The sequence below is a fragment of the Aphelocoma coerulescens genome, assembly GCF_041296385.1.
Source record: "Aphelocoma coerulescens isolate FSJ_1873_10779 chromosome Z unlocalized genomic scaffold, UR_Acoe_1.0 ChrZ, whole genome shotgun sequence".
NCBI classification, from domain to species: domain Eukaryota; kingdom Metazoa; phylum Chordata; class Aves; order Passeriformes; family Corvidae; genus Aphelocoma; species Aphelocoma coerulescens.
In genome coordinates, this window is record NW_027184085.1 from 13035452 (window position 1) to 13107327 (window position 71876).

Below are 71876 nucleotides of genomic sequence, written 5' to 3' on the forward strand. Positions count from 1 at the left end.
CCATCCATCGTCATCTCCACCTGAGCTTTTATCTAAATCCCCATAGGACGTCAGAAGTCTCCATCCTTCTACTCTGCCGCATGCCTCCTTATCCCCAGGTTCTCATGGCTCCTCATTCTGTGTTCTTGGTCCTTTTTCCTCCACTTGGAGCAGACACTGCCCTGGGAACCTTGGTCCCTCTCTTTGCAGCGTAGTAGGAATGGAAAACTGGTGCCGCCTCAGCATGCAGCTGTCAGACGCATCCACACCTTTTTGCGGAATGTTTTTTCAGTATGTGGTAAACCAGGTTATCATCCAAAAAGGACAGGTCATCATCAAAGGCTGTGGGTCTGCAACAGGCTTGCCTCACTTTGTCGGTGACCAGTTTTTTCTTTTTGGTTAAGTTTTTTAAAATTTTGTCATAGGTGGTCTCAGCTGCATCACAAGATCCACTGCAATACCGGAAAATTAGCTCTTCTTTGGTTTCATATCCCAAATCCAAGTCGGTCACATTTAAATGTATTTCTGTTAAGACACATCCTCGATTTTTGCCCTTTTGATTTCTCCTTCCTTTTCTGTTGGAATTCTCTATGTTTGTGGCTGCATTTTGACGGTTTCTCTCCCTCCTAGAAAAAATTGGAGTCTGTTTATCTGGTGACCTCCTCAGTCTTTTAATAGTGGCTTGAATAAAGTCCACTACCTCATCAAACTGATCTGGATAATCCTCTGGCATATTAGCTGTTTGGGAAAGAGAGAAAAGGCTTTGTCATACATCAGTTATCATGAAGTTTGTCATTCACAGCTCAAAAATATTATGCACATGCAAGCTTTTCTGTCCATCACTTCAGAACACATGCCCAGGACCCTTAGAAATCAAGGAGAATTTGGAATGTTTTAGATAATCAATGAAACTCATTTGGGGAAAGATAAATGAGACATATTTGTATTTCTGTGGGTGTCGGCTGATGCTTGGTAGCATTTCAGTGCATTTTTAATATTGAATGAGCCCTGTGAAAACAGAGGGAAGGAAAAGTACGTCATGGTACCAATATTAGTTAATTGGTAGATGAAGCCACTGTAAAGAGGTTATACAGACTCTTCCCAGCAAAGCAGCAATAGGAAGAGGTTTCTTTAAAGCAATTTTGTGATTGTAATTGTTAATTATTTTCTTTTCACACCAGCAGCTGTTAGTATTGCCAAAGCCACCTATCAATAAGGTTTTTGGGCATGACAGAAGGAGGATTTCCTGGGGTACCAGGCTGAGATATTATTTCTGGCTGAATGCCTGGGTTTTTAATGCTTCTGGGGGTAATTATTTTCATAGCTTTTGAAAAATTTCTCATGTGTTTTGTATCACAAGATGCTGATTAGACTAGATGCTGAATAGAAATAGGTCAGAATAGAAGTATTATGTTAATGGGCAATAGAAATATTATTAATGCATTTTACTTTCAAGAAAATATAATTTTTAATCTATTTAATTTATCACCTGATATATATTCTATCATTGATAAATTATTCAAGTAAATTATATGATGAAATCAAAGAAGTGTTTTGATACTAACAGAATGAACCTCTTCGAGAAGGGTGAAATTAAATGTGTTCTGAAATAGTCCTAAATTTTGCCATTTCTTCATGATTTAGGAAAAAAATTGCATTTTGAAATCCTTAAATTTCCCATGGACTAAATCCCTCAGAATTACCTGCTTTAGTGAACACAGAGAACTAAAGGGGGTCAGGCTGTCAGGACCCTGTGTGTAGGTGCCCTTACACCACATTATTAATGACTGTATCTTAAACATAAAAACTACATTGCAATATTGAGGGGGTTTTTTGTATTAATTGTGCCAAAAATTAAGAGTTCTTCCTTTTCAGTAAGTCCTAAGAGAATGCTTCTTTCTGTACTTAACTCCTAACAACCTAACTTGTAACAGACCAGTGTCACCCCAGCCCTGTGCATGTGGGAAATCCATCTCCAATACTGCTACAAATATTGCAGGAACAGCAAACCTTGGGAAAGGCAATATCCAGTGCAGTGCACCCGGTCAGAGGCTGGTACCTTCAGTAAGCAACAGAGGCTCCCACCCAGTGAGGTGCTGAGATAGGAACATCTCCTTAGGCAAAGGCTCAGCAACACATTTCCCTAAGGATCACAGTAAGATAGGAATCCCAGTGGGAGACCAGGCAGCACAGGTACCCAGCTCACACAGGGTAGCATGGACTCTGTTAACAGGCGAGAGGAAGGCATGAGGCTGTCCCTCACTGCTTAACAAGAGTGCACACTCATATCCTCAGTAGAAGCACCAAATACAGAGGAGATGGGGGTCAGCAGAATCCTAACTCTGTCAGTACAAAAACCTGCTGAAACAGAGTGCATCTGCATATAAGGAGGAACAGGGACTGCTGCCACATCCTAGAGGCCTCCCTCCAAGACAAAACAGTGATGGATCAGAAGTATGTATTTTTTGGTGGATCGATCCAGCAAAAAAGGTTACACTGGTGAAAGAGTAGTGGAGGCTGGAAATCTTGTACCTCCATATAATGAGGGTGATACGAGGCAAGCAGGATGCCATAAACTGTAGAGTTTGGATACGAAAAAAGTGAATTACACTTTGTTTTACAGATATCCATGCTAAAAACAACAATGTCACAGACCAGTGACTGTCAAAGACATGAAGGAAGGTTGGCTGCTATCTATACAGCTATGTGGAACCTGAACAAGGCAGGACCCTGCACCCAGCCCCATATTCCTGTGATACCAAAGGTCAGTACACCTTTCTTTCACTCCTCTGTCTCTGTAGCAGAGATACCCACTGCGAGCCATACCTGCTGGAGGGGGCTGCTAGGATGGTACATCCTTTGGATGTACCACCCAGCCCTGTTGAAGAACAGGCTGGTCTGCCTACTCCATACAAATATTGCTCTACTGAGCAAGAACCAGGTCCAGGCAATAGGTGGGCTCTGTTCCTTTAAAGCAACAAGGGCTAGACACGTTTCTAGATTCAGTTAAAAAAGATGACCCACATGGAGCTCACATAACCCCCATTGCTGAAGTATAAACTTGGCCCTGACACAGACAGAAAGTAGTTGGCAGATTGGTTTGGGACTGAGTAGTTTCTAGATTTCTTACACAGAAACTAGGTTTCTTAGTCTATAACCAAATTAGAGAAGGATGTAGCCCTTAGGAGATGGCTCTAGAAGTTCCATTCTCCATTCTGACCTTCAGCTTCCCCCGCCGACATACTACTGTGACTACCCCAACCCACACCTCTTTCATGTATTCCTAGTCCAACCTTCGTACCAACATTATGATGCAATGAGACCCTGGCTATGGAGAGTGAAACACAACCATAGGGAAACATATGACGTCTTAACAAAATTAATGCAGTGATCAAACATCAGGAAGGGGACAGGAGACAGTTACAGGGAAAGCCAACCTATATGTAGAGATTCTTGTTTGCAGCCTTCAGCCTCGTACTTATCTCAAGCCTGGTACACTGCCAGCGCAGTGAGAGTGTAAGTGTCCCTGTCCTAAGAAGGGAGAAACAAAACCGTGGATTCCCTGAAGAGATAACAATTCAAGTGGGCACATCATTTTTAAATGGCTTGCAACTGAGGGGCAAAAATACTCTCTGCCCCTGTGAGAGTGCTACATGCAGGAGTCTACTTTGGCTAAATACCAATCAGACAGCTACAGGGTTCAAGCATTGTTCTGCCAACTATAACCTGGAGGGTCATAGATAAGAGGAGGGCAGGCCCACGTGGTGGGCGTGTCCCTGCTAAAAGCAGACGCTGAGGTCTATCCTGCTTCATGTATGATTCCTACCCCAGCCGCACCAGGGCAGGTTATGCCACTGAGAGCCTTCTGTGCTGCACATGGCCTGTGAGATTTCAGGTTGAGGAAACACACCACTGAAGAGGCCCATGCAATGCTGCTGATGCAGACGTGCTGTCAACCCTGCAGAAGGTGGGAGCAGCAGGGCAAAAAGTAGATCAAGTAATCAGACCAACAGCATATCCAAATAGAAAAGTCCTACCTACACACACAGACTAGCTGCACCCGGAAAATGGGGCCACTAGCAGCATGACTGATCCTGCTAATCTCACTAAGGCTCTAACACGAACTGTGCAAGAAGTTTTCCAACTGTCTAATGGACCTGGGGATCCCTGCTCTGTTCATCACCTACTGTGGCACCAGGATATTCTTGGGAAATTCACTGGGAGGAATGCCAGCACTATCAGTAAGGTGAATTCTAATTTCCTGTCTCCAGCGTGGAGTTCCCCTTCAGCCAGGGAATTGGAAACTATCCCTTGCAGACATCCAAATCTACCAATAAGACTCCTGCAGTGATCCCCGATATCTGGAGATTACATCACATGAGGAGATAAAAGGCATGTGGATGATAATAGGAAACTGGTGGAAAGAGTGGTCACAGAGCTTCCCTTGACAAAATGTGCTCTTGATCCTGGTCGGTATCTGCCTACCTAAAATACATGTGCTGTTACAGGCTATATGGGTACACCAATTAACATGATGGCAGCTGCATTACTGGACTACTCAGTAACACCTTGCAAGTTTCTGTAAGCAACACTCCCCTCTGCCTGTGGATCCCCAAACTGGTCATAAGCAGGGCAGCAATGTTCTTTTGGCAGCTTCCAATGCACTGCCAAGGTATCCCAAGTTTGCTTCCATAATTTAACAGTTTTAGGGATAGCTCCAATCCCTGCACTCAGCCAATTTTCTGCTGCTTGATGGATTAGATTAGAGCCATCGGTGTGACTGCAAGCAGTCTCTAGGAATGTGGGTCACAGGGGTCTGGAGGAAAGATTAACAACCAGCAGTGAAGGGAGGCTTGTCACCTTGTGCTGAGATGCCGTCATGACTCAGTAGGGATATTCAGCTGTCCAATAAGTATGGGTGTGAAAACCTAGAGCCTTAAACAAAATGCTACAAAAAACTGCTGAAATAGGACCCAGAGCAATCAAGTGGAAACACCAGCACTGACACCAGGCATGATGGGTTGAAACAAGGCACTAGAGGTAAGTGCTGAGGAAGCTACCACCAGACATCATACATGAATGAGCAATAACCACTGACCAAGCACTAAAGTCTGTAAAAAGATAATAGACAGAAGGGAAGGTGGAGAAGACTGACTGCAGGATGTCCCCATCCTGATAGGCACTTGGTAGATGTGCTCCAGGGATGCTGAGACTTCTCTGCACCACAGACACCACATGCTGAGCACTTGTTTGGTCCCTGCTCGGTTGTAAGTTCTGTTGGGGACAACTGGGGTGCTGAGCTGAGCTGTGGCCAGGGAACATCACCACATTCATAGGGGCTGCCTTAGCATGGAGACATGGTTTGTAAACTGAATAAAGCCCGTTGATAGAGGTGTACTTTGTTACCCTTCTGTCTGCAACATTGTTGAGAAAATGTTTATAGTCTCACAGCATCTTTGCTTATCTCATACTGCATGGACTGTGCTGACTTGATTGTGCAGCAGACAGTTTGCTGGGGGGATTTCACACCCCTGGGAGAAGCAGATACACATTTTGCATGTGTGTGTATGTGTGCTTCATTTACACATACACAGACACAAATACGACTAATTATACACACACACACACACAGTTTTTCAAAACAAACTAGTTTACTGAAAACACTTGCCTTCTGGTGGGAAAGCTGAGAGAACAAACACATGACAGATGCCTGTCATGTTGTGCAATGTGCCAGCAGAAAATGGTTGGATACTGTGGCATTAAAGCAGCAAAGATCTCTGAGCAATAGTTCCTGGTCCCAAGCCCCAGGGTGTAAAGGAACTAGAATTTAAAAACTGAAAGACATCCAGGACAGTACAGGACAGGATGGGACAGGATAGGATAGCCCAGTGCAGCATGTGTTCAATATAGGTTTGCAAAGGTTGTCTCGCACCTGTGATGCATCTCAAAACATTTGTGTTCCCCAAAGGAAAAGAACGTATGTTCTGGAAAAGTAAAATCTTCCCCCAGGGAACACAGGGTCTCTGTGTATCTTGTTCAGAGTGTGGGAGAAAGGCTCACAGACCCCACTGGGTGCATGTGATACGCTGAGCCCCACCGCTTAAACTATGGTGCTGTGATCTCTCACAAGACCGGTGTGAAGTCATGAGGTTTTGTTTGGGTTTTTTGTCACAATTCTCAAAGCTGTTTCCTGACTGTCCAGCTCCCTGAGGAAGTCCCTTGGAGGCAGTCTGTGTGCAGGCACCTGTAGGTGTTTATGCATCACCTCTGTCCAGCACCCGTCCAGCAGGAGCCTAGGGTAGGCAGCAGGGCTTATAGGAAATGCATCCACCGTAAGTGTCCTGCTCCACTCAGCTCACTCCTGCAGCTCCTTTCCATGCTCCTTCTTTCACTACTGTGCCAAGGACCTGACCACCCAGGTGGGAACAGGAAGAGCATTTTCCTATGGTTGCAACAAGAGCAAGAGTCTGTTTTCTAGGGCCAGAGAATCAAGAATGCTGGGTGTAGATGACAGTCTATGTGCTAGTCTGCCTCTGGGCACCTTCTCTGTCTCCCTTGTCCAGCTGAATAAAGGCTCTTGATTGCTGAGGATTCTCTCACATGACCAGAAAAATGAATAAAAAAGCAAAGAAGGAAAGAATGAAATGTCATGAGACAGAGAAAAATGGGAATCTAGCAGAGGGTTCAGGCTGGGAGCAGAGTTGGTGAACACCTTCACCAGAGGGAGAGAGACTAACTTAAAATACCAATTTAAAAACCAAACCAAACCAAAAAACCCAACACAAGAATATTTGCACCATCTGCTTGCTGTTTGCTTGTTTTCTGAACATTTAGGGCACAGTCAGATCACAGCTTTGACCCAGCCTCCTAGGTTTGGAACATCCCTCTGTATTGCAAACTGAAATTTTTGCCTCACTGATGTTGTCTTGAACCTGAAGTTTTGACCTGCCTGTCCCCAAGCATGGTCTCTGTCCTCTGGGCACAAGAAGAGCTGGCAGCATGTATGAGTACAGAATCCTGCAGCCAATCAGCCACGGCACTCCCCATTAGCCCCTGGAGAAATTCAGTCCCGAGTTCTGCTTTGGGCATGCAGGCAACTATGCTTTCCTACGGGCATCTTCCCCACTGCAACCCCCCAGAACCTGTCCTTGCATTTCTATTTAATTAGAGACACCACATGACACCACGACTGGGATCTGATCCCTGCACTTTTTAGAAGAATGAATTACACAGTGTTCTGATAGATTTCTACATGAAACAGGTCTAAATAGATACTCAAACCAAACTCGTCCCATTCTTGAAAAAACAGCCTCCATTTAGTAAAAATGGACAATTTTTTTCTGTCTGTTCAAATGTGATCGCAATTATATTTTGTAAATCTATTCATTTGATTTCACTATCAGCAGATTCATTTTAAAGTAGTCCCCCACATGCAATGGCAGCAACCCAGCATGGTAAAGCAAGAAATTCTCAGCTTGTACCTGACCACAAACTGATGGTTTGGATCTTCAATTTTTGAGAAAAAAATCCAGTTACTTCTTTTGGTACCTTTAAAAGACTAACTACAGTTTCTTCTGACCATGCTGTCTCTTATGGCATACAAGAAAAGCTTAAATCCTGTATATTGCAAAATAATAATTTATATAGGTGGTGATGCCTTAGGTTTTAACTTTCATACTTTTCAAATCCTGTACTGCCTAGTGTGTAACTCTGAAATTTCTTGTAGCCTGTTAACTTCTGCTCTCTCATGCTAGGTAGACATAACAAAGCCCCTCCAGGGGCTAGTTAGGCCCAAAATATATAACCCAACATCTTAAGAGGGGTCTGAGCTTGGGAAACTGCATCATTAACTGAAGCTTTAATTGAAGAATTAACCCTGATATGCAAATGAACCAAACTTATAAAAGTGTGAAGAACTCGTGACCTGCTGTCCATCCTGGGGTCCATCTTGGCAGTAGCTTCTGGCTCCCCAGGGGGTACCTTTGAAGGCCCTTCAAATAAATACCTACCTTTATTCCCTTATTCTTGTCTAGTCTCTGTTTTTAGGTGGCCTCTCAAGGCATCAGTGGGTTTTCCTTTTCTTTTTTCAACTTCATAAAACTTGACATCTTAAGTTGTTTGAAACTGTGCTTTACAGAATACCTTTCCATACTGATCTCAGAAAAATGTAATCATGTCACTGCCACATAATTTGGCACTTTACATCACCCTAAAGTGATGTAACAGAAGTCACAAAAGGTATACTAAACATTATAAAATAAGATTTTGCTTTTAGATTGTAGCTTTTTTGCATGCATTTGTGACAGTGTATAGCTATCACATCAAAATATTAGACCAGACACTTAACTAAATTATTTAACCTTAGCACAGTCTTTCAATTACAGAAGTTCAAACAGCAATATCAGGCCCTAAAGTATGAGTTCAGAGTTCTAGGGGTTTAATCCAGCTAACTGTAATGGTAAGCAGTATTTAGAAAATTTAGATCCAGATCTGCATTAGGATTAACTGGCCCCTTTTCAGAAACAGCTCTGGTACTTTAATCTGGGACCTTCATAATCAAAATATTACTTTACTTCATAATCATTATTCAATAATTATTTTTTTTTATTTAACTTGCTTTGCAGTACTGTTTTCATGTGCTCATTATAGTGGACATAGCCTATCTGAATATAGAATGCCTCCATCTCACACCACAAGGACATACTTTAGGAGAGATTTGGAACAACTTGCTTGTGGAAGTGCAATCTTATCCAGGTTAAAATTACTAACGTAATGATCATTCTGCTTTGCAAAGTGATGGGGCAGTAGCAGCTATGATGGGGATAAACCATTTGTTTAATTGAAAATGAAATATTTTGTATAAAAAGACGAAGAGTAGTATATGAAGGCATCTAAGTGAAGGTGGGTGTTAAAAATAGTTATGCTGAAATGTTTTTGGCATTTAAACAATTAAAATACCACCTCTCTGAGGCATAACTTTGCTTTCATGCCTTACATGAAAATCCATAGGACCAAGAGTGAAATGGAAACAAATTGATTGTATCCATTAGGAAATAGAGCATCAAACACACCAGAGTCAGTTTATCTTTAAATGTTTAATACAGTTCTGTATTACTTCAGTCCCAGCCCATGCTGTGGCCTCCCCTCAGACTCAGAGAGCCCTTAGAAATGGAGCCTCTCCCTGGTGTCACTTGTCTCTCATCAAGGCAAGTGCTAAATAACCCAGTGGATGATGCCAGGGCCACTCGCACCAGTCAAGTATGATGAGGCAAACCCGGCAGAAGGCCCAGGACTGACCTTCCTGGTGTTCTTGCTCCTTGTGGAGCAGTCAAGTTATGTGTTTGTAGCTCACTAGCTAACCCTGCAGTTTCCCACGTGTTGGTCATAATAACAAATCCACAGAGTCCTTTGTATTTTCACTCTGCCATGCTTGGCAGTGCCTCCCCTTCTGTACTTTGCTTGCATTCTTGCAGGAAGAAATGCTGGTTCCCAACAGAGGAAAAACGGGGAGACAATAGGGCCACCACAGTTGTTGCCAATGTGGGAAGTCCCCGAGAGCAGGGGGGAGCAGCAAGGTCAGATGAACCATGTTAAGCAGAGGAAGTTGCCTCATGAGCTGACCTGCTCACAAGAATTTCTTGTTCTTCACCCAGTCCAGGAAGGCTGCTCACAGGATCCTGCTCAATGATGGGCTGCCCTCCTCTGCCCACCCCCACCTCTGGCCTCTCTGGGGTGGGCAGAGGTGCACTAGCAGTCAAGGAGCAGAGGAGCAACAGGAGGATGTGGTCTTGCCTCTGACACAGCTTTGAATCACCAGCTCTGAGCACCATAGAGCAGATGGCTTTTCAGCAGTTACACTCAAGATTTTTTAGCAGTTCCTGCAGCTGCTGTCAGGAGCCCATCTGCACTAGGACCTTATCCTATGGGGTGGTGGGTACATCAGCACCCTCAGAGCATCCCTTCATCAGAAATTACAGCATGAAAAGAGTAAAAGGGGAAGATAGAAAAAGTGCCAGTGCCCTCCCTGAAGCCAGGAGTGGCGAAGACACGTACCTGTTGTCTCCTCCCTAAGATCTGGTACCCTTCCACATCCATACTGTGCTGTGTAAATATCCAGCTTCTCAGTAAAACCTAGGTTTACACTGAGTATTTGGTTAAGCTAGAACCTCAAATCCTGCAAGAGCCTCAGATGAGTATATATGAGCAGGACCTGAAACCTGTGATCTCTGTTAGCAAGAACACCTGCAGCCAGCTAATAGGCAAGCACACAAGTTTTAAAGGGGGAAATACTGACGGTATTTTCTTCACCATCCCTGGTGCAAAAGTGATCCAGCCCAGCCCTCTTACGACATCAGTAAAACCCCACAATGGTAACCCAGCCCCTCCTCAGTAACAGTTCACTGAAGGGAAGGAGCATGCCTAAATCAATAACATCAGCTATTACTGGGCCACCTGCACTCTTACACAGCCTCTCCCACTGGGTTTTAGGAGAGTCCCCAAGGAACAAAGACATGCAGCAAAGCAGAACGAACACACCCTAAAGAGACCCTAACCCAGTCTCTTCCCTGGGGCAGTGAACTGGCAGAGCAGTCTGGGCAAAATCTTGGCTGATGTTTCTTTGTGGCAACCTCTGCTGCTACCAGATTTGATCTGATCTATAAGTAACACATGATCTTTTACTGTTGCCTTTCCCTACCTTCAATTCAATGAGTTTACAAAAGGAAAAATATGGAAGGTTTTCATATTGCTGGTTGAAAATTGTTATTATTATAATAATCCATCCCTGGCTCTAGGGCAGGTGCAGGTACTCCACTGCAGAAGGTCTCATGTTGGGAAGTGTGGACTGGCACCTGCCAGATAGTGCTGGCATATGCTCAGAAGAGCAAGGTCCTTCCTAACTGCTACACTGGATACTGCCTCCTTTCAGAAATTTCCCGAGTATTGACTGATTTTGCCAAAGAAATGCTTTGGATGGGAGCAGAGATAGTGCAAATGTTTGTACATAGCTTGTTATTTAAAGGGGACCAGCTTGCCTGTGAAAATGTGGCCACCAGAGAAGATTTAGCATACTGCTCTAGCACTGCCCAGTCACGACACAGGAAAACAAATACAAGGATTTCAGTGCTTGCTTCTTTTGAAGAATATCCCTATTCAATAATCTTTAAAATATTTGCATGACTCCCAAAGACTTCAAAGAAATACACCTGCAGGTTTCAGTTTAAGTGCTGTATAATACATACAGCCTAAACTTCTGCTAGGTTATACAAGTGGCTTTATTCCTTTAAAAGAATGCTGGCACATGAAATACCTCACAAAATTAATTTTAAGTCCTTGGTCTTAAAACATATTCTAACATGTAATTTGTGTCTTAATATTTTATTTGCAGCTGTCTCAAGTAAATCTTTTTGATCCTATTTTCTTTCTTTCTCTTTGTAATCAGGATTGAAATTCCAGGACCCACTGAAATCTTTCCTCTGGTTCACTTTACCAGAGGATATCACTTGATCAGAAACTGAGCTTTGTTTCATAAAAAATGACCACTCTGCAGTGCTAACCACTCTACCAACACTAATGTGTCAGTGGCCTATTTAGATGTCTGATGATCCTGAACACAAGTTTTGCTGCAGTATTTTGTATTCCTTGTTTATTTCTACTTATTAAATTACTACCTCAAAAATATGGGAATCCACAACAAATGTAGTTATGTAGGGTTTGGCCTATGTGCTACAAGTTTTATGTTGCAGTGATAGATGACTAGGCAGTGTGGGGGGGGGGGATGAAAGATGTCCATCCCTGAACATCTGCAGTTGTGGCAGGGTGGGATTTGGTGACCCAAACGACTTCTCAAAGTCTTTGTAACTTTAATTATTTTAAAACTGCTTTTTGCAGTACTAACCAGGAACAGTATAATTTACAAAGACATTACAATCTATCAGTCTGAGGATCTTCTGCTAGTGGACAAACAATGCCTCCTCCACTAAATTCAATAACAGTCTGATGAATACTTCACACAACTGAATTCTTCAGCCTTTCAAGGAATGTTTTGAAGCTCTTCATCTGCAAACCCTGAACCCAGGGATTTCTAAAATATACTGAAGAGGCTTAGGAAAGATGACCAAGAAAAGTATGTCCAGGTACATTATCTGTCAATAAGCACCTGCAAAACATTTAACAGGATCCACAGTTTCACTGGCAATTTTTTGAGCTCCCTAAACTGAAAAACAGCAAAGAAGTAAAACTTTCAGCAAAGGATAAGTCAAAATGAGAATAGAGCCTCATTATCCTGCATTTCAGAACTATCTTCCTTAAGTCACAGAATGCTCTTTGGAATATATTCAGTATTTATATGTGAAACTCCAGAGGAATTTGCTTTTAGGGCTACATGCCTCTAGACTTAACCAGATCAACCCTGTTTTCTTCTTTTTCTAGAATTTTGCCCATGAATGGACTCATCTGAATGCTTGGGATTTCTGAATACCTTGACAACCTGCTCATCCCTGTGCAAACAAACTTTAGTGCATGCATATGCTGGCTCGGGCACCCAGGCACACTCGACCTGACACTGGCAGGATGCAACAGCTGTGCTGGATGCATTGGCTGTGCTGGGTACACAGGGATCAGATGATGCAGGGTGGCACCTGCTCGGTGTGGCTGACACCTCCGGGATGCATTCTTTGTTATGGGTTTACTGTGCAGGGCAGGCCACCTATGCAGCTTCTGGGTGTCTTAGGCTAAAGCACATATGCCACACTGTAGTTGTGCTGAGCAGCAAAGCCTGGACAGAAACATGAGAGTTGTAGTTCATAACACTGAATGGGCCTAATAAATATTGTAGGGAACGAAATGCATTCCGTTGGAAGCATAATTAAATACTGTTTTTGCCATAAAGAGCCCTACAACATCACTATTTTTTCTAGATACTTTCTGTATTAGTTGATAAAATTGCAGCAAAAAGCAGTAACTTTACATCAAATACCTCTTAGCAGGGGTAAGAAGAATTTTTAACAGAGGTATAATACACACATACCATGGTGTGTCACAGCATGTACCAAAGGAGCTCCAACCATTAATGACCATTCAGTAGCGGTAGAGTAACTCAGACACCATGATGCAAAAACCCCACCTTTTCCTCTTGCTAGGAGGGAAAATCCCATGGTGAGATGTTTCATTTAATTCTACCTGCTTACCACTCATTCTTAGCAAACGTTCTCATTTGATCAAGAGAATACATATCATGTCATGAATTTTAGGACACTCCAGTCCTCACGTACCTGTTGATTATGTGCATCCAACAGCAAGCAGTTACAAGAGGTATTTGCTGGGGACTGTGTATAAGGCAAACAAGCATTTAGCTCCCTCTGCACTGTCATGCTTCTGAGGCTGCTGACTTAGTATTTAGTTTATAATAATTTGATTTATATTTGTTCTACTTGCATTTGATATTTAAGCTAATAGTGTTCTTCCCCAGAGGATTGTAGCATAAGGGAAACAAAGAAATGGTTACAAACTCTACTTTTTTTTTTTTTTTGTGAGTGTGAAATAAGCTATCCCACGAATATTGATGAAAAACACCTACAAATACTGGATTCATCTCCAATGCACTACATTTGTGGTGGATACTCCAGCCTCCAGTCCAATTAAAAATGCAGAAGATTGCAATTGCTAGCACCCTCTGCCATCTCTAATTACTGCCCTGAACAGCAAAGGTCAGCACATTACACCTGATCAGCCCACGAGGTTAGAACCCTGCCTGGAGCCTGGAATGAAGGAAGATTTCAAGCCAACCTGAAAGGGATGGGGTAACATCAGGTGACCTCAGAGCACTTTGCAGAGAAAGCAATCCCATCAAATGAAAATGCAAAAAGGTGTCAAGGGCCTGGGAAACAGATCTGTGCTCCACCAAGCTGTTTGGCCTGCCCTTAGGAGTGGACTTGATCTCACAATCCTACTAAGACCTGATGCAAGTGGTGTGTGGGAGACCCAAATTCTCTGTGGGCACCTTGGAGCAAAATGGCTACTCCCCACTCAGTCTTCACATGGATTGCTTTAGGGGACAGCAGTGCACCTCTCTCTGAATGCACGCAGCACCCAGTCCTGCTCAGGGCCCACACACTGCCCCATGCATATGAGGCAACAGAGGTGATGATGGTGCTCCCACCTCTTTGTGAGCTGTCTCCTGCAAAAGCCTTTAGCAAAGCAGTTGACCAACAGCATCCACAGAGATATGAATACATGGTAGGTTCACCAGCAGACAGCCAGGGAGCTGTAAGCACACCTCCATGCTCGTGCTACATTGTGCTCTGATGGTGACAGAAACCTCCAAGTGGACAGGGAAATCTACATGGTGTAGATACTGATTCCTCTTGTGTACTTGGTTCTTTGTCTTTCCTGTGCTGAAGGGTGCATGCCACCAAATTGTAAGTGGAGAGAACAAATATGTCAAAGATACTGATGGGAGTGACTTGAGCAAAGTGCTGCTGCAGCAGGAAGGCAGCAATGTGCCTGGGTAGGATCAGCCTCATAGCCTGTTTGCAGACTGTTCTCCACACACTTTTAAATCAACTACAAACAGTATAAAAGTGGATCAAAGTATTTCACTGCTCTCTTGCAGTCACCTTTCTGCAGGTCTCCCCTGACTCATCTGAGTTGGCAACATAGGGAAGCGTTTCTAACTTTCAGGCTCAGTTGTTTTGTTAGCTGCTGCCATACAAAGATGACAGGAACATGCTGGGTTTTCCTTTATTTCTGACATGGAGAACAGCACTGCTTCCTTTCCCCTTGCAGCCAGGCCCATCTGTTTGTGATACACAGGGTTAAGAGATTGAGACCAAACTATCAGCCCTTTCTCAAATGGCTATCCTGGGAAATAACCAGTGACCTAGCTGTGCATGGCTAAGACTATGCCTTACCCTGGAAACAAAGATAATATTGATACTAACACAGCCCAGGTAAAACATAGGTTGTCTTTCTTCCTGTTTCTTGTTTACCCAATCCACAGGAAAGGAAAAAAAAAGAGACAATGATGAGAAGTTTTAAATACTAGGAACTGAGAGAATCACTACTGCTGCCTGTCCCCTTGAGCTGCAGAGGAATCAGCCCACCAGGGACCATATTCCCAGAAGGTAGTTTCATGATAAAAGCTGGCATCATACAAATACTATCACTCTGGAAAGATGGAGCATTAATGGTCTCCCACTCTGTAGCTTCTGCCAGAGCTACAAACTGACTGATACGGCTTTCCCCCTAATGCTCTTACTGCCACCAGCACCTCAGCAAGCCTGTACGGAGGGGAAGAACACAGTGGCCTGAAAAGCTGGTCACTACCTTTTGTAGGACAGCACTTATCCGCCACATGGCTCACCATGGAGAAGATCACCATGTGTGATAAACCCATGATCCTGGCAGGCTGGAGTCCTGTTAGGAAACACTTTTGGCCAACCTCCCTGTGTGGACGGCCTGAAAGGATGTCAGGGTCTGCCAGTCTGTGAGCAGCAGGAGCCCAGGCTGGGATATGTGGAGGCAGAAGCCTAGGCAAGATTCCAACACTAGCAAGAGAAGGAAAGAGAGAAGACTAAATGGGAAAAGACATAGATGTGTGTGTGTGTGTGTAAGAGTATTTGGGAGGGGTCAAAGTGAAGTCATGGCACATAATTCCATGCTTGGTTCCTCCACGCTGCGTTAGCCTGGCTGCTCCCAGAGAAACCAGAGCGCGGATGCCCGTGACTGGAGCTGTGGCAGGCGCAGGGAAAGGACATGCCTCCAGAAAAGGAGATAGAAATGAATCCCAATTACTGGATACTGTCTGCATCCTGTAACGAGCTAAACAGAGAGGGCTGAGCAAGGGCAAAAGAAGCAACCTTCAAACTGTGTCAGCGCCTCTGCTAAGTGAACGTCTCCACTATTCATGTGAGTATTCTGCCACTTCTTACTGCGTCATATTACCTCTCTCTTTAAAAAGCCACCAGAGTTAACATAACACTCACATACCACTGTAAAAATCCTGTACCTGCTGTTGTAGGTACAGGACCTATTATTAGCAAGGCATTATTATCTGCCATTTGGATTGCAAACTGTCTTACTGTGAGCTAGTTCATGTGGATTTCTCTGCATCAAGCTCCTAACCCTGCCGCAGCTACTCTTCTGTAAATTTCCATGCGGACACACTAATTTCGAGATCAGAATCCAAGGAGGATTTAATGAAGCTCAGCAGTACTCCAGGATGTGTACAGTGCCTCCCATCACGGAGCCAAGCCTCCATCAGGACTTGCGCCCACTACAGGCAGTGAATAATTGCATTGGCAGGTCTGAGCAGGGAGCGGAGGCTGAGGCAGTGGGGAAGGACTTTCAGTGCCTGCGCTGTGAGGTGTGTGAACCAGATCCTCCTCTTGGCTCCTCTGCATACAACAAACTTTCCCAGCTCCTCATGTTTTTCAACCAGAGGGATCTTAAGGCTACCAAGAAGGCAGGGCTGGAGTGGGCAGGGGTCATTGCCACTGCAATTGTCAATGCCAAGCTTTGGAGAATGACTAGGTTTGGAGCTGCTTGAGCAAGACCAAAGCCAATGACACTGCCTGTGGAGAAATAGGGGCACAAAGTGGGGGCATCCTTTCCTCATCCTGATGCCCGAGCAAAGGGAAAGCAGGTTTAGCAAGACAGACAGCAGTTGCTACAAAGGGGAATGTTTCTTACAGTCACTGTGCACAGCATAGGGAGGCAGCAGGCTGATGGGGGAGAGATCATCTTCAGGTCCCTCTACCACTGAAGGGGACCCCTTGGGAGGCGTCTTACCGGTGGGCAGGGGCAAGGTGGAGACCGTGTTGAGCAGCACCACGCAGACAGCCACAACATCCCATAACTTCATCTTAGATCTCCTTCCAACACGGGCCCCTGGCAGATAGGAGAGGCAGGGTTAGCTCCCAGCTGCTGTGCTCCCCCCGTCCTGCCCCAACCCTGCCAGCCCTGAGAAAAAGCCGAGCAGTCTCGCACCCCAGATCAGCCTGGTTCACCCGGGCCAGGCCTGAGGACACAGAGGATGGAGCAACAACCTGTTCCCAGCGCAGGCAGAGAGAGTAAGGTGGGCTCCCCCCAGCAAGTGAGTGGTGTGGGAGAGGGAGGCACAGGATGGCCTCCAGTCCCTCTGTGCCTGAGAAAGCTGCATTGGGGAATGCAGGCATGCAGGTCCCAGAAGTCTGTTTCTAGGGACGTGGGACTGTGACCATGTCCCTGTGTTCACTGGCAGGCGGGTCACCTTGTGCTTCTCCAGCACTTGTTCCTGGGCTGGACCGGGGAGGACTGGGCTGATCTTGGGTGCTGGTCTGCGCGGATTTGATCTGCTACAAGCAAACCTTCATTTCCCTTTCCCTTTCCCTCTCTTCCCCTTCCCTTTCTCTTGCCTCTTTCCTTTCCCTTTTCCATCTTTCTTTTCCCCTTTCTTCTTCCCCCCACTCTTTCCCTTCCCCTATCCAGTCCTCTCTTTCATTTTAATTTTCTCTCTCCTTTTATCTTACCTTTTGTCTTTGTCACCTTTTTTTCCCTTATATTCTTCCTTTTTCCCATTCTTCTCCCTTTCACTATTGTCTTCCTCTTTCCCTTTCCCCTTGCTTCAAGATTTCCTTTTTCCTTCCCTTTTCTCCTTCCACTTTCATTTTCCCTTTCCTCTTTGTTTCCATCTCCCTTTAATCTTCCTCTTCTTTTTCCTTCTCTTCCCTTCTTCCTTGTATTCTTCTCCTCCCCTACTCGCTCTTTCATTCTCTTTATCTTTTTTCACCGATCCTCCGTTTTCTCCCTTTCCTTCTCCCCTTCCCTTCCCTTGTCCCTTTTTCTTTTCTCCTCCTCGTTTCCCGGCCGCCCTGCCCGAGGTCTGCCACGGCACGTACCCGCTGCCCTCTGCACTCCGCCCCGGGGTAACAGCTGCCCCCAGCCCGGTTCGGCTTGGCCCGGTGGCGGCACAGGGCAGCGTCCGGCCCGGGAGGCGCAGCCCCGCCGGGGGGACCCGCGGAGATCCCGGTCCAGCGGCGGGGCTTAGGGCGCGGCTGCCGCTCGGTGCGCGCTTTCTCCGCCGGCCGCTGCCTTCGCACCTCGTCGTGTTCGGGGAGCTGCGGGGTGCCCCCGGAGACAGTGCCCGCCCGCCCCGCCCTCCCGTCCGCGCACCCATCCTCGCCCTCACCTCTGAGCTGGTCTCGTCGGACCCGAGATGGACATTAACGCCGTGGAGTCGACCGGCCGGACGGGCGATGCATGTGGGCAGGTCGGGGTCCGACCGCCGGCACCCTCTTTGCGCAAAGGAGGGGGGAAGGGGGAGACACGTATGGAGGAGGGGGTGTAAGGTCGCAGGTCTGGATGGAGGCAGCGGGGAGCCGCCAGCCCAGTCCCCGGCGGCGTCCCCCGCCGCCGCCGCAGGTGCTGTGCCCACGGCAGGAGCGGCGCCGCGGGGGTCTCTGCCAGCCCCGGCCCCGGAGCCGCGCTCAGCAGCGGCGGGAGCGGCCCGAGCCGCGGGGAGCGCCGCCTGGCAGCGGGAGCTGGCGCTGGGTGCTGCGCTTGGGACCCTGCCTGGAAATCTGAGAAAGACACTCCATCAACAACTGCGGGGAGTCAGATGAAGACATCAGCGCTCCTGTAACGCCAGCTGGTCCAGCACTGCCGGGAGCCGCGCACCGCTCGGACACGCACACCACGGCGGGAAAAAAAAAAAAAAAAAAAAAAAAAAAAAAGAATACCACGAAAAAACCCCACCCCAGCGGAGGAAGGAAGGGGAAAACGATTAAAAAAAAAAAAAAAAATCTAACCACCCCCCCTCAGCCTGCTGTGAGAATCAGAGGCCGGCACTGGGATTTGTGCAGCAGCAGCAGCCGGGCAGCAGCAGCAGCAGTGAGGCTTCCTCCTCCAGAGCGGGGTCCCGTCGCGGCGAAAGCTTAGATCCAAGCGGGAGCGCGGCGGGAAGCTGGGCCGGTGTCGGGAGCGCCCGCTCCGGCTGGGCCTGGGCGGGCCGGGCTCCCCGGGGGCCGGCGGGGCTGGGTGGGGGTGCGGGGCTGGGCAAGGCGCGGGGGGCGCCGCACCCGCGGACGGCGTGAGCGCGGAGCCGGACGTGCGGACGCGGGGGCTTTGCCAGGGCGACTCGGCGCCGCAGATGGATTTATAGGGCCCTTTGGCAGTGACGCGCCCTCCGCTGATTCGCTTTCAGACCCAAACACACGCTGCCCCCCGCACCGGACCCCGCGGAGCCTCCAAATATCTGCCGGCTGAAGTCACCGGCCCGACATACCGTGGGCTGCGCGGCCGCCGGCGCAGCCCCGCGGCACCCGCTGGCCCTGCGGCGGCGGCGGGGCCAGGCCGGGGTAACCCAACACCGCGTCTGTCCCCAGCGCCGCTCGCCGCGCTCCCGCGGACGGACGGACTGACGGACCGACCGACGGCTGGCGGCGGCGGGGAGGCCGCGCCCTCCTCGCCCCTCGCCGGCCGCAGGTGTCGCCGCCGCCGCGGGTCCCCCGCGGAAGTCGCAGTGCGGGGTGCGGAACCTCCGCGCAGCCCGGCCCTGCGCGGGGGGCGGCGGTTTGACTCGGCGAAGGCCGCGGCAAAGCCGCTGTAAACAGTGTCGACTTTCAGCCCTGCGCCGTGTATTTATGACTCACGCAGTTGTCCGGAGGTATGAGATCCTCATGTCGCCGGTGCTGCGGAATTAGCGCGGCGCAGCCCGGGCGGGCGGCTGGGCAGCGCAGGCTTTGCGCGGCCGGTCGGGAGATCGCTCCCTCAGCCTCGCGGGGCTTGTCTTTTAAAATAGTCTTTGCTTCTGGATATTTATTTTTTGTGGGGGGAAGGCACTCGTGTATGGGATGGAGCAGCGAAACCCCAGGAGACCATCGGTCCCGGAGCCCCTGCGCCGGCACAGCGCCGAGCACCGGAGCTGCGGAACGGAGGGATCCGCGCTGAGCATGGCCGGCCCGGCCCGGGCCGCCCGCAAAGATGACACCTGTCTGCGGGTTTGTTTCGTACGATCTCTGCCCCAGGTGTGCATATGTGTGTGGTTATGGCTGTATACGTGTGCGCACCGGCTCGTCTCTCTCTCCCGTGAAAGAGGAGCAGCCCCCAAGCAGTCCCTCCAGTGACCGCTGCCCGTCCCGGACCCCGCGGGCACGGCTGCCTGATGCAGCGACGGCGGCCAGAGCTGCACCCCCGGGCGGGGGGTGGTCCGGCAGGGCGGAGAAAGAGGGGAAAGAGGCGCCGAGCCCCGTCCGAACACTGCCACCGTCAGGGCTGCCTATCCCCGACTCTGCCCAATCTCTGCGCCACCTCGTCTGCTGTATACCACTTTCCTTCTCCTTCCTCCTTTCCCCTACCCTCCCCTCTTCCCACTCCCCCGTTTAAGTCCCAGGCCCTGCAGGGAGAGGATGCAGGAGGCAAGTGGGACCAGCTCCTGCTGCATGCCCTAGGCTTTGTGCACAGCCCATCCTGCAACACTTGCACTCTCTCTGCACCCCTTGGCTAGGAAGTAGGGTGAGAACCTTGCATGTAGACTCCAGAGCCAGGTGTGTGCACACCAACAACACTTGTGTGCTCTTCATCAGTCTGAAATCTGCATAACCCTCCAAGCTCTCAGTTGTGAAGGAGATCTCAGGCCAGGGGCTGTAGCACAGTAGAGGGGGGCACAATCACCTTACTAGATGGAATGAGAATGAGAATCAATATCTGTGCCTTCCATGGGACTAGTGAGGGTTTTTGAGATGTTTATTGGAAATTTGGAGGGGTCTCCTAAATGTCATCTGGATGGGCTGCCAGGATGCCATTTCTGCAGGAGGCATCTTCTAAATTTCCATTGGATGACAAGATGGAGAGACGAGCGCGAAACTCCTTGTGAAGCCTTTTGGGCAGCATGGCTTTTCCATCACTGCAGTCATCTGCCTAGTAAGGGGAAATTTCACAACTATCTTCCACTAAATGAGGCATTTGTGATGAAGTGGTCAGCCTTTCTTGGGACCATTTCCCTGTCTCTGCAGGAGCAACAGATTTGTGACTCAGAAATAATGTCTGAAAGAATTACTTTATTCGATTTTTCTTTAACTTCAGACTATTTCTTTTCCTACTGTGGCATCTGAAAAAAGAGTAATTTGCACGAAAGACAATTCTTCTAAGTACAGGAGAGTAAAATATTCCCCGAAGTTATCTACTTTATAAATATTAAACAGTATTATACATAAATGTAAATGTTCACTTTAAAGTCATCTTAACTTCTTTCAGTACAGACAATCCAGTGATAGACACCTGGAATAAAAGTTTCTGAATTACAGCCTCTTTGCAGGCAACAAGTGGGACAATGACAGATCAATCTGTTGAAAAGAAACAGGGTATATGATATCTGTACAATAAAGACACAGGCATCTGATAAATGCATCTTTTTATATATATGTGCACACCAGAAGGGGACAGGAGAAGGCATTACAAGAAGGAGTGTTTGGTTTGGCTCTGCGATACTGTTCAGGTTGAGCTACCGCTGTCACAAAATTATTTACGTGTAGTTGTGAGATGGGCGATGGATGCAAGTGCTGTGTGCACCAAGTGCTCTGTGCGCAAAAGGTCATTCCTGGCTCAAACACTGAGCAGAGCAGAGGAATGGATACAACGTGGTGCCTCCATTAAAGGTTGGGGACCAGGACACGCTGAAATGAATGCCTTGGTTACACTGTTTATGGTGACACAGAGTACTAGCATTTTATGTGCAAGATCATTAACTAAAACTTTACTGCACATATTGGACAAAACGAGCTCAACATATTATTCTTTTGCATGGTTTTTGCTAGTGCAAAGCCACTAATTTTCTTTAAATAACATAGGTAATGAAGCCAAGACAGAGATTGTCCATCTATAATACTGGAGGAGTTTATTTTTCCTTGCTATTAAAAGCTGCTGAAAGCCCATTTTTTAGTTTATGTGTTATTTAGCTCACATGAACCAGAGTGAAAGGAAATGTTAGGCAGATGTCTTAGTTGCAGTAATAGGATGGTTGAAATAAATGGAGGGCAAACCTGCTAGTTCTTAATCACAAAATAATGTACCTGCCTCTCCCTGTGCTGCCAGTGCAAATCTCTTGGTAAGGAGGGTTACTGAGAGCCCTGTGCACTCATGGAAAGTAAAGTAGCTGCTGAAAGATTTCCATAGTTCTATTAAAAGCTAACAAAAGCTACAAAAACTTCAGAATTGATTACATTTTTCTATACAGATCATGAAAGTGTTTCAGAGCTGCTTGAAATAAAACTCCTTTCGGTGAAGAAAAAAAAAAAATGTCTGCTGTCAGGAAAAAAAACAGGAAGAGAAAAATGACCCATTCAGACCTAAATAAAGTGTGTCTTTACATTGTAAAGGTTGGCTCTTTTAAAACAAGCTAAAAAGCTGCTTGACATTATGCAGTATGTTCTCATTTTTTGTTTATATGTGTCAACATGATGTATAGATCTCTTAAGATGTCAAGCGCTCCATACTGTAATTTCTAAGTTACCTTTGAAATCTGAAACATTATTTCCTAGTCACAGTATGACTGTTCAGGCAGTAAGTGGTGATTTCTTTGGTATTAGTAATAGAGGAGACCATGCTGTTGAAGCAAGTGCCCTTGGAAGTCATCTGAGTACCAGGAATATGCACCAAGCGGCTGCATGCCTGGGGAAGCAGCTGTGTTTTGGGCCACAGCTGCCTGCTCCTGTGTGTGATGTCAAATGCCCTTGGTCATCCCTAGACTCGCAGGAGATCCCTGCAGCATTCAGCCATTGCATGAAACAGCTTTGAGCACTCATTTCCTTTCTTTATTTAAGATGATTAAAGTCTGTTGGGAATTCATTGTTCTGGGGACATGGGTGGCTGTTCTGCTCTGCACTGACATCCAACACCGCACCTACCATTCCAGCATCCCATGGAATGTGTATTATCATGACTTAACTGGTGGGCAAGGGGTGAGACACTGATTTAGGTAGGAACTAGAGCGAAGATGTGGCAACTGCCTGGGTAGAGCAGGTTTGTTGGGGCCTATGAGGTGCCTACCTTGTGTTGGAGCCCTGACTACCTGCTCAAGCAATCTACTTAAAGATATCCCTAATTGCTGTGTTTATTAGAATTATTGTGAGCCAGTGCCAAGGTCTGTTCTTTAGCTTGGAGGCTAACTGCTGCCTTTTGACCACATCCTTCTCATTCCTGCCAGAGAGGGTGCCTGCAGGGCACGGCTCCTGTCCCCTGTGGACTTGTACACCCATGTGGGATGATGTTTCCTGGGACAGCATGGGTCCCAGCATGCCAGTGACTGTTCTACCAGTGTGATAGCATCAATGGTTGGGCCTGGCAGCATCCCTGCAGTGTTTATTTTCCTGGGATAGGTGCAGCCAGCGTGTCTGCACGTGCTTCAGGCAGACCTCCCAGTGCAATTGAAAAAAGTCCTTAGCAGGGGCTCTTCTCTTGCTGTGGTGGGAAAAGGGGAGAAGATACTATATTTCTAAAATTGGTGTGAGATGTGGCAGATAGGGTTTAAGAGCAACCTTCTCTCCTCTTTTGGTGGATATTTGCAGGACTTTATTGTAGACACCTACTTGGATTGTTTAACTTGTATATTTATAGGTGAAGTTTAACATGCCCTGGGGAACACTGTAAGCAAATTGTGTTTAACAGTTCATCTGGGCAGTGTCCCGTGCCCAAATTCCCCCCATAGCTGAAGTTCCTTTATTCTTTACGATCTATTTTCCAGGGAAATACCAATAGATCATGGAAAGCTTTTCTGCTAAAGCCTTTCATGTAGTAGTTCTCTAGCAGAAAGACATTCAGAGGACTAAGGAATCATGAACTCATGACCTATTCTAGTTGCATACTTCGAAGCAGAGCCTGACAAGAGAGGGTTTAAAACTTGCTAATTAACAGTAATTGTAACAGCTGTCACATGCTGCTACTGTTTTAATTGGCATTAATCACAGCTGCATCTGTATTATGCTGCCATTGGGATTCTGGTGTATTTAATCTCAGAATGTGGCACCTTCTGAGAGATTATGAGATCATAAAAGCATGGGGGCAACATATTTGTCAGGGTTGAAGGTCACTAATCTGTGCTGAAAGCAGCCAAGAGGAGCAAGCCATGCAGAGGGACAAGTGGAACAAGCAGTGACACTTTGCAAAAGTGCAGAGCTTTACTGTTTGGATTCTCTCTCCCAAGAGTTTTTTCTGTGTTTCTGAATTTGAACTCTGCTGTCAGGTGTTGGCATAAGGAAGGTCTTTTAGAAGTATTTGTTAGCTTGTAAGTTCTGCCGGGATAAGTTGTTAAAAAAACCCCTCTCAAAAACCCATAAACCAAACCCCATCAAATTTTATGAGATAAGGAGCAGAAGCTTGGTTCTTTTGGATCAACATCCATTTTAGCCTGTTACTAAGGATAAGAGGAAGCATCTAAGTAGTCCAAATGACTGTGATGCATTCAGCAGAGTATTTAGCTTTTTGCTTGTGGCAGATTTGCAGCTGTAACTGCGTTGTCCTTGTAAACCACTGCAATGTCAGATAGCAGTGGTTATCCCTAGATCTTGTGGTTAGGCAGATGTTTCTGTTAGGATGAGCAGAGACACATTGTAACTGGGGCTGGTTACAAGAACAACTGGGCTATAAATCTACAGCTTCTTGCTTATATGTACATCATGTAGAGACAATTAACTGATACTTTTTCTTCTCCTTGCAAATATGTAGTTATGGCAGTGTTTGTTTTATTTTTGTAAAAATAAAATGGTTATATTGTGTGCTGGCCACAAGCTTGTCTTGTTTCAGCATGCTGGCTTACATTGGGAAAACATCACTACTACTGAAACTAGAAGTATTTATTTGGTCTCCATGTTCAGAAAGATGCATTTATGATTATGCTTTAACAGAGCAGAAAACTTATGTCTTGTTACAAATTCAGAGAAAATAGCTCACAGGCAAAATAAGCATGACAATAATTTACAGAACTGTGAACTTACCCATACAAAAATCTTCAGCAGTTAGCAAAAAATGTTCTTAAAACTTGGGGCTATAGTCTGGGATGAAAATTCAAACTGACACATTTTATTTATACCAGGTTTCTTTTAAAATCACTCAGTAGGAACACTTTTGCCTTGTTTTTCATAAAATCCCTGCGTGAATTGTGCATAGACATCTCTCTCCGTCAGCAAGGAAAAGTGTGGGGGACTGCACCGTGATCTCTGAGCTCTCCACAGTTAGTAAGACTTGGAAATGCAATGATGTATGTGATCTTCAAAGTTCATCTGAAGCTTAGGCTTAGGATGTCAGTTCAGCATAAGAGTGAAACATTGACTTTGAGCCAAGGATGGTTAGCACACTTAGATATGTGCAAGCTTCTTGCAGAATTGGTTCCTGACTCTTTGTGTCTCAGCATGAAGTTATATTTTCACTGCTTTTGTGAATGGGAAGTGAAAAGAATAGACAGTACTAATCAGCAAACTGAAACAGAGGAATGTAGAGGTGTGTAAATGAGGGAAGGTGTGAAAGAATCCTGAGTATGATTAGTCATTTTTACTGGAAAAATATGATCAGTCCAAAACCAGTGTCAGATATGATAAAATTTGCAACAAAACCCCAAATTAAATTGTATATCTTAGGATAGTAGAATGCTACAAGGCTTCATGGGTAACTGTTCGTAAACTTTCCTAGAAGGTTTCAAAGTGTCTGCTCTCTCAGGCCTATAAAAGTAAATACAAAATCAATATTGGGAACTGTGTCTGCTGTTCTTACTCCAGCAATACCTCATTGTGATAATTTCCTGAGTGACCAGTTGCTTCCAGAGTAAGCGTGGTGCTGCTGGATCAGGCATAGGTCCAGTTTGTGCAAAAGCTATTTCCCAGGAAAAATTATTATTGCCTTTAGTCAAATCAACTCCTTGCTTCCCATTCCTCTCTTTTCAGATCCTCTCCCAATATCAATCTTTCCACAAAATATCTCACCTGTACTCTCTGAGAGTCTGCATCAGGCTTTTCAGAACTCATGGTTTGCTTGCGGGAATGGAAGTGAGAAATGGAAACAAAGACAAATCCTTTATTTTTGTAAGAAGAAATTCACTCTCGTGCAGGAATAAAGATTATATAATTATTAGGTCAGATCCCAAGGAATTAATTTTTCTGGAAATTGGTAAAAGGGTAATTTCCCCACAGCTTTCCTTAATTATGTTTCTCTTTGTATTTTTCTTCTGGGGCCTTTTGAAAGGAGCTGGGGAAAAACTGGCAGGTCTCCTCAGGGAGAACATGTGATATTATGGTGGGAGCTGTTAAAGGCTGTTTGTTCAGATCAATTATTTTTCTCTTGGCATTTTTAAAGCCAAACTTGAATTTTTAAAGTGGGGATGAACACTTGCTTTGTTTGTTCAGGAAAAAAGCCCTGGAATCATCTTTTGCTATAGGAATGGGGGTCATGTGTCAGCACAGTACAACATATGAGGAAAATCTGGGGAAGATTTAATCAAGGTAGCTTTTGACATCAAGATCGTTTATCCCAAAACACCAACTTAATTCAAAAACAATCCCAGGGTACCAAACCATCTGTTCCTGAAATGTAGGAGTCTTCTTTTTCTGACAACCCAGGACACAATTCTGGTCCCAGTCTCTGTCAAAATTTCAGTGATGTTTTGCTCCTTCAATGCTCCTTGATACTTGACTGTTTCAGGATGGCCACAGCAGCTCTCACTTTTCGATATGGCAACTTTCCCTGTTTCACTCTCTCCAGGTGCTGCAAGTAACATCTCCCACCTGCTATTGGTGACCCTTCCCTCCACTACTTCTCACCTCTCACTTTATAGGTTCTCTTCTGTGCTCAAAACCCACTGTCCCCTCCTCTGCCATCCAGTCTTTAGTCTTCAGTGATGTTCTCATCAGAGACATCAAGGGCTTGTGTCTGGGTGCCAGCAGGGGTGTTGCTGGGGTCACATGCTCCTTGGATCATGGGAATGGAGGGTGCAGGCACCAGGCACTGGTCCTCTCTGCTTGCAGTATAAGACAAAGCACTAATTTAAACAAAAACTCAACACCCCACTCTGCCCCACCTTCAAATAAAAAGAAAAGCCAAACCCATGACATTGACACACTCCCCCAAAACAAAAAAGAAAGACAAAGAAGCCCCACACTCAAAAAGCTGTTTGGTACTGAATCTCCTGAACACATAATTTCATCCCTATCCCCTTTACAGAAATTCCAGTAGTCCTTAGCACATTCCCCACTTTGTACCAAGGTGACTGCAGATCTTAATGAGTTTTCTCTGTGGTTTTTTGTGAGGGAGAGAGGCACCAGAGGAATGGAACTAGGGTAAATACACAGAGACTCTTAACACTGATTCTCTTGAACCCTCTTTCTCCTTTAAAGTTGCTTTATTTTGGGAAATTCTCAGTGCAAGATGTTAGGAGAGGTACTGTGAAATAGCCCCCCTCCACCTAATTTTTGTCAGGCAGTTTAGGTGCCCAAGTGAGAAACCAGTTTGCCAGATGCCTTTTCCGTATTTCCTGGAGGGTAAAGCCTCTCCAGAGGGCAATCTGGCCTACCTAAGAGACGAGCAGCAGCTTTGTGTGTCATCACTGGTGTTAGAGGAAACCAGAGGTGCCCAGTCTCATAAAAGAGGCATCTCTGCTAAACAGGCTGGATGACAGCAGGTCTATAGGATGGGAGCAGGGTAGGGAGGACCTGTTTCCAATGCGTGGATATACATTGGCAGGAGTTCTCAGAAGCTTGTTTTTCACACACAGCATTTGTTCTCTGTTCTGGGCTGGCTGCTATAAACACTTGCATCCCTGTAGAAACACACACGCTTGACTCTCAGTGCCCTGTGGTTCTGAAAGCCCTTCCCTCCCTCCCCAAAACTTTCACTGCTGGGAATGGCTTGCCCACCTAATTTCTGAGGTATTTCTGGCCTAAGTTTTCCCCTCTACTGAGCAGTGCCCTGGGATGAATGCTCCTCTTGTCCAGCCCTTGCTCTGTGCATATGCTGCACACACACATATGCAGTATATAGACAGATATTCCTTCCTCCATAATTCCCCAGAGCACAAAGGCCAGAGAGACTTAGTTGTGCTTCTTCTGGTCTTAGTTCTGCCAGGTTTTCTTGGCAGGAAATTTGCAGACAGCTTCTCACGGAAGAATATATAGCCTAAGGAGAAACGCAGATTTTGGCTTGTTCTCTGGCTCCAGGGGAAAGGCAGCACAGGTGCATGAGAAAATGCAAGGGCAAAGGCACTGAAAAGTATTTAAGCATCACCAAGTTTAATGAATTATTGTAAAGCTGATGACACCTGAGAAGACAAATGCTAATAGTGGTGTTATGAGTGCGCAATCTCTCAGGTAAGGTTCCTTGGGATGTCATCACCTGTCTGATGGGCAAAGGGAAGAGAAATACCTTCATCTTTCAACAGCTGCACTCCTGATAACTGGTTGTACAACCACCAATGCAGAAACAAACTAAGCCTTTTTCTGTCTGCTCTCTGTGTTTCTACTGCAGATTGTGCTGACTAGGAAATGAGAAACACATGGGAGTAGTTCACCCCCTTGGCTTCATCACAGATATATCTGTTTTCTTGTAAGATTTAAAGTTAACTTGGCACACACAATTTTAGCAGCCCTCCATCCAAGAGTTTTTGTGTGACTTGCAATCTGTGAAGAAGTAGACTGACTGCAAAGATAATGATCTGTCTGAGATGGCTGATTAATTTCTGGAAATTATCTGAAAATTTGGTTAATATGTGGCAGTGCATGCGGCTGCAGCCACCCTGACCCCCGAAATTACAACTGAAACCAACATGTGGTGGTCAGGCACCAATGTCTAACAGCACACTCCGTTGTTAAGGTGAGTACCCATCATCCCGGGGTTTAGTGATTTCTCTATTTCCAGATCATTGCTTAATGTTTTCCCTTCCCTGTTTTATGTACGAAATTGTAAATATTCATTTCCCTTAGTTAACTATATATTAGTTCTAGAAAGTTCTGTACTCTGCAACATCCCATTGGTTACTTCCCTTGTTCCCGCCTATGTGTTGCTCCCATTGGTTCTCTTGGATTCAGCCCTGCCTCCTTCCCTCTGTCCCATTGGCTGTATCCCTTATCCCCGCCTTTCCATCCCTCAGTATAAAATCCCTGGTCCCTTGGTTATTTTCAGCTCTTTGTCCCTAGTCCCTTCGTGTTAGTGAACGCATTGTGTGGAATCTACACGAGGAGTCCCCTCTCTCCTTATTTGCCTCCCCCTGCGTGCCTGACAACCGGCTCAGGAGTAGCTCCCTTGGGTGAGGAACTCATCCTCTACCCTTTTTGTGTGTGAAGCCACATGAATCAGAGGGTGCAGACAGACCTCTGGGCTTCTTCAGTGTTTTCCTGGCTAGCGTGCCCTCATTAATAGGCAAGTTTTAACTGTCACCTGTGGTCATTAATGATAATATTAAACCCTTCTGTAAAACACGGTAAGCAGCTGTATTCCTGGTATTTTACTTGAGGAGACACCTAATCCTACACTTCTGCATAGAGAATAAGCCCCTGAAATGCGGAAAATTGAGAAGTCTCTAATGACTCAATTTAGACTGACAGCACAAGGAGCCCGGGACAGTGTTCAGGGGAGCTGGCTCCTGCTTGCTATGAGTTACATTTATTTCTCTGTGGTCTAGGACTTCCTCTAGGTTGGGAATGTCATTGTTTTGCTGCCTTGAATGTGGAAAATCTTGCAGCCCCTTGGCTGATGACCCTTGCTCACCTGAGCACCTTCATTCCTCTGATGGCTTTCAGGTTCTCCTTTGGGGTCACTCTTAAGGTTGTTTGTGTGTCTTCTGGGCTTCTGCTTTTACATCTGTTCATGCTTTTCCCTGGAAAATTTTGTGTTTTGATGTGGTATGAGATGTTATTCATAAACTGCTTCATTTTAGAATTCTTGCTCTTTCTGTATGCTGTATCAGGGACTAGATGATCTGGAAACTTACTCTTGACTACACTTCCAGCAGTTGTTTAGGAATTTGCACTCTTTTGCCCATCTCCTCTCTTACATGTTGTTTCTTAAGGATCTTTACCAGAGAAGCATAGATGCAGGAGGAAGAATGAATATTTGAGTAATTGTTTTTTCCTGGGATGAACTCTGACTTTAACTTTTTCAGGAATATCAGCACTGTGTTTCCTGGACCTGCAGCTCTTCCAGTTGAAATACTTGACTGTGTATTTGTCTTATCTGGGTATGTTGTAATAAACTGAGTTGGCTGAAGTGTTTTACTATAATAGTAAACTCTTCGTTTAGGTGTTTTTAAATTCAGTATCTGATAATTTTTGCAAGTTAAGTAAGCTTTGCCTCTCCTAGCTATTGCATTAGGAGATTGAAGTAGTAGTTTTTGTACAAAAGTGTCATGATAAAGCATAAATATCAAAACAAGTGAAATAAACTTCAAAACAAAATTAAAGGGTTCTTAGAGCTAATAACAAAAAGTATCTTTATACTTCTTAGTGGAGATATTCTTTAGACTAACATGAGTTAATAAAAAGCTGGTTTTGCCTGTGCACCTTTCCCTGACAACAGTTTGTTTATAGACACTTTAAACTGCAATGCCTCTCATGCTGGTTTACTGCATAGAAAAAAATTGCCATAATTTGTTTTGTACATGCTTCCAGAGCTCCACCAGCCACTACTGAATACTACACTACATCTTTGCTTACATTTGTTTTCAGTATTTCCTTTGAGGTAATTTGCTTTCCACAGACTCTATGAAGCCTTTCACAGTTTGAACCTGAGCTCTTTCTTTCTGTGCAATCTGGTCACACCTTTCATTCTCCAAAGGGCCAGCATATAGTAGCCTGCTTGTCTCACCCTTTCATAAATTTATGCAGACTGGGCAGCTGCTACTTCATCCCTGAAAGTCCCTGCCCAAAGATGCCAGAGATACTGCTGCCCTTTCACTGTAAATCAGAACTGAAAGCTTCTTTCCCACAGGACTCTCATCTGTCAGCTGGCTGCTGCATGCCGAGCTATTCTATTGTGGATCATTTGGAAAGCATCTCTTGGCCCTGATCCTCAGAGGGACTGAGAGCCCCCCCTTGTCCATGAACTCTGTTGGGGGGTGAAATGGCTTTGCAGGGTAGAGCCCTGTGCATGTCACAGGCTGAGATGCTCTGTGCTGCAAGGGGTGGCAGGTTTCCCGCTGACCTGAAGAGGAGCAAGACTAAATTGTTCCATTGTGTTTTGGTTAAAAAACAAAAGGTCATTTGTGATCAGGATGTTTTAAGAAAAGTATCTATTAAAGGAAAAATTGTTCCATTGCTGGGTACAGGTGATGAGATAATGCAGTCCAGGCGTTCGATTAAAATAGCTTTTCTATTTTTAAGGCAATTCCTTTAAAAGAATGTTTGACTTTTGTGTAGGTGATAAAATCCTGAAAACCTCTCAGGACAGCACTGGGTTTTTTTTTTTTCCTTATGATAGGACAGTAACTATCAAGCTTATAGCTTTCAAAACATCTCTGCTCTGAAATAAACCCACTGGACCAAATACATTCATTTGGATGAGACATCTTTTTGAGCACTTAAGTTTTACTCATTAAATAGAAAACCTGATGCAAACTGACCTTTAACTCTCAATTGATTCCAAGCTGTAAGAAATTCAACGGTTACATTTGCAGTGACAATGTGAATTGCTGAATGTTCTGAACTTAAGTTCCAGAATAATGCACATGCTCACACACGTGCCTCCCACCCCATAAATACACAGGAGTGCAGATAGGAGGCTGGAAATGCCATAGGAGTTGCAGGATGGATTTTGTTGAGAGGTGTAGTTCCCAATCCAGTGAGTTTGTTTATTCCTTCAGCAGCAAGTCAAAGCAGATTTGGTAACACTGTCAGCATGCCACTGCTGCTGTTGACAGCAGGAATAAACACCACCTGAAGGGCATGAGAGAGACTGCCATGCCCCACTGCTGTGGGAGGCAGGACTCTCTGTTCTCTATGCAGGATGAGCACTGGAGTTCTCATACTGGGCCAGGCTTCTCTTACTATATGAAGACATAGGAATGAGATGAGCTAGACAATATAGCTACTGTTAGGGTATTGCCTAGTTGTATGTATTTAGCATAACAATATTTTTTTGTGTGTTTTAATAGAGAGAACTAATTCACTTTTAGTAGTTACCAGTCAGACCTTGAATGCTGGCCCCGGAAAATGTGCTAGAGAAACTGAAGTTCTTGATACTTGCTGTGGTCATTAGCCCTCAGTTCACACTAGGCTTTCCTGCCAGAAAAGCTCTGTTTCAAAAAATGCATTAACTTAGATTCTTTTTTTGAGCAGAAATCTTAATTTCTGGTGGGTTTGAAATATACCACCAGCAAATCAATCATTTTACATTGTGATGAAAAATTCTTGAAGGAAAGGAGAAATGAAAAGTTTAAAAGAAACTCCATTTAATATGAACAATGTTTGCATCTTCATTTTGATCAACTGCATATACAGAAAGAACCCTTCTGCAGGCAACCAGTGACATGTATTGACTCTAGATGCTGAAAACAGCTGTTTTCTGCATGCAGAGAATAATCATTTCATATAAGTTTCTGACCTTTTCCTTTTCAAGTTTACCAGAGGTTCAGTCATCACTTAGTACCTAGGATGTTGAATTACTGGGACCAAATTTTCAGTCTGATGTGATCATTTATGCCATACAGAAATCTGAGTTAGTTTTGAAGTGAGAGATTTCCACTTTCATTTGCAACTATCTTGGAGTAAATTCTTACCCCTGCATCTGAAGCTTGGTGTGCTTAGATATGATGATGCCTGTGCAGACAGTGACTTGTGTGCTTGATTTCCTCCCCATGGCAGAGGAAGCTGGTGCCTGAAAATTTGGCTCTTAATTAAATGCAGGTGCAATTTGAATTTTGTCTCTTCAAACTGTCTCATTGTGTGTGTGGAAAACATTTTTTTACTTTCGTATGCTAAAAGCACCAAAAAATATGCTGAGTTTTGCAACATGGCACAGATGCTGCAGGTGGATACAGGCAGAGAGAAAAAGAGGAGAGGACAAACAAGCTGAGAGAACAGTACCATGGCTGTAAATACCATGGTCATTCTGTTTCAGTCTCCTTGGCATGAATAAAGCCAGACCTGGGGCAGCTTGTTAGGAAGGAGAAAAGGGAGATGGCTGAGAAGGGGCACATGGGAGGTATAGCTGGAATGAGTGTGAGGTGGGACTAGAGCACAAGGCCAAGCTGGATTGGGCAGGGCATTTCCAGCCTAACCACAGATATGTTAGTGGGGCTTATGGATCCATTCCACTACAGTTTTTTGTATTTGGTGAGTGTTTTTGCTCCTGAGTCAATGACTTGGAGGGAAAAGTAAAACTACACTTGAATGCTTCCTACTCGACCCTGGGAGATGTCCTCCCCATCGCTGTGGGAATAAGGGGTGATGCTGTGAACAGCCAGTAAAACTTTTATTTCTTCCCTCTCTTACATGCCCAACCTTGGTGCTGCAGAGAGCCTGACTAGAGCAGAAGATAGCCCAGGATAGTTCCTAAAGAGGAAGACGGGCAAGGAAGGAGTGCTCTGGTGAGCAGCCAGTGTGGTTTTCACCACCCTGGAGGCTGTGAAACGAAGCTCTGCGAGGTGAGTGATCTCGGACAAGGTTGCAACATCACTGTACCAGAGGATATTAATCTAAATTCTGCTTTGCCTTCATGTAAACTATTCCCCTCTGGAGCAGCTTGCACTGCTGCAGCTACACATTTTGTTTCACAGACCCCAGACTGTCAAGCAACCTCACACAAGCATGCGTTGAGCTCATCTGATTGAGCTACATGTGTTTACTTTGTTATAGGTCAACCACTTGAGCCTACCCTCAAGATGAACTTAATGTTTGCGGAGGAAGGGCAGCAGCTATGTAGTACTGGAACAGGCAGAAAACAGAACCATAGTTTTGAACAATGGGAAAAATGCTGTCCATCTTAACTAAATATTTTACTGCATGTGAGGATATGCACCTATAGAAAAAGTTACCACACTCTTCTGCAGTGTTCGACCAGAATATGGAAAACTGATAGATAAAATAGAAATTTCTCAGTGCCAATTTCTCATAAAACTTGAAACAAGATATCTGCTAAGAAGCATGAATCTGGTGAATATTAAAAAAGGAGCAAAGCACAAACAAGCGTTGTTTTTCTCCCACTGAATATGGCTGAATTTTCCATGTGCTTAACTGCTTTGTCTGCAGGAGCTGATTGTGACCATGAGCCAGGGACAAAAGGGTGAACTAAATGGTGGTGAACCTTTCTTTGCAATAAACCTCACTGAAAATACAAATAAAATTTATTATGTATCTAAATTAAATTCAGGGTAACTGTAAAACTGTTTTGTTGTTTGTTTTTAATGCCAGAAGAACAGTAGCAAGAGCCCTGGTATGACTTACAATGTTATACACAAAAAACCTCAGTAAAACTCTGGTCTTAATAACACAGATCCATTTGTTCTAAAGTGTTGCTGTTTTGACTTAGGGAGAAAGTATCTGTTTAATTAAGCCTTTCTGCTCATTTTCGTCTCCTGGGATTTTAAATGGAAGAACCAAAATGAGCCATTACATTGACTAGTTTTCTTGTAATTAAAATCACAGAGCTTACTAGTGCAAACAGACATTCAAGCTCTTTCTATAAAAACTAGCGCAAGGATAAACACTGCTCTCTCTGGTAGCTTTTATTACTTGCATCCTAGCTTTACAAGTAAGAAAGTGAGGATTTGAAAATCAAGCATTAAAGACTGAAAAGAGGTCATTCAAGCAGCCCTAAGAAACCAGTATGGATGAAAAATTCCACTCCTCCTAGGCCTTGGGCTATCTTTGAGTGAAAAAGATTCAAGTGTAACATGTTAGGAACATACTTCTTGGTACTTTCAGCACAAGCTGCCTCATGGACTTTCTACCCTTTGCTAGTCCCAAACATTTAAAAATAATTTTGTAGGTGACCTGTCACTGTGTTCTCCCATCTCTATACAATCCTAGTTCCTTTTGTCCAGTGGCTGGAGCAGTGTGGTGAAGTCCCAGAGCTGTGTTGAGGGTGTGGGGTGCTCCCTGTGCAGCTCCTGCTGGGTTTGGCAGCGGGCAGCTCTTCCTGTGATGGATGTGGGAAAGCGGCCCTGGTGCTGGTGAGAGCTCCTGTTCTGAAATGCTGCAGGGATAAGGCTGTCATTGTGTCTTGCTCGCTGGACAGTGGAGTGCAGCCTATGTGTAACTTTTACTCAACACAGGCACGCACAGATAATAGACTGTTTCAGCTGCCTCTGGGAGCTTCTGTAAGAATCTGCCAGAAGATTCTTTCTGTGGTTTAAACTCTGACATATGAGGAACGCCAATACTTTATATAGACAAAATGTCAGTTATGTGCCCTCGGGCAGCAAGCTAAAAATGATATTACCCTGTTGATGGATCACAGTTTAGATAGTTTCAGCTACAGTAAGTTTCTTGATTTAAACTCTGAAGATGGCTGTGCCAGTCAGCTAAAATAAAAATTGCAGGGTGTCATTGGTTTTCCACTGATTTCAAAGTGCTTTGAGTAAATCAGCAGGGAAAGAAATAATTTTCTTACAGGGACTATTGCCCAGTGCAGCAGTAATGGGCAGCCACCATGCCTTACATAATGCAACGGGATGAATGAGCTGCTACCCAAACTCTGCTGACCTACAGGCTGATGGTGCTCCAGTGGCTTCAGTGGCATTCAATTGTGCAGTGTTAAGAGTCCACTGTGGATACTGACCCCACAATGTAAAAGCCCTTGATGTCCATGGCCAGCGCTGCAGGAAAATTGCTGCTGCCCTGAGGGAAATTGTGTGTGATGAGGAACCACAAAGCAAGGCTGGTGATGCACACCCTGGTGCCACTGGCAGAGTAGCATGCCCTGAGACAGGCAGAGTCAATAGAGGACAAAAGTCTCAATAGCAGAAGCCAAACAACTGCATGCAGCTCATCCAGAAGATGAAATCAATGTGCTGCAGAAAATTGCTGATGATAAACAGCAAAAGAAATGCTACACTTAAAGTGCCCAACTCTTACTTACAGCAAAGCCAGTTTATATCCCTCAGGTGTTTGCAAGTGATCTTCAAAGAGGAGGATTCTGCAGAACTTAGAGCCAGTTATAGCTGTGTTACTTTACAAATGATGTGTTACTTTACAAATGAATCTTTGGAGCCCAAACCAGTACTAGCCTGCTGATTTTTAAGTTTCTCATGCATTTATAGCTTGTTAAAAAGTTATAGCTACACTTTAGTAGCAGGTTTAAATTATGAATTGGAGTTTAGGCTGGAGGTTTAAATTGCTTCAATCAACAGAAGACTCCTGGGACAGACAGCTGATGTTCCATAGCTGGAAAAGACCATAAAGTGCCAGCCCCTGTGAAAAACACTGTCTCCAGTTTTAGGCAAACTATTAGCATCCAGGATTGCTTGATTGTTGAATTCTAATGTGAGTGAAGAAATAGAAACTCTGGGCCAGATTTTGATCTTGCTCATACCGATGTAAATCCAGTCAAACTCTCCTCAAATCAGGGGAGTTATTTCAGGCTTACATAAGCTTAGCCAGTATCAGACTCTGATCCTTTTATTTTTGGGCTACTGGAATTCCCAAAGTAAATAATGTGGACAATTGTTCAAATTCTTGTTATAGAATGAAGAAGTTTTCTAGTAATAACGACATCAGATCAGGAAGAAACAGAAGAGACAGATGGTAGATAATGAACAAGGCTAATAAAAAAAATGAGCTGGGAGGAAAAAAGACAACTCCGTGAGAATCTACAGTGACATAAGTAAATTCTTTAAGACTGCAGCCAAGTGTAGCTTGGGAAGAAAAGACAGAGAAAAGACCTGTATGAGCTGAAAAAGTAATTTTCTCATGGTATCCCCAGTTTGGGCACCCAGTGCTTGCCAGTGCGGTACTCTTGAAGATTTTATTACCTCATCTGCTCTAGCTGCTGGCTGTTGTGTCAGACCTTAGGACTGGATTAATACAAAGAACTGCCAGAGCCTGCATCCTTCCTTTCTTGTATCTGAACATAAAGAAATGTAAGATCTTCTCCCTGCATAAGCCATGTAAGTCACCTCAGTTACTGGGAAGTCACTGATAACTGCAGTTCTGTCCCTGAGCTCTTAACTGTGGACTTAGAGCAGATGTAATCCTTTGATTGAAAAAGTAATGAATATCTTTTTGTCTTCTGCAGATCAATGTGAAATTGTCTGTCTGCTTCTCTTTCCCCTAAAAATAACATTTCTGAAGTTTGCTACTCATCTGTGAATCGAGAAAATCATAAAAATATGCAGAACTGTATGTTCTAATATATGCTGAGTACAAGGCCTAAAATTATGTCTTCCAATAGTAAGTTATATTTTGGTTATATCTGTGGTAGTGTAGGATGTATTTGCATAACATTTTTCTTTTAATTTATGCAGAAGAACATAAGTAAAGCAGTGTTTCTCATGCTACTAAGCTTTATCCTTCTTGCAGGGGTAAGCAAGAGCCTCTCCCTAGCTTGCTGAGAGGTCAGCTGGGTACCTTCTCTCCCTCACGAAATAAAGAGGGTAAAAGTAAAGCTGTCCAGACTGGATGGTTTCACACTGTGGGATCAAGGCTACAGCTCTCCTGTGAAGTCCTATACCAGGAACTCCTCCAGAGCAGAGCGCTTTGCCTCTGTCTGCATCTGCTTTGGGGAGGTTGTAAGTGAGCATTGATTGATGTGGTATAATTTCATTGATGCTTTTCCAGATCCAGTTACCACAGAAAATCATTGTTTTCTGAATCACTTCCTGCTGTATGCAAAACTCAAGTGAGTGGAGCAAGAGCTGGCGAAGGAGGACATGAGTGGCTGTACTTTTAAGTGTGATTTCACTTTTATGAAATAATCTGCATACAGTAATAAAGTTGCAGGCCTGCTCAAAAATCCCTCTAAAGATCGTGGTTGCCCATTGAAGTGTGTGTGGAGAGCGGCTCATTTAAAGTGAGCAAAGCTTGCTTGACAAATCTTTACAACTTGCCACTTTACAATAAGATGGAGAAAGGTCCCAGCCACCACTGGTTTTGCTGCATGACTCAGGACACTGTCTATTTAGCCTTGAGAAAGATAAATTTGCACTCTGATTTGACAAGTGATAGAAAATACAGATGCAGCTGGCTATGTTGGACTGATACAGAACCCCACTGCTACGAGGATGACCATAACAGTTGTGCGCACCATTTAATGGAGCCATAGGTGTTTGAGGAACCAGCCAACAAATTTTAGCATCTGTTTTCCACTTGGTACTTATTTTTGCCAAACTATTTTTCCTATGAAGCAGCCCTAAAGTGAATGATTGCTATTATTTCTGAAAGTTAGGCAGGCATACCATGTAAAAACACAGGGTAACAGAACTTTTTTCATGGCCTGAAGGCAAACAGTCTTCCCATGGCAATCATGGTCAGGAATTTTTAAAGTAGGCCCTGGGAAAGGATATGAATCAGAGTTTGGATGACTTTTGGGGTGGTGCGTGAGTGGGACAGGATATACGTAGTCATATCTACGCAGGAGAGCAGTTGTAGCTAGGAGGGCAATAATCATTTCCTCAGTATAATCTAAGGGCTGTATAGGCAAGGGCAGAAATGGACAGGCTGAGAGGCTCTCAGCCAACACAGAAGGCATGTAAGAAAGATAGACTTTTTATCAGGGCCTGTAGTGTCAGCACAAGGTCTGACAGTTTTAAACGGAAAGAGGGTAGATTTCGACTGAACACATGGAAGAAATCTTTTTGCAGTGAAGCTGGTGAGACACTGGCACAGGTTGCCCAGCGAAAGTGTGTATGTGAATGTGGTTGCCCAGAGAATTGTGGATTATGGCTTTTTAGAAATTCTACCAGGTGTTGGTAATCGTAAAGGTATGCTCTGATCACCTGTTCCAGAGGGGAGGGTTCAGAGATGGCTTCTCTTTCTATTGCTTACTGTATTTGTTGTAATCACAAGCACTATTACAAGGTAACTTCTAGGTCTGCAGTTTATAGGAAACTGCCTGGATTGTACAATTCTTGTCCAAATCCAAGGCATATTTAACACTGCCAGGGGCCTCCAGCAGAGATACTGTAGGGAGGGCAGCTTAGGGCAAAGACTGGGCAGAAGGTCTGATGTTTAGGCCAATAGATTTTCTTGGGAAGGCAGATAAATCTAACTGGCATCATGCTGCCCTGTGCCTACAAATTCCTGCAAAAACCTTGCATGGGGAGCAAGGTTAATCTCTTTAGTTTCTATGGGCTAAATTTCAGACTGAAATCTTCATGTTCCATTTTGTGACAAGTTCCAGAGAAATTAAGCTGTGATATATACACACACACACACACACACACACACACACATATGCACATACATCTGGGAGAGCAAACTGCTAGACATTTCTCTCAAAGATTGACTTATTGAAGTCTATAATTTCTGTGGGGAGGCAGAAGGAAACAGATTAGTCTTCATGCAACAGAAATGTAGGGAGGAAGCCTTTGCTGGCCTTGAGATTGTGATCTAGACATAAACAGTAATTTGCTTCAGCACTAAAATATATATCCAACTGAAATTTGATTTTACTGCTGCAGGCAAAAATTTGCTCATATGATTTGTAACAACCTACATAACTACCTCTTTTAACTTCCTGTTTAAGGATTTATGAAGATTTATTTCCTGTCCTCTCAGTTTGACATTCTAACCAAAATGGCCATTTAATTCCAATGTTCCTGCTCATTTGTCTATTTGCTGTGGTTTTAACCTTAGTTTGACTGGGTTTTAGGGCTTATTTGAATTAATATTAATAACTATTTAGTCTTAGTGGTACTGAAACTCAGAGATCACTGAGAATTACCGCTCCTTCAAGTCTGAAGAATAGGATAATCAGCCTGATTAAAATTATTAAAGGTAGTGGAAATAACACTGTCAGGGAACATTGTTTAAAAGGCTCTTAGACTTAACTGAACAGAAAATTTTAACCCTGTTCCAACCCCTGTTTGCATATGAAGTAGAAGAAATGAAACGCCAAACCCTCTAAATTCTTAGACCCATATATGAAATTGGGAATCATGCCTCTTCTGTGATTTTAAGAATAGAGGTCTACCTTCTTGGGAGCGTATTGAATGGTGCACTTTTGAAAGGATACAACTTTTCCATGCTAGGTAAGAGTGGGTATGCATGAGGACCCATATGTATATGTAGGATGGAAACTGTAAATCCTTACTAGTTCCTACAGGAACACACTGCACCAGTGGAATGATGCATCTCCTCTTCTGCTCCCAAAGGCCACTGCATCCTTCAGCTACCCCAGCTGCTGCCAATACAGCTGTGTCCTCTCCATATCCTCACCTTCTCCATAGTCTGGGCTTCGACTTGACCTTTGCCTCCTGTGGTCCTAAGAGAGCTTATTGTTAGGTGAACTCTGTTCCATCTTGTGTTACTTAATGAGTCTCATAATTTGTCTGAACTGTTAGGTTCTGATATGTTTTCTTTATTCTTTGCTTGATGAGACACTTCTTCTGTAAAATATTTTAGCAAGAGATGTATATTTTAAGCTGTGGATATTTCTGTGAGTTTACGTATGGGGAGAATAAGACCAGAGAAAGAGCCATATATGTGGAGTAGGGAGTATTGAGGTACTCAGGGTTTTACTCCTGGTCTTTGAGGAAATTTTTCCTACCTACCCTTAGCTCATAGCCTTTTATATTTCCTGGACTTAGGCAAAAAGAATGCCTCAAAAACAGTGGTCAAGACCTTGGGGCTGATTTGACCTAATTTAAAGCACAGATAGAACAGATATTCTCCAAATGTCTCGTGCTACTTTGGTGTTCAGACTGTTTGTCACTTAAAAGCTGAAGTTTTCATCTGAAATAAAGGGAAGGTTCTTACACCTAACAAGGGATATAGAAAAGGTTATTATGAAATACTGTTTTCAGAGCACATGGTGAATCCAGCACAGCAGAGGCAGCTGCTTGGAAATCTTTAAGCAAAGATGGTAATTACATGCCTGCAGATGACTCAGGATGCATGAAACTACCTTCCAGCATTGTTACTGAGTTATAACTGCTCTTCACTTTTAAGCCAGCATTGTCTAAGCACTAGACAGCTGTGCTGGCAGTAGGTGCTCATATTTAGTATTGGTACTTGGTGCCTTCTTATTACTTCCAGAGAGGCGGGGGTGGACAACCTGGTGTGCCGCGACCTTCCTAGAGAGAACGTTCTACGAGGAACAACTCTTCCAGGGGCAGTGGCAGGCTTTCCTGGGCAGCAGGTGATTTCAGCAAGTGTAGCAACTTCTCTGCTACAAGTGATTTCAGCTCTTGTGATTCAGCCCTTTGTGAAATCCCCAAGAAAAACTTGGGGACAGAGAGACAGGAGCCTCATATAGCAGTTCCACAGAGGTGGCTTTCATTGTCCAGCAGCCCCTGTGAAGGGAAGGCCTGGGACAAAAGCTCCCTCCTCGGGGCAGAAACAGGGGGCTTTTTATGGGAAAGGCAGGGGGTGGGGTAGAAGCCAATTAGCCAACTGGATACAGGCTACTACCATATAGAAACAAGGCATGCTGGGGGTGGTTCACTTTCTCACCATGACCCGAGGAAGGTTGCTTATCTCTGGGGAAGGTCATCTTGCCCTCAGGCCTCTCTCCTCCAAGGGAGTGCGGAGGGCTCTTGTGCCAAGGGCTCACAGCCTTCCACGCCTTCTGTTACCCAGGGTACAGAGCTTCTGTGTTGAATGTATTATCCAATGCAGTGTAATACAAAGATATAGGGAAAAATAGAGAAAATACTGACCCAAGGGAGGTGTTAAAGGCACATGCTGTTTGCCATTATTATTTAGTTCACTGAATTTCTCCTGTTGGGAAAGACTGAAACTAATTTACTGTAGTTTATGGGACTTTCACCAGTAGTACAGGGAAAATATAGCGAGAAGTTATTGTGAGAACACAATAACGTGTCAGCTGCTGCAGAGACATAGCAAAGGAAAGCAGTAGGGTGAGAAGGATGGATATCTTTTCCTCTCCACTCTCCTTGTAAACGTGGCTTTAGCTTTGTGTTCTTCCTTGAGACAAGGTTCAGAAAGCCTAAAATGTTTTTTCTCTAGGCTTTCTTCAGAACAGGAGATTTCATGCTGGGAATATAGCTGAGTAGGATCAGTGCATCTGGGATGGGTGTCTGGTCTTTAAAGGAAGAAGAGCTGGGTCCACTGAATGATGCATTGGCTATTTCAGTCTGAAATTTCACCAGTTGCTCATGACCCTTCTCACAATCCTGGAAAGGCATGGGTTATATTCACAAGTCTTGGTTTAAGGCTTATGGGTACGCAGTAGATCTGACATAAGCTGCTCTGCCGTGCCTCAGATTTCATAATCACAGAAGAGTTGGATTCCTGACTGGCTGCTCTAGGCAGGAATTTTGGGTTCCAGTTTACGCCGGACATGTCAGAGACGTGCTGGCACTTTGAGACGTTGATTTCATTACTGTCTCACATAAGGATTTCTGGTTCAGTTATTGTGTTTTGTAAGTGATCTATACAGCCCAGGATTAACTTTAATACCCACTAGAGTAATTATCAAAGCATGTGGTATCCTGATGACACACTTATAGCTTCACAAGGACGGAGAGATGCTCTGCTGACTGTAGGCCAGAAAGTTAAAATCCTCAGTCAGCTGTAAAGAAACTCCCTCTGTCTCCTCTCTTTGAGCATATAAATAATTTTCAAGTTTGGACAAGGACCTGTTAGGGAAAACTTGGTAGAAACAAAATTTGGGGGTTTAGCCATAAAGCAGGCACATAATGCAAACCCTCCATCTTTCCACCAGTCCAGCATGAGGGTTTGAGACTCTTCAGTGTTGCTTTTACAGAATTCAAACACAAAACCCTGGACTTCAGTGACAGAAGGGTCAGGTCCAGGTGTTTGAGGAAATTCATGGTCAGTGAATCAAGGGAATCAAATACCTTGTTCAGCTCCTTGGAGATGCTGTCACTGGCCCATGAAGGGAAAAGAGCAGTCCTACAAGGGAGAGTTTGCAGGAGTGGGAGACAGTCTCACAGAGCTGTGATGGGGATGATACTTCATCAGAGTGGCAGGGTGTCTGGGAGAAACCAGCACCTTTAGAAGCTTTCTGCTAGTTAAAAAAGGTACACAGCCTGCATGAGCTCTGCAAGCATGCAGGGAGATGTAAGAAAGATATATAAACATGTGCCTTTATGTGCCTTCCATGCACCTCAGCCCTTGTGTTGGCTGTTTCCTACCAGATGCTTTCCAATTTTTGACGTTTTGCTTGTTGTGGGTCACAACAAACCCCTGTAATGTGAAAGACTTGGGGCAGAGCAGTTGGAAAGTAGCCCATCAGAAATTACCTGGGAGTGCTGGTTGACAGTGGCTGAACCTGAGCCACTGTGTGCCCACATGGCCAATGGCACCTGGCCTGGATCAGCAATAGTGTGGCCAGCAGGACCATGGCAGTGACTGTTCCCCTGAACTGGGCACTGGTGAGGCCACACCTCGAGTCCTGTGCCCAGGTCTGGGCCCTGCACTGCAAGAAAGATGTTGAGGTGCTGGAGTAAGTCCAGAGAAGGGGAATAGAGATGGGAAAGGATCTGGAGCACAAGTCTGGTGAGGAGCAGCTGAGGGAACTGAGGGTGTTTAGCCTGGAGGAGAGGAGACTCAGGGGAGACCTTATCACTCTCTACCTGAAAGGAGGATGTAGTGAGGTCAGTCTCTCCTTTCAGATAACAAGGGGGAGGCCAAGAGAAAATGGTGTCAAGCTGCACCAGGGGAGGTTTAGGCTGGATGTCATGAAAAATTTCCTCACTGAAAGGGTGGCCAGACATCGGAACAAGCCAGCAGAATCACCATTCTTGGAAGTGTTCAAAAAATGTCTAGATGGGGCACAGTTTAGTGGTGGACCTGGCAGTGTTAGGTTAATGGTTACACTTGATAATATTAGAGGGCTTTTCCAAACTTGATGGTTCTATGATTCTGCGATTCTGTACTGTGCTCTGCAGAAACAAAAGCATTTTGTCATTAATCTTCCAGCACGAAAAGAGAAAGGATCATTGAGCTCATCTTAACACTGGGCTGTCATTTATTCCTTGTCTTCATTTGGGACTTCAGGGCATATAGAAATTTTCTTGTGCCTCAGATCACCCTCTTAAGTGGTGAGGGGAGGCTTGATTCTGGCTGTACTGTGGCCTGTTTCTTAGCAGGTTGGTGGGAGGTTGTCCCTACTGGTGGCCTGCAAGGGCATGGAGTGTAGCTGGCACACCAAGCCACGCTCTCCTGGGAGTTCGGCTGAATGTTTGACAGTAATGGCGATTGATGGCGTGTAAGTAATGGCTGAGAGTTAACAGTGGGGCAAGGTCCAAAACAGTTTGGAAACCATTGCCTTGGAACGCGTACTGAAAAATGAGAGCTGTGATTTATCATTTCCTTCAGAGAAAAACATTTTAGGCAATTCTGACATGAAGCAGTTAGCTATATCAGATACTTGTGAAGATAACCCAGTGTTTGCTATCATATCTCTCTTCAGCAGATGGTAAAGGCCAGGTCTTTAATTAAGATGAAGCAGGAAAAAGAAGAAAAGAAAAGAGATTTAGGTTGACAAAATGCTACATTGTGTAATAAATAGCTTCATTTTTCTGCTAACAATTATGGACTGGAATGAGACCTCTCATAAGGAGTAGATCATGCCTCCATCTGCTTACTGCTGTGCTATCACTCTTGCATTTAAAGCAAGTAGTTACGGACTTGTTAAAGGCAGAGCATGAAACAGGATGGTTAGGACCAAACTTCAGGAGCCATTCATGAGGATAATGGCTGCTATTGGGGGCAAGATACTCATCCACTGGCAACTTTTCTTGGTCCTCTTTAGAAAGAGTCCATTTTTTTTTTCCCTCAGAAAACCTCTGCAGCCCTCAGCCAGATTTGAAAAATGAAAGCTGAAATGAACTTCATGAATCAACAGATCAGAGATACTGAGTTTTTGCCAGAGAATATCTAAAAAATGAGCACATGAAGGAAGAATGTAAGTTAGTAATAAATAATCAGAAATATATTTCAGTTGAGGGTTTAATTCAAAGTTCTCTGAAATTTGTCAATGCAAAGGTGTAAAATCAGCTTTGACTTAACCTTTCACTGCCCTGCCTGTCTCCAGAGGGCAGACTTTAGAAAGAGGGAGTGGGTGCAAACCCAAGGCTGTTTTGAGGTGTGGAGATACAGTGGTTCAGAGGTGCTGCAGAGCTTTTGGGGTGTCTCTTTGAGTCAAGCTCCCAGAAATGGGACAGTGTAAAATTAGGTTTGAATGCTTTAGGCTGCATTAAAGAAGAGAAATATAAATTAAATAATCTGCTGAAAATTTCTCAGAATCTCTATTGAAAGGACATATTTTTCCATGGGAACAGTTAAAAAGTGCCCCAAAAGTAAATTGGTGTTTCTAGTGACCTACCTAAGAGATATTCACATTTTGGAAGGTATAGAAGCAAATTTTGCTTTATCTCAATAAAATGCTAGCAGATTTGCCTTGTCATTAAATATACTTTCATTTTCTTGGATCTTGAGCCATGCTTTAAACAGGTTATTCTTCTCTTTAGAAAGGATTGCTCTTATTGTTTTTTTCCTCCCTCTTGGTTTCCAGAAACAATTCTGATTTTTTTTATGGTATTTATGCACATTAATAACATTTCACATTGACTCACTTGGGAAAAACTTGATGTACTAAGAAATATTTATCAGATGTTATGCAGATCTAGATCAAATAAATATTTTCCCTTGTATAATAAATTGGTGTTGTTAGTATAAAATATGTGCCTTTATTGCACACAGCTGGCTGTCCTTTAGTTGTCCATGTCTGTGGGCAGTTTTGGTAGTCTCTTCAATGGGTTCCCGGTAGTTTCAGGCTGGAACATGTAGAATTTTTTAAATCGCACAATTATTGGATTATTTTGTTTTGCTTAAGTAAGCCATTGAAACTACCATGTGCTCTGTATTGATTAACAAAACACATGATCGCTTATCTTCCCGTATATCTTAATTTATTTGTCTTAAAATATTGGCAAAACACACAAGTTTTATTTTCCACAGAACAGCAGTTAGCTTAGACAGAGAAATCTAGGTTCAGAGTAGCTAGCAATACTAGCTCTGCAAGGAATTCCTAGCTGGCCATGGTCCTCATGCCCCGCCAGTCTCCTCATAGGCTTTAAAGGTATAAATAGAGAGACACTGGCATATCTCTCTTCCTGCCCTTCCAAGCTTCCAGAAGGCATGACTCCTACTGTGCTTTGTTGCTATAGAAAGGTCTGGCTCAGGGTTTGACAGCTCAAAAGGCTGCATAGGAAAACATGTCTTTGATGGGGATTAAAAATGACTGTCAGTCTCTCTTCCCCAAAGAGATCAGAAACCTAATGGCATTGATGGACAAGACCTCAGTGCCACAAGTGACTTTGGCTGGAGGTCCTAAAGAAACTCCGAACACCAGATGTTTTGAGAAAAGACATGTCCTTTCTTCAGTGTTGTTACTGGCAGTCTCCTTCTTCCTGCCCTGTATGGCATAAAATGCCACATTTCTGAAGTGTTAGTAATGCCATGGGATGATAAAAATTTAAACCTATCAGACTAGAGATTCAGAGGAAAAATATTTCTATTTAGACTGACTCCTACTTGAAATTCTGCATTTTCTTCACTGCAGTTTTTGTTTTGTAATTCTTCATCATCTTTCCATGCTGTACTACAGGGCTGAAATCAGTTTCTAGCCAGTAAAGGCTTTAACAAAGAGGAAGATGTTCACAGGGAAGAAATCTTTTTTCTGGGGTGTGTAAGGATCCTTTTGAAAACTCTTTACCACTTCCTTTGCATTATTTTTAGACTTTCTCTGGCTTATTGTGCCAAGACACTTATCTTTGCAATTTCTCCTCCTCCTGGCACAGGTTCTCTCCTTCAGCTTCAGGGAACGAGTAATTACTGGTAAAACCTCTGATTTCTTTCATTTTTTTAAATAAGAAGGAATAGTTGTCTTGTAATAAATCAAATGAACTTTTTGTTATACGAAGATCTGATGGTTTAGTATGTCCATTTTTTGGTACTCTGTTTAGCATATCAAAAATCTGTGAGTTTTTAGTCTTATTCCTCCTATTCCTGTATGAGGAATTTCCTCCCTTTTGTAAGGGCTCTTGTAGTCACGGAGCTTTCTGTGATCATAGAAGCCATTGACAGGCTACAATATGTTTAATTGTATCCTTCAATATAGTGTGAAGGGAAATGGATATTGTGAAAGGAAGAGCTGTCCTAATTTCTCAGTTCTGCTGACCATCAGAGTAAGTTCTCGTCATTAAAGAGTGTAGTGTAAAAGTACAGGAGAGAAAATCTGGCTGCACCTGGAGAGTGAAGAGGGGACTAAGCTGCAAACTCAGCACTTTGCTGTTGTCAGCTCCTGGTTGACATCACTAGCCAAGTAAATTTTCAGGAAGAATTTGAAAGACAACAGTGAGGCATCTTTGTGGTTTCTTTCAGGCAGCTGCTCCCAAGTGCAAGTACCAATATGGTAAAAATAGGAGATTTTTGTTTGAAAATCTAGTAATAGATTATCACAGTTGGAAATGGGGCCATTGAAATGGGCCCATGTCCTGTGTGTCATTTTTCCTCTCAAATATTGAGTGGGAGCTGTCAGGTAGGTTGGGCCAGTGTCTGGCCTTGCAAGTGCACATAGGTATCTATAGTTGATCATATAGAGAACAATGTGCAGGTGAAGTAATCTATCAAGCTGTACCGGTTTGGCCAAATTTAGAAATATATCCTCTGAGAGAAGGTACAACCACCCCTCCTCCACCAGGTTCGGGAAAAAATAAATTTTCCTCGAAGGAAAGTGAAGAAGATAAAACTATTTATTTACCAAACACACGGGAAAAGGAAAAGAATGCTAAATAATAAAATCTTTCGCTGTGGAGGAAAAACCTGGGAAAGTGTTAGAGGCCTCCCTTTGGTCTCCTCGGAGCTGGTGCTTGGGCCAGGGCCAGGCCCTCTGTGCCCGGTGGAAAGTCCTCCCGATGTGCTCTGAGGTTGAAGCAATCAAGCAGTCCAGTAGAAAAGGGAGAAAATCCGAAATTCCAGAGAAGGAAGAATTCAACTCTCAGTCTCTCTCCGGAGAACAAAGCAGCTGAACCACTGGCCAAAAAAACTGTCCTGGGAGCAGCAAGCCGGGTGCTTCCTCCCTCCCCTGCCGCAGTGGGGAAAACCAATTGCTATCTGTGTGTGACCTTGAACAAGCTGCAAACTGCTTTGAAAAAGTTTTGCTCAGTTTTTTCCTTCCCCCTCTCAGGCTCAGTTTAGAGGCATAGAAAGGCACAGGAATTAATTTCTGGGCATAGGCAGCGATATGGGATACACATCATAAGGTCACCCCAAGACACAAGCCTACAGGAAGGAAGCAGCAGAAACTACCAATAACCATGGCTGTCTCCCATTTACTTATTTCTGCTTCAATTTTTTCCTCTTTTCTGTGTATCTGAAATTACTAAAGGTGATTCAGGAAATTGAAGATGAGACGTTTTACTTTTAAAATAGTGAAGCATTCCCTGTAATTGCATTAGTGTTTTTGGTAAGTACAGGTGTCAAGGACTTAGTACTACCTTGTTTTGGCAGCATGTTTAGCACATATGTTATCCTGCAGATGTCATTTTCCATTTCAGGATTTTCTTTTCCTTGTGTGAAAGTGGCAGAATGGCTGTGGTTTCCCGAGTTTCCCAAGGCTTCTTTTCTGACTTAAGGGCTAGAACTAGTTCATATCAGCACCCAAGGTGCTTTGCTGGCAATGTTTTTCCTAGGCACTCTAGGATGGACAATATAAAAGCCACTTTGTAGTCTTACTTGCTGCTCAATCATTCAGTATGGATAGCCCTGAACAGAATATTACAAATAGAGACTAATAGAGAAAGCAGAAAATAATCACCACCTGAGAAGATGAAAAAGGGGGTAAAGTAACTTTTATAATGTTTATAACACTATCAATGAAGTTGTTCAGCTTCACTGGTCTTTTGACCAAATGAGATTTCTTCTGGGAGTATATAGGAGCCCAAACAAAGTTCCTTATAATAATAATATGATAAAATAACATATATCATATAATATGATAAAAGTAATTGCAGATTCTCAGCAGTTTGGTGACCCCAGCAAGTGACTTCTTTGTGTTGCCAACAGTAAAACTTCCATCTGGAAACTTGCCAACTTACTACTGTGCAGGGGAATGACTTTTTTCTATTTAATTTTGTTTGATAAATATATATTCAGTTGTTACCATAATAAAATTCTGTCGAAGTCCCAGTTGTAGGATCTGCTTAATGCAGTCTGTCCTGTGCCACCTGCTGTGCTTGCCTGATGGATGCCATGCTTCCATTCAGGAGTTCTCCCTTGTAACTACAAATGTGTGAACAGAAAAGCTTTTCCAAGTGCCCTTATTTACAGTCCTGGAAAATGGACTGAGATCAACACACAAGGTCATGAAGTGCCTAGGGAAAACAGTAGCACTTATTTCCAGAGACATCACAGTGGCATAGCTTCTTACTCACAAGTTGCATGTGACATTGTCATTTAAAATGCTCTGGTCTAACCAGAGCTGGTTAGCAATTCAAGGTATGTGCCTTTAATGGAGCTGAGTTGTTCATGTGCTCTGCAGAGCATCGATTTCAGTCGGCTTGAAACAACACAGCATTTGGTAGTTGGTTTCTATTTCATAAAAAGTTACACATGCCTGAAAGAGTTGACTAACTGTGTGGTTGAATGGAATGAGAGGAGTAAATAAATGTTCTCCCACTGAAGAAAATACAGTAGTAAACGAAGGGTCTAGGTTTTGTGGCTTTAGAAGAATAAATCTTACCCACAAAATAATCACACTGACTTCAATAGGAGTAACAACTCTTAAAGAGTAACAGAATCAGAACCAAAGGGAATGCCTGCTAGTTTTTGCTTAAGGAGGCATTGTCCAATGCAGCCACAGGAGGGGAAAAAGCCCCTCACTTCCTAGAACAAAAAAAACCACCCCAAGGTTGCTTTATTCCTAATTCAGTGTTGGACCTAAGAGACTGTGTTCCGGCAGGGTTCAACTGGTTTAGAGAAGCTGTGTGATCACCAGCCGGTTGTGTGTCCGTGTGGTGGATGCCTCATTAAAACATACAGCGGGTCATGCACATAATATCTCAAGCTCTGAGTGTACATAAATGATAAACATGTTGGACAAAATGCGTGTCTACACAATTCCTAATATGGGAAGAATTTCTTAATGTGAAGGGAGTATCATAGCACCAACACAGTTTGAACAGAGCTATATTAAGCCAAATAGTGCAGTAATAAGGAGTCAGTGACTTCCCTGAAATGCTGTTGTAGAGGTGTTAGAGCATGACTGGTCGAGGACTTGGCTGCTGCTGTTCCAGAAAGATTGTTTCTGGCAGTGGCATATGTAGATGTTTCTGGACTGCAGTTTGGGTTGCTGTGGCAGTGATGTGAAGGTGCTGGCTGTGAGGAGAGAGGTCCAGCACTGTGCAGTGGCTGCCTTTCCTGCTCTCACCTCTGCAGGTACAGACTAAAGGAGCAAAAGGGCCATTCTTGTTCTGCTGGAGGCTTCAGTCAGTTGTCTGCTCTGCCTGTAGCTGGGGCCTATGCTGCTCACTGCTGCCATAGGTGTGTGAAACAGATGATTAGTGCACACAGTATTTTTCACAGCCTGTTCTCTAACCTGTGCAGCATAAGCCCCTTATGCTGGTGTAAGGTACAGCCCTGGCTCTGTGGCAGGCTTATTTGTCTCTCTGGATCTCAGTCAGACAGATGCTTGTTTGCTAAATGGATAAACTGTCTGTCTGCAAAACTGGGCATGAAGGATGTTGTGAACTAAACGACCTGCCACCACTCTCTCCTATACAATGAGTAATGCTTCCTCAGCTTGTCTTGTGTTCAATGCTCCTTTCCTCTATTCTATGTGCATTCCTGTTGCTTAGTATAATTTGTTTTTATTCTGGTCTTTCTAGGACAGGCTGTGTAGGGTTTAGGCCCAATCTGGCTTCCTCTAAAGTCTAAGAAAATATTGGCCTTGAACCAGCAAAGCACTTACCCTCCGATAATGCTCCCATAAAATTCAATGGCTAGACTCCCACTCACTTCAGTGGTGTAGCCCAAAGTGCTGGGATTACTCACTTGCTTGAAGTTATATGTGTGCCTGTGTATTCTGTGTTTTAGAGTCCTAACCAATAAAAGCAGGTCTGAAATCAGGGATTTCCATGGTTATTTCATGGGTTTGATATCAGAAAGGAATGAATTGTGGGACTTTTCAGGAAGTGAATAGAAATGGAAACTGGAAATTCTTTCCTGAACCTGAAATACAAAACGAAATTGAGTTCTTTGAGGAAAAATTATGGAAATACTTGCAGGGCTCCAAAGACACAGCATGACCATGGAGTCCTATCTGCTTTACCTGACAGTATTCAGATCCTTTGGCTTCAATGGTATCAAAGTCTAGAAAGAAAACTCATTTCTTATACTGTTTCCTGTTATTTTAACATCCTTTCCCTTAGTTCACAGAGCAGATGCTTTTTTGGTGTGTTTATCAGAGTATCAGCCCAGCCTCATGTTCTGTCACAGCTCCCATGGAGGGCCACGCAGAACTGTAAACTTTGGCATTGAAGAGGTAGGTCCAAAGACCATCTCTGTGGGAAGCGGAAACATAACAGTCTATGGATTGCTTCAGACCAGAATCATTTAGGAAAAAGTGTGGCCTGTAACAGACAGAAGTTGATTGTTTCACAATGCTCTTGTTTAAACTCTGCTTCATAACATTTTCACAGTGAGGAATGTTGCATACACTGCTGTCAGGGAAGTTTTGCCAATTAATTCATCTGAGGTATGGCTTTGCCCACAATATACAAGGTTTCTTAATAACCTGACTTCTAATAATAGTCTAGTTTACAGGTATTTTAGACTATAGTGTGACCACATTTATTAAAGAACTCTGTATTAAACTCTGTTTTTGAATAATCTAATGCACAAAAATGCATCTATACGTGTCTACATCCCATATTCATGTGCTATAACAAATTGAAATTTTGGACAGTGATACAACTATTGCATCTAACTGTGGTACCTCCGATTCCATATCTGATGAATGACTGCAGCTTCCACTTAAAGAGAGGCCCTTGACTCATGCACTGTTGAAATGCATGCCCATAAAATCTAAGGCTATCAAAAACTAGTGATTTAAAGAAAGTTCAGGATGTTCCGATAATTATCAGATCCCTTTCAGAAACTGTTCTGCTTTACATTCTGCCCACAGAAAATATGTATTTATAAAAAAGGAGTGAAAAAGATCAGCATAAACAAATATGCCTAATCTCTAATAATAGTCCTGCCAAAAATAAAAATCTGCCAATTAAAGTATTAAAAAAAAGTTGCAGATTTGATGCCGTCATTCACTTGCATAACACCGCTGCTACAATCTGCATATACAGTCTGCCTTTTCAATGGAAATGCTGAACTTCAGCTCCTGGAAGTGTAGCTTCAATGTGCTAGGAAGTAATACACTTCACCAAGCTGGCAAACAGGAACTCAAGGCTTTGGATCCTAGCTGTAGTTCTCATTTTCTGCTGACCTTGGGTGCATCTCCTGAGAGGAGAAGCATTGGGTTTAACTGCACCAGCTCTTCCTCATTTACTTCCTTAATGTTTCCTCATCTGTCAGGATATAGCAGAACTCAGAGGAACCCATGGGACTTCCCCATTCCAGGGGCTGTGCTCTTAGAGGCAAAGAAAGCCTCACACATAAATTATGTGTACTAATATACTGCTCATCCCACACTCCCCATGATGTCCATAATCACCCAGCAGGGCTCACTGTGTTTTTGAAGTGAATATGAGCCATCCGAGTCTAAATCAACCTGGTCCAGTCGCTTTGCACTATCTCAGTATTGACACTCAACCCATCGTGCTGCATGACAGTGAACAGCTGACAGAATAAATCAGGGATCCTGGACATGACAAGAACTCACTTGACCTTACTTGACTTGACCTATAATATCTTGTTGGCGCAGGAGGAGAGTAGGCTTTCTCTAGTGAAGTAATCATATCCTCTCTAATTTTTCTTCATCCTTTCCAGAGCACACTGTTGTGTGTGCATGGAGTGAGGGGATTTGTGAGGGAGGAAGTGTTGGGGCCCTCCCCCTGCCGTGTGGTCCTGGGAGAGGGGCCCTGGGGGGAGACATGGGGTTTCCCTGCCCCTGGTCAGCCTCGTTCCCCATTGGTGTTTTGTGCTCCCCTGCGTGGGCAAGGGCCCTCGGGTCCCACGATTGCCTCAGTTCCCCGTTAGAACTCCAGCCATGCGGCTGGAGAAATAAACATCTCTGAAACATCTATCAAGAATCAGTCCATATATATTTCTTTTCCATGGGCCTCATTGTCTGATACGTGTGTTGCAGTATCCGCATTGTAACAAATGGTGGATAATGGGAGCAGAATGATCCCCAATCCCTACAGGGACTGATTTGTGAGTAAACTCTGGATTCCTCTTCTTGTTTTTGTTTTGCTGTTCCATCTCTAAATTATGGAGGAACCATGGAAAGACTCTTGGCTCTCCAAGCTGCATATGGACATTTATCTTAACTTGAAAAGATTCTTGAACAACAATTTGTGAATTTTAGCTTAATTCAAGCTCAAAAGAAACTGAAACATTTCCTTTCACGGTTGTTTAAGAACTTTTTCTATGTTTCTTGGGATTTAATACTTACCAAAGACTTTTGGAAGACTGTTTGGACACAGTTAATTTCTGAGTCAAAATATATGCCGATGGAAGAATATTTTCGTGAATATTATTTAATTACCAAGACTGTTGAGCAATGTCAGCTGTGTCCTGGCAAAGGGAAGCCTGGCTCAGGGACCGTGTGACCCAGGCCACATGGACCGAGCGCTCTGTGAGCAGCAGTGAGGCAGTTCCTGTGTGCGGGCAGAGTGACGTGAGCTGCAGTGTCGGCAGCGGAGCGAGGCGCGGCGGGAGTGGGACAATCCGGCGGTGCCCACCTGGCTCCACACAGCGTGTGGTGGAGCGAGCCCTGTGAACACCCGACCAAAAGGGGCGGCGCACGGGCGGCGGCTGGCGGCGGTGGCAGTGGAGCGGAGCCGCGCCCAGCCGAAACATGCGCTGGAGCAGGGTGCGGGGGCCATTGCTTGGGGGCCCGGCTGAGACGTGGGTGCGGCCGCAGGCAGCAGCAGCGCAGCTGAGAGCAGAAGCAGCGGCACGGGGGGAGCTGAGCAGCGCGGTCTGGCCCGGCATGCGCGGCCCCGAATGAAGAGCGCACAGGCACGAGCAGCCCCGGCGGCCCCAGCAGCCCTGGCAGTTACAACGCGGGAGCGAGCGAAAGTGAAAGAGAAAGCAAAAATGCAGCAAGACAGAAAACAGCAGCCACTTGGAAAAAGGAAAAAGTCTTTGTAGCCAAGGTTTTAGGAATAGTAAAGTGGTATAATGTTAAACAAAATTATGGTTTTATAACGAGATGTGACAACCAAGAAGACACATTTGTTCATAGAACTGCTATTAAAAAGAATAACCCTGAAAAATGCATCCCAAGCTTGGGAGATGGAGAGGTGGTGGAGTTCAAAATTGTGCAAGGTAGAAAAGGGTTACAAGCAGCAGAGGTCACTGGGCCTGATGGTGTTTCTGTAAAAGGCAGTATATATGCTAAAAATCATAGTCATGGTGGACAATATCTCCATTGTAAGCCCCCCCCCCCCCAGTCTCCCTTTCCTAATCCCACCTTTCCCTTTTACCCTATATCCTATTACCCCCAGTGTATTCCCCATCTGTTTTTTCACCCATGGTTCCCTCACAAAACCATGCCTTTGCAAATTGTTTCCCCAAAAATCCCTTTCCAATGCCAAGTGAGGGATGAAGAGGGGGAGGGAAGAAATTAACTATTTTTGTTTAGCGTTCCAACAGGTACAAATAGAAGAAACCCTCTCCTGTCTCAGTTTCCCCACAAAGCATGCTCAGAGAGTTCTGTCTCCCTTCTGTCAGCCTGAAGATGTTCCAGAGAATCTGTTTGGACATTTAAAGACTCAGGAGGGTGGCTTGTTTTGTTTTGAAACTGTCCTTGTTATCTCATGTTTATCCGGTTGTTTTCAATGTTAAGTTTTAAATCTCTTTTTGTTAAAAATAAATGGGTGAAATGCTGGGGCCCTCCCCCTGCCATGGGGTCCTGGGAGAGGAGCCCTGGGGGGGAGACACGGGGTTTTCCCTGCCCCTGGTCAGCCTCGTTCCCCATTGGTTGTTTTGTGTTCCCCTGCGCGGGCAAGGACCCTCGGGTCCCGTGACTGCCTCGGCAGATCCTCAGCATGCAGCTGGAGAAATAAACATCTCTCAAGAATCAGTCCATATATATTCTTTTCCATGGGCCTTGTTGTCTGATGCGTGTGTTGCAGTATCTGCACTGTAACAAGGAAGTACCTTTTCCTTCTTGGAGATTATTCTAGGAAACTGCAGTATAAATCCTTATTCAGTAAATTTTTTTCTTTGCAAAAAGTTATAGAAAAAAGAACTTGTATTAGCTGAGTTGGAGGGAGAGTGAGAAAGTCCAGTGCTTTATGCCCGAGTGTGATTATTATTTTGTACTGAAGAGACTGGAGAGTGTAAATTAAAGTGTCATTGATTCTACAAATTATCACAAAGTGTTAACTTTGCTAAGATGAAAATAATAAAAGTAATGTACTGTGAGAGGACTGAAAAACACGACAAATTTCTCAAAACTGCACGGTACACTCTGCTGTGTATTGGAAATCTGACTCAAAACCTAAGACACTTGAGGCCTTTGCTCATATAAACTTCCCTGTGCCAGGATGGAAGTTGTTGGGAGACTTGGTGAGCTAGACCATCAGGCATCTATTTCTGCACTGTCAACAGGCAGATATCAGATAGATGAAAGGGATGCTAATAAATGTTGCTCAGATAGTATTCTCATAGATGAAAAAAAATACTTTAAATTCATTACAAGTTGATTTGTGTTTTCCCACACTGATTTGCTGTTTTTTAAGTAAAAAGTATTTTTAAGTATTACATTTGCAAAAATGGCAACAATATATAAAAAGTATGGATTAGGTGATGAGGTGTTCTAGGCCCTGGACAACCCAGAATCTTGCCTAATATAAAATGTATTTCAGTTTAGCCACTGCAATTCTGAAAGTCTATTTAGACTGAGATATTAAATATTTAATTTGTTTTAATTGAAACTCTCATGAATGCTGAAATAATGTAGTAATAATATAGCCAGAAATATAATTTTCTCACCCTGATTCACAGTGAATTATTAAATAATATGTACCATTAATCCTCACATTGAAATTTCTTACTGAGATTCATGACCTGCTGGCCTTTAATTCCAAGTATTTGAAATGGTACTCACATATTTTATATATAAAACTTCAGCATGTATTCTTCCTTTGTTTATAAGCTTTGTATGCTTGCAGTCATGAAACAGGTTTTCCTTTGTATTATGAATATGTTTATCTACTTGGCTATTTAGTAATTTTGTCAGCATGTGTGATAATTTGACACATAATATTTGAGTTGCACAAGTGCCTACATTTTCTGGAAATAAGATGCAGGGTCAATATACTTCGACACAAGATCTGTCCTCATTTATCTGAAGGAAATCTTAACTGCACAAGAGTGATTTTAATAAATTAGAAATGCTGTCCTGAGGAATTCAACCCTACTTTTGAAGAACCCATCACTTAGTTTCATCCAGGGTGAGAGAAGTATTGCAGCTTTGGTAACAGTCACGTGCACATAGACTGTTACCTTGTCTAAAGCTTCTGGAGGTAAATGCAATATTCATTAAATAGATTACATCACAGTAAAAGTGATAGCTTACAGTTTCAGGTATCTGATTTTCTTTCAGACACTTATTGATTCAACAGCTTTGCTTTCTGTGATTTTTTTTTTTTTTAGATTTATTTTTGGCTTAAGGAATTCAGGTTTTGTCATAGGATATCAGCTTGGTACAGTGGTAAAGAAAATGACAGACTCAAGTGAGTTTTCTATGGGCAAGATTCCACAAGCCTCAGTGAAGCTATGCTTGTTTACATGCATTGAAAATTTGGCTCAGTGCCTGGATATGTGATATAAATTATCTACCTGCTCCTACTTTTTCAGATAGAGACATCCTGTGCGTATCTTGGCTTTCTTCTTTCATTCCATTTCAGTCAAAGGGGACCTTCAGATAAGAAAAGTCTAGCAGACATGAGTAGTAGAAAGCATTAAACTGATAGGACGTTAGCAGGAAGCTGCCTAGCAAGGAGGACTTGGATAATTTTCATAGTGGTGTAAGGATTGAACAATGATAAAAGTGGCTCTTCAGTTCCGGAAGAGGTGCTGAGGTATCTGGTTGTAACCGTTTCATTTGCACCGTTGTTACAAGGTTGTTTTAGAAAGATATATTTTCACTTTTATGCCATTTCATGGAAAAACGCAAAACCTTTGCCTCCTGGAAAGATCATCTCTTTTCCCAGCTATAGTGCCACATGTTGGTGGCAGGGAGCACTCTCTAGAAGGCTGCTCTGCCTAAAAGCTTACTGTGTCCATGCCCCAGCAGTCTCTTTTTTCAGTGTGCTCCCAAATTTTCAGGATTTTGCCAGCACTTTCCTTTTGTGTCCATGCCCCAGCAGTCTCTTTTTTCAGTGTGCTCCCAAATTTTCAGGATTTTGCCAGCACTTTCCTTTTGTGTTTGCTATTGCATATTGAACAAGGACATACTTCTTCACATTCTGCCCCTGGTTTTCATTTAATTTTTTTTTCTTTTTAATAGAAAGGAGTTACAGTACCTTTCTCTGGGAAGTAAGACTCCTGACATGCAAGTGGCATGGAGTTGGGAGGCGTGTGCTTTATTCTGCTGCATGTCAAGGAATTTTGCTAAATTCCATTTCAATGCAACTTATTTTGAAATTATGCATCTGAGGCTCTGGTGAAACTTCTTGAATTGCCTGTTTATAGCAATGCTACAGGGTGTAAATCATTGCTAACTTTGCAGAATTTTTTTCCCATGAAGCAACACTTACAAATTTAAAGTAGTATTTTCAGATACAAAAAAGGTCTCTCAGTAATCCTGTTTCATGCCTTAAGACTTTAAAAGTCAACTTTTATTCTGAATTATTCAGGTCTAATGGGAGTTCTTATTTTCTGCCATGTAATCTGAATCTCAGTATTTTCCTTCTGAGCCTAAATATAATTATCTGTTAAGTTATACCAACTTTAGCTGATTTCACAATAGGGAATTTGGGTGCAGGTGCTCAAAGCAAACATAAAAACCAGAAATATGATGTCACCATGCATTCATGGTAGAGTTACATTTCAGAGCGGTCTTTTACCACTAATGTTGGTGGACATCAATTCTGATAGACATGTAGTTCATATTTGGCAAAAAGATTACCATGTTCTTCTATTATTTATTTCAGATTCAGAGATAACATTGACAAAAATTAATTTCACTGCTGAAAGAAACATTTCTTCACAAGAAGTGATATGTTTTAAGGACATAGGTTTGACATCAAATTTTATGACTAAATTTGTCTTTCTTTTTAACTCAGATCTAATGACAGGTTAGCTTTAACTCAACCCTGTTACATGTCATAAAATACACTCCTGTGTAAAAACAATGACAGTTACTGCACAGATGTGTGTGTGTGTGTTGTGATAAAAAAGGAAAATGGTTCAATTAGCAAGAGAGAATTGAAAAGGACCACAATGTGTTTAGATGAATTGTCCCAGATCATCAATAAATGCTATCCTTTTATGCAACAGGACAAAATTCAGAAAGTGCATTTGGTTTCAAGCAAGTGAAACCTGGGTTACAGGTAGAGAGCTCTTTGCAAGGATGGAATATCTGATATTCTCAAGAGCAAATGAAAGCTTGCAGTAGTTTTGGATAATATCAGGGGATGGGTGGTCATAGGAAGTCAGTCCTTGTGAAGTGCTAAAACTCCATCCATATTCATTGGACACGCCCAAACTGCTAAGACCTGCTGCTAGGGTCATCATTCAGGTTGGGATTCCCAGGGAAAGCTATGGAAGTCCGATTCACATAATCTAAGACACGTGCTGCACAGCAGCTTTGCTGGGAGGCAGGAGATGATCCCCCAGCTGATGGAGGAGCCCACACATCCATGTGCCTGCCTCTGGCACCCTGCTACCAGCACCAGAGCATGACACATGCATGAGTGCCAGCACTGCTTGAGCATCTTGCCTGGGTTTTAGAAAGAAAACAGAAGCCTGATGAGAGCTGCCTGCTGGTGGGAGGGAGCAGGGTCAGGCTCTATTTGGAGCTCTGGCATGGGCGGATACCGCAACCCTGGAGAGGGTACAAGAATTCAGGCCACGCTCCTGCAATTAACATTTCCAGCTCCAAGTGGCTCCCGCTCTACATGTGCTTTCTTGGATGGCCCTTCTGAGAGGTCTAACTCTGCATGTGCTCAATGAAGGGAGGCTTAGCACCCAGCTCTGGGTTTTGAATTTCACAGAAGGAGCCAGAAGCTTAGAGGCCAGGTATTTGGTGGCTGATCTGTGGGGGTTAATTCTCTTATTGGATCTACGTACAATAATTTGACCTCAAGGATCACAGCTCCAATTAGATGGTGTAGGAAATGGAAAACTGCACAACCCCCTCCCATGCATTTTTAAATAGTTATGTATATAGGTCCATAGCAATTCTTTGTGCAGGCATGCATGGGGATTCCTATAATAAGCTCTCAGTAAGCTGAATGCATTGAGCAAAAGGTTTTGGTTTGGAATGCCACAGGCAAATTTAATGGTATGCTGCAACATCCTCTTCACTGCTGGAAATATTTTCTTCGTTTGCCCCTAGTTCTGAACCGACTAAGAACTGTGTTGCACAGTGGAGAAGTTATGCTGCTTAAATTAGCTCCTTTTTAAAACTTTGCTAATGAGTTTTGCGTTGTGATTATCTGCTCCTTTATATTCTGAAAATGAAATAATGAGACTTTTTCCCAAGAGCTGAGGATTGGGCTGACAGAATGTTACTTTAATAGGTGGGAAAGAACAGCAAAATCTTCACATCACCACGTGGCTTTCTGCTCATCCACCCACACCTGGAGGCAACTGTAGAAATGAAAGTCAGTCAAATTGCTCTTCATTTCTGCACTTGGGAGAGTGCTGTTTCCTCTCTGCTACTGGGGCTACTAGTTCTGGGTTTTCTATAAGCCCCCTCCCAAGGTGAAGGGATGTTGTGGCCTGAGGCCTTTTCCAAAGTTGATAGGAAACAGAAATAAAATTCCTGCTCCACTGCTGGGAGGAAGAGAGATGGGTTTTGCTGCAGGAAACCCACATGCACGTGAAGGATGGTCATGAAGTCCCATTCCCATCAGGAAGGCAAGCAGCCATGTGGTGGCTTTTTATCACTCTTCAAGGTGTTAGAAAAATGTCCCACTGATACTTCCCCATGCAGGAACCCCCCAGCTGCTCACTGGGGGCTGATGCTTGGTGTGGGGACAGTGCCTGAGTGCTTTCTGGGACCTGCATTCAGCCTGTTTAGGTCACCTGAGGTCACTTAGTGACCACTCACCGAGGGTGCCAAGGAATGCACAAGCCTGCATCAGAGTGTCCTTGACTGGACACAGGAGACACACATGGGGTGGGCAGGGCTGCACAGGCCCTCCCCTCACCATCACCACCCTGAGCTGTGCAAACCACCCCCCTGACACCATGTGCTGGGCTGGGATGTGTGATACTGGTAAATGTGGAGGGCTCCATGCCAGGCACAGGGCCAGGCAAGAGCTGATCTGGGCTACAGCACATTAAAAGCAGTAAGGTTGCCCTGTGGAGGGGCACCTTGGAACACTTGAAGATCCCCTGGTATCAATGTAGGCTGAGGGATGAATGCTTCAAGAGCAGCCCTGAGGAGATGGATTTGGGGCTACAAATGGATGAGAGGCTGGACATGAAGCTGCAATGTGCGCTGTGCTGCTAGAAAGCCAAATGTATCCTGGGCTGCATCCAGAGCGACATCAAGGGGGGTTATTCTCCCATTCTGCTCTGCCCCCGTGACACCCTGCCTGGAGCACTGCATTGAGGTCTGGTGTCCCCAGCTTAAGAAGGACATGGTCCTGTTGCAGTGTGTCCAGAGGCTAAAAAGATGATCAGGGGGCTGGGGCACCTCTCCTATGAGGACAGAGTGAGAGCACTGAGGTTGTTCAGCCTGGAGAAGAGAAGATTCTGGGGAGACCAGATAGCACCTTCCAGTACTTGAAAGGGGCCTATAAGAAAGACAACTTTTTCAACAGGGAACACAGAGTTTTCTGACTAAGAGATTTGACTTGACAAATGTAGATGCTGCCTTTATTATTTCTACTTCCAAACTTAGAACTGGTGTCAATTTGCAGCATGTATTTTTCAAGGCAAGATATTATGAAATGACTTAAGGGGTTCACAAGTTTAGATTAATGTAAAGCAGTATTTACTTAAATGTTTGTAATGTACTGTGATTAAGGCCTTCTAGAAACAATTTTAAGGCTTGTAGATGTGATAAAATAGATAGCATGGGAGCTGCAGTTTGTGACCTACCAACCCCAAACAAAGGAGGCGTGTGTGAGGCTATGTCAGACTAGGGGCAATGAACTGTCTGATTTGTTTTGTTAGCCAGGTCGCCTAGGTCTCATTAACTGCATTCTAGGGCTGTAAAAAGCCTGGGTCTCTTTTTGAGCCAAAGAGATAAGTCTGAGACAGTACTCCAGCTGGGGGCATGTCACAGCAAAATGGAAGAGCATTGCAATGTACTCAGCATCATTTTCCACCCCTCTTGTTGTGTTTCCTAATATTTTCTTTGGTTGAGTGAGTGCTATTTGTGAAGTTCAGCACAATGATTTTCAGATTATAGCTGTAGTGGACAATGCAATAGATACCCAGAGTTGCTTGGTCTCCTGTGGTTTCTAACAAGCTATATATAACTGCACCAGAATACGATTTGTGACCCCGGCCTAATTATTCGGTATGGGTTTTGCACCATCAGGTTCTGCTTTGCACCACAGCCAGTAGGCTTTTTTGGATACTATTTTCACTACATTTTACTTATTCCTCCATTTTGCATTTTATTGCTTTTACCACCATGGTTTTGATCTGGTGATCTCTTCTTTAGTTGTCAGCTTCCCTTATGAGGCTTGTTACCCTGTTTCAGCCTCGGGGGACCAGAAGAACCTTGTTTCACCTTCTAGTGTTGGCACCTTGGTATTGTTACTCTCGTGACCAGTGACAGGACTCAAGGGAATGGCATGAAGCTGAGTCAAGGAAGGTTTAGAGTGGATATCAGGAAAAGGTTTTTCACCCATAGGGTGGTTGGGCACTGGAAGAGGCTCCCCAGGGAAGTGGTCACAGCACCAGCCTGACAGAGGTTAAGAAGGATTTGGACAACACTCTCAGGCACATGGTGTGATTGTTGGGGTGTCTTGGGGAGAATCAGGCATTGAACTCTATGATCCTGATTGGTGCCTTCCAATTCAGCATATTCTATGATTCTGTGATTCTGTAATGAGGTCAGTATGTTAATATAAGTCTTTCAGTATCCTCAGACACAGGACGATATGAATGCAGAATGGACAAAAGGGACTGGTTGTATCATTGGGTCTTGACTTCCACAGGGTTGGGGAACCACATCTGAAATGGTTAGTCCAGAAGATTCTGTAGTCCATGTGTCTCAATCTGTCAGAGACCACAAGGCACACACCTTGTACTGAGTTTAGATCTTGATAAACAGTACAAAATCAGTACACATTGAAATGCCTTGGTCTATATTATTTTTTTTTGATGTGACTTATCTCCAGTATTTGAAAGACTGAAAGAAAAATAATAAACATGTCAAATTTTATAAAAAAGGGGAAACTAGTTCTTTCCTGAACATTTCAGGCAGCTAGAAGAAGCCTCAAATGAATGTCATGATATAAATGTACAGTATTAAAGATGATCAAGGAATTGAAGATGGTGTCTTCTTTCTCTTCTTTCGGTTCTCCTCACAGTCAGCATACCAACAAAGTAACCACATAAGGATTCATGACCAGAGCTTAGAATTACTCTGCTGTTTTCCAAAATGAGTATCTATCTATCTATCTACACATCCATCTTTCCTCTTTTGGTTTTTTTTTAAATCTCTGCTAGAACAATGACTCCAGCAGGTGTAACACAGATAATAGGACATAAAGAAGAGAAGATTTTGTTTTCAGCCATTTGGGAAGGATGTCACAGAAATTCCTTGACTGTTACTGAATTTTTTATTTAACTAATTTTTTTAGGTCTCACAATGTGGATATTACCATGTAGTGTCTGAAATCTTCACTCACTCTTCCATCTCCTATGTTATACCAGTTACTCTTTATGTGACATCTGAAAGGTTATTTATTTACAGATGGTCTTATTTATTTACATGTAAAGCATCAGTGGAATGCCTCCCATTAGAAACCAAATCTTATGATTAGTTTAGAGTTTATGGTACAACTTAGAACACAATGTATTTCTTGAGTTGCCAATTAGATTTATTTCCTGAAGTTGGACAATGATAGCTATCTAAACCTTGCTTCAGTATGTCAAAGTGCATCATACAAACAGTTGCATAAACTGTTTTGCTAATGTTTTTTTTCTTGAACTGTAATTTTCCTTATTTCTTTTATTTTTAAAAGATAAAGGATTCACAAGTTGGAAAATATGGATCTCACAAGTTTGTGGAAACTCAACCTGACCAATAAACACATTTACTTGCATCATATTCAGTGATTATTGTGATGTTAAGGAATGCTTTAAATCTTGTTGCCAACATAAAATCGTAAGATTTGTACTTATTTGCAGCAGATTTGAGGTTGGCCTATTGTGTAAAGATGAAATCTTAGCATGAAAGCCTCAGTAATGACACTGATCCAGAAATACTACAAAAAAGGGAGGAATCTCTTTAACTTCAGTGAGGTTTCGATTAGGATCTGTATCCATTCCAGTCTTTAGAAGCAAACATAAAACCAGCAGTAACAACCTCTGGACTACTGATTCATGACAGTAGATGAGATATTTTGGAGAAAAATTCAGGAGATAACTTGGTTGCAAGAGTTTAAATGTGTTTCTATAGAACATGTATTTAATAAAGCAATACATTCATTTACAAAGATTTTTTTCATATTAACAGCCCTAGTTGTCAGAAAGTGTGCGGAGCTTTAGGTTGGAGCCAGGATACGTGACAGCTAAAAGTTTCTTGCATTGCAGAACACTGATCTGCACTGTAATTTTGAGATATTAATTCTGGGGCTTAATTCCAGATGTTTTTTGCGTATGTAGGAGGGAAGGATTTTGAATTTATCTTTATAATGATACTGGTAAAAGAAGATGACAGGGCAGTAAAAATGAAAATTTCTGTTTTTCTGATTGTCAGAAATTGATTAATGCTTTGAAATAAAATTTTAGATTAAAAAGGAGGTAAGGATTCTCTACCTCTCTGAGCAGTTCCCTTCATTATGGGGATAAAACCAGCACATAAGAACACAGAATCAGAACTAAAGCATAACTTAAAGTGAGGACAGCCTCAGAGAATCAATCTCTTGATTACAAAAAAGTCTAACTAATTCACAGAAGAGACATAGCAGAGCTGAGTCTTATTTGTAGAAATCGTGATGACCAAGTCAGTAAATGCCCACATTTTCTCCTCTCTTGGTGTTTGCAAAGGGTAACATTTTTTCTCCGTCCAGCATCATCTGGTTCTGGATAACATCAGGTATATGCAAGAACTTTATACATCTCTGTTCTGCAGAGATCTGCAACTGCTGCAGGGACACCTAGGTTCCGACTCTGAGCTGGAAGCAGACAGAACATAATTACAGCACTGGGTGAATGTGAGCCCTCTCTAGCATGTTAGTCTGAGGGTGCTGAAAGTCAGGGCTGGTTAGCTGTGGAGCAGCAGCACCCTGGGGTGCTTGGACTGAGCTAGCACAACTGGTGCTGCACTCCACTTTAGGCTATACCAGTGTGGATCCATGGCAGTTCTGTATTCTACTGCTGAGGATAGAGATTCCTACAATCCACGAGACTGTGGTCTGAGGATGTTACCCCTTAGAGCCTCTCAAAATCTTTTTAACCTTAAAAGATAGAAAAGGAGACAGCTAGATTATTTGGAAAGTAGAAGAAAGATTTGTTTCAATGAGATTATTTTCTCCTTAAACTGTGGATGATTGAATTTGTCTAAGGAAATCTTCTGCTCAATAGTCTTTCAAATGTGAAACATAATACCTTTCCACTTTGGGAAAAAGAACACACAGTATGGGTCTGTGGCTGGATCTGAGGATTCTGCCGTCGTTACAATATGATTCTGTTTCTGAAAGCAAAGAAAGACAAGCAGATGAAGGAGGCAGAAAAGAGCATAGAAACAGCAAACATGCACTCTTGAGTTGCTGACTCTCAGAGAAACAAAGCTACTGTCGCTACCAAACTTGGCAAACTCAGTAATTCACTCAACTCAGCTTTTCTTTTCCTCTGAAGACATTGGATGATACCAGTGCTCTGTAAGACAACTCTGGGCTATCTAAATTGGACTTTTTCTGAGGCAAATGGCTAGAAAATGACACATAGCAAAGGGAAAAGGTATGAAGGAGGTGGTAGTCAAGAGAGAGGTAGGTAGGGGAAATGTAGCAACAGGAAAGAAAAAATCACGCCTATGTTGAGGTCTAGGGTTTTCCTGTCCCTGATGGAAGTTGTAATGCCCAGAGGTCCCTCTTTCTGCTGTTGGAATATTATTTAAGGGATTTACGTGTTCTGGAAGTTTCATTTATGCTTTGATCTCAAAGACTCTTCTTTTGGAAGGTTTCTAAAGACATATATTTTGAATAGTCAGTAATTTAACTCATCATTAATTACTTCCAGTGCTTCCTTTTGGGCTTACTTATTTCTAGTCCCATTCTCACATTTTTTTTCCTAGCACATTTTTGATGCAGCTCTTCTGTAGCATTGTCAGAGCACTATACTAAATTAATTCAGTCTTTCTCACTGTTACTGGCCTTTATAAACAGTGTCCTGTAACTTAGGTTCTTACAGTATCTGACTGAAGTTCCCATGTAGTCAACCAGCACTGCAGGTTTTCAAAAACAAGGACTTTATTTGTGAGAGTTATTTTGTATCCTGAGATTCTCTTGTCTCTAATGACCAATGTTATGCCTGCCTGACATCTTCTTGGACAAAACAAGATTCTTGGTGCTTTCTTTGAAGATGTGAGCAGCATATTTCCTAATCTCTAGTAGCATGTGCCTGTCTGGGCTGAAACCCCAAAAATCTTGATGAGGATATGTTGCTTGTTAGTGACCTTGTTTTCTACCATGGTGAACCTCAAGCATACCCATCAATTTGATGTGCAGACTCTGTTCAGCCACAGTGTCTTTGTTCATCATGTCTCTTGTTCAACAGCCATATTCACCTCATTCCAGAGTGAATGGTTTCAAACTGCAGGTCATACCATCATTGTTAAAGGTTTTAATCTGTCTCCTAGAGCTTTGGACTTTGATCCTAGTGACAGTCTGGTTTGTGTTACTGACCCAGCTTGTTATCCTTTCTCCTTTTGATTTGTCTATATGAGAATTTTGTCCTTCATTTTCACATCACCCCCAAACTCTTCAATCAGTTGGCCTTCTTTCTGCACTCTGTTTAAGCAGACATCATTCATGTTTTGTTTTTATGTGGTGTTACTCCTTCCCCTTTTTAAGCTTTGTTTCATAGTTAGCTTTCTGTGCCAGAAATAAATGAAAATTGATGAACACAACAAGAAGAGTCTGGACTCTGAAGTCTGTCTTTTGCTGGACCTCTCTGCTGGCAGATACAGAATGAAATAAATGCTTTACAAAGTTTCTCATTTTGAGGAGGCTTTAAATCTGTGGAGATCATAATCAGAGGAGAGAGGAGCTGGAGGTGTGTTTAATTTAGGAATGCTCAGCTATCTATCAGTGACTGCCAGAAATCTGCTTTATTCTGTGTTCAGTGTCTGTACTTAAGGATAACAAGAGCTTCTCTGTGCATGTTCCAGGCTGGAGTGCAGTGTAGAGATATGGAGGTAGCTTTGCATGTGTTAGCTCAGGTACTGAAAGAGACCAAAAGACTGTGTTGGGTTAATTAACCGACTTCTTGTTGATTTGTACAGAAGAAAAAAATCTCATATATTTTCTTTCTCACTCACTGGTGTCCTTAAATACTACAGTTACAGAGAGAGCAGTGAAATCTTAACAGAGGAAAGTAAGACAACGAATAGAAGATAATGTGGGTTTGTTACAAATGACTCATGACAAGCTAAATTATGTGTTTGGTGGTTATCTTAATGAAGGAAAGAAATGCAGTGCCCATACTGGTTTTTTTCCTTGTGTGAAGTTTTTCTCTGAAAAGCTCAGGTATGTGGTGGAGCTATAGCTGCCATAGTGAGATTCCAGTCTGTTCTGAATAAAGTAAGTTTAAACAAATATAACCAGTAATTGCTATTTGTTCATTGCCAGGATATGCTGATGTATGAGGACTCTGTACTCATGGGGGTTCAAATGTTTCTCAGAATCTCTTCATTATTACTTTTTCATAAAAATAGTCTGAAGAGAGTCATGAATGCTTTGTAGAGCACAGTTAAAAATACTATATGAAAGATAACAGTAGAAACAGACTGAAGTCAGTCAAGTGAAGTTTTAAATGCAAACATAACATGTTTCACATAAGAAAAAATAAATATAGAATGTGAGAAATCTTTTGGGACATGTATTTAGCCCATAGGGAAGTATCTGGGGATTATAGTGGGTGGTGATTTGAGTTGGTAAACAATGCAGTACTAATGAGAAAAATAGCTACTCGTGTACTTCATTGAACTACCAAGAGTATTACATGTGAGGCAAGTGTTCCTAGTTTGCTATAGTCAACACATGATTTATAATATTGTGTTCAATTCTGGGCAACATGTTTTAAAAGAGACCCAGACAAGCTGGAGAGAGATCAAAGAAGTGCAGCTAATGTGATAGATGTTTTGGAAATGAAGACCTGCGTGGAAAAGAAGTGAGAATATGTAATGCAGAGATGAGTGATGGGAACATGGGACCTGACTATCTCATATCAAAACAGTCTCACAAGGAGAAGCAGCATAACTGTTCATGTTAATCCACGAGGATGGTAGAAGTAATTATGGATGGAGCAGGAATAAGAATATAAATTGAGCATGGAGGGTTTGTTAGAGGAATGGAACAAAAAAGCTGCAAATGGAGGGTGTGAAACTGCCATTGCGGGATGTATTTCCAGCTAGAGTAACTGTCCATCCATCAGGGACAGCTTCTGGGCTTAAAACTATTGCTCCAAAGATGCAGGTGGCTGAGTTATACAGTTCTCGATTCATTCCAGATCCTAAAACTGACTTGGCTTTCCCCTTTTTGTCTGTCATCTTCTATCCTTACCTCTCCTTTCAGCCTCAGGCATGGCTTCAGCTGTTTTGTATCAGTGAAACGCTTGATTATTTGAGTGACTGAAATTCAAGGAGTGGCATTAGTAGAGGTCCTGGAACTACTCCTTACTTAAAACCTGGATACATGGATCTTCTTAGAGATGTTGAGGAGCACATGTCGAATCTTTCAAGTGCCTCAGGCAGTGAACTATGAAACTTTGCAGTCAGAAGCAACATGGCTGGCATGATGCAGAGTCTTTTGGCTATGAGCCTCACAGCCAGTCGAACTAGTATCAGGCCCATGACATGCTGAGGAGATGTCTGGTTTGAGGGTCCAAGTATGGTTTCTGCACAGCTTTGCTCCATTCTGTGAGTACATGCTAGCACGTTTGGCTCTAACTTTGAGCTCTCTGCCTCACTTTCTATTGTACCATGTAAACATAATCTGTTGTGGTGGCCCAGCCCCCTTTGGGGCTGTGGTAATCAAATACGGTTGAGGCCATCCCCTGGGTGGATTTACCCGCCCAAGATAGTGGATCCGAGGGCGGATCCATGGGTGGCACTGAAGTTTAAGTTGCATCCCCCTGGGTGACACCTTGGTCCAAGCCGCCTCCCCCACTTCTGGAAAATTCTCCATTACTGAGTTATCTATTGGCTCCCAGTTGTAACTCCTACCTCCTTGTTTCCCCACTGGTTAAAGCTAAGTTGTGTCCTCCCCTTTGCTTGTACCCTATTGGTCGCTTTCCTTTTCCCCACCTTGATTCACCCCTCTCCCCCCCCATAAAACTGTGTGCACAACCCTTCTCAAGGCCCTTCTGGTCCCTGGACCCTCCTGCTAACAAACCTGCTGGAACCCACACCAGAAGCCCCTCTCTTTCCTTTGCCTCTGGCAGACGTGAGCCCAAACCATTGGCTCCCTGACATGCCTCCTCTGTAGAGGAGCCAGCACACATGACCAGCTTACGCCCTACCCACACCAAAGATGTCTCTAAAGGACGTTGCGGAAGAGATGCTGCCTCCCCTTTGACTGAGGGCACGCTGGAGCTCGAGCCAACGAGCCAGCACTGCGTCAGTCTGGCACCCGAACAGGGACTCACAAGCATGAGTTCCTGCAACGTCCTTGTCGTTAGAGGATGGCAAGTGTCCTCATCCTTGGAGCTGCCAATGCCTCTGGTTGCACTATGCTCTGTTCTAAGAGTGGTGCTCCGAGAGGAGGCTGCCAACTCGCGGTTCTGGAGAGCAGCCTGTCCTGGAGGACCCCACCTGTGCTTTTTCAGTTTCCAGGACGATGTCTGTGGCTCCGTCAGGGGGAGCATCTGAGTTTTGTGTATCCCTGGTTCCTGGGAGTTTTGTTTAGTTTTCCTTTTGTGGGTGGTGGGTGGAAAAGAGTGCTGAGAGAGCCAAGGATCAAAACTCTCTCAGCCTCAAAAAGAGGTTTACATCCAGGTTGGGGAGTCCCTTAAGGGAAGTGGGTTTGTGTTTTCAAAGGGCTTGCTGAAGAAATGCATAAGGTGGCTTTTCTCTTACTTTCCTTAGGTGTCCCTTGCATATTTAAAATCGTCTGTATTCTGGCAAGCTGTGGGTGATAAAATTTCTGATTTAAAGTGGAGACACCTCAGGGGAAAGGTTTTACACCCTGGTTTTAGTCCTTTGGGACTTGGAAAAACTAAATGAGAAAGTGAAAGAAAAAACCAAAGTTTCCCCCGATTCTCCCCATATCCCTCCTTCCTTCCCTCGTGTCCCTCATCCCACTTCCCCTTTGTTGAGAAGATTGGGAGGAGTAAAATGCCTCGAGGTACAGGGTTGCCACTGTCTCCCTGACCCTCCTCGGTCCTCTCAACTGCCCCGTCGTAATAGCCCTGGCCAGGCTATTTCGCCCTCTACCCAAACCCAATCTCCTATCCCCTCTTCCGCAGTTGTTAGTCCCCATAACTGTTCGAAATGTTGTTCCCCACAAAATGGCGGAGATGAAGTTTCCCAGCCCGCCATTTTGCCCCCTTTTCCCACCTTCCCACAAAATGGAGGGGACCACATGGCACGGCCCTTCATTTTGTCTCCTTCTTCCCACTGTCCTTTTCTTCCTACTCCTCCCAACCCTTTCCTGTCTCCACCCCCGGACGTGACTGCTGTGAGCTCCTCCCACACATTGGGTACCACCCCCTGCATCGGGAGCTCCCGCCCCTCTTGTGGCCACTCCCTTTTGTCCTCGGTTCCCACCCACTGGGAGGGACCTTCCAGTTCACATGCCTCGTCTTCTGGTTCCCATAATGTGGAAACTGGAACCGACGCCATCTTGAAATCGGAACCGGAAGCGCCCTCCAATCCCTTTGCCGCTCCGGTTATTTATAACTGAGCTGGTAACAACCTCGCATGGAAACCTTTTGACTCCTCTGGTCTCAAAGAGCTTTGCAAGGCCCAGAAGGAGTTTGGGAGGGAGAGTCAATATTTTAAGAGTCTCCTGCGGGAACCTTCACAACCACAGTGATGGTCCCGCATGACCTTAAAAATATATTCTCCTGCTTGCTTTCCCCATCGTAATTCCAGATGTGGGAAATAGATTGGAGAAAACAACTAGGAGACGTCCTCCCAGTCCTACTGCAAGACCCAAACAATGCAGGGGTTTCCATGGACCACCTTACTGGTGACGGGTTGTTGACTAAGCTGCAGGACCAAGCCTGAAACACACCAGAGCCAGTCCTGAATGTGGTGAAGCATGCAGCAGAGCGAGCCTTTTTAATGATTCCCCCTGAATTGGTGCCTCAATTAAATTATACTGAGATACGGCAACAACCAAATGAACCATTTATTGATTTCATAAACAAATTAAGACTTGTGGTGGAGAAACAAATTGAAGATGCAAAACCAAAAGAAAATATAATCTCACAAATTGCAAAAACAAATGCGAATGAGGCATATAAATATGTAATTCTAAATCTTCCATTTGATCCTCCACAAACCCTAAACCGAATGATTCGTGCTTGCACGATATTAGTCCCAGTTGGCCAACAAAATTTAAAAACAAGGGGGAATGCAGTGAGAACCACAGGTGCCGTTGAGGCAACAGCACCTTAGGACAAAAGGAATTTTAAATGGATCTGCCACAGGTGTGGCAAACAAGGGCATTTAGCCTGGAATTGTAGAGCTCTGGCTCCACTTAACTGCAATTTCCGAGCTGTCTCCCCAGGGCAAATGACATCGCCTGCCCTTGTTGGGATGCAGCCGGAAAACTGATGAACCACTGCAGATCTGCAGCCCCGCATGAGGACAGAAATAAATGAGCTGCATCTCGAGAGACTGTCGCTACCACTGCCTCAACCTTGATGGACTCCATGACACCTCACAGAGTCCTTGTAAGTTGTGGAAATCTCAAAGACTGCATATTATTTGTGATTGGGGACACGACACATATACCACCTGACATCTCAATACACCTGAGATCATCCAAGTGGGGCCACAAGGACTTTTCACTGTTAACATCCAGTGTATTA

The 71876-nt window shown here is 43.7% G+C and overlaps 1 protein-coding gene and 1 long non-coding RNA gene across 4 annotated transcripts; one reads left to right on the forward strand and one right to left on the reverse strand.

Annotated features, from left to right (window-relative positions):
* Window positions 1-232: 232 nt before the first annotated feature.
* Window positions 233-16840, reverse strand: GDNF (glial cell derived neurotrophic factor). 2 transcript variants are annotated; one of them, XM_069002167.1, is made up of 2 exons: window positions 16768-16840; window positions 233-717 (listed from the first exon to the last, which is right to left on the reverse strand). In XM_069002167.1, the coding sequence occupies exons 1-2, from the start codon at window positions 16838-16840 to the stop codon at window positions 233-235; spliced, it is 558 nt and encodes a 185-aa protein (XP_068858268.1). The 2 variants fall into 2 exon arrangements, with proteins under 2 accessions (XP_068858268.1, XP_068858267.1); XM_069002166.1 differs by having other exon boundaries at window positions 16669-16840.
* Window positions 16841-29126: 12286 nt separating this feature from the next.
* LOC138103531 (uncharacterized) lies at window positions 29127-34395 on the forward strand. 2 transcript variants are annotated; one of them, XR_011147745.1, is made up of 4 exons: window positions 29127-29410; window positions 30092-30166; window positions 33439-33568; window positions 33780-34395. It is a non-coding gene; the product is annotated as an uncharacterized lncRNA (long non-coding RNA). The 2 variants fall into 2 exon arrangements; XR_011147746.1 differs by lacking the exon at window positions 30092-30166.
* The last annotated feature ends 37481 nt before the right edge of the window (window positions 34396-71876 follow it).

Bases quoted from the DNA above. Each gene is read 5' to 3' on its own strand.
- GDNF (XM_069002166.1), bottom strand. From the start codon at position 16,840: ATGAAGTTATGGGATGTTGTGGCTGTCTGCGTGGTGCTGCTCAACACG. The intron at 718-16,668 runs GTAAGAAACATT...TTTCCCAAACAG, and splicing joins CTATGCTGTGCACAGTGACT to CTAATATGCCAGAGGATTAT.